This window comes from Melopsittacus undulatus, chromosome 1 (assembly GCF_012275295.1).
Source record: "Melopsittacus undulatus isolate bMelUnd1 chromosome 1, bMelUnd1.mat.Z, whole genome shotgun sequence".
Taxonomy (NCBI): Eukaryota; Metazoa; Chordata; class Aves; order Psittaciformes; family Psittaculidae; genus Melopsittacus; species Melopsittacus undulatus.
In genome coordinates, this window is record NC_047527.1 from 38468536 (window position 1) to 38540624 (window position 72089).

Genomic DNA, 72089 nt, shown 5'->3' on the forward strand with positions numbered 1-72089 from the left:
TAACTACCAACTGGTCAAAGAATGGGACTAACCCCGTAAGTTGCTTGTTGCACAGGATGACTGGAGGCTTCTAACTCCAACTTTTCTCTTCTCTGGCACAGATGATAAGCTGTTGCTCTGATTTACCCTTTTTAAAAGTCCATCTCTAATGAAATCTTACAGAAAGCAGACTCCTAAGACTAAATGACTATCTTTGTTGTTGTTTCTTAACATCACATTTATTGTGAATGTAAATGAGAGTATCTGAGTATTTGATGAAATTATCATTGAAACGACATGTTCTGTAACCCCATTAAATCTGCATTTTCAGATAAAAATATTCTGCTGGAAAATTCCCAAATGGCTTTTATAGTCAATACATCCTGTTTTCTTGTTTTCTCTTAGAACAGCTAAAATAACAACAAATTGCACTCTGTATTTTTCAGACTCAAGATCCCTATCCCAGTGTTCACAAGCTGTTCATGTCTTTCTCCTATTTGCAGTATATACATTGTGATTAATACATAGAATAACCTTTAAACATAGCATCCAGATAGAAAATACTGTGGTCAGATTCTGCAAAAAGTTGTAGTGCATTGATGGTCTTAATACAATTAAGATGCAATGAGTTGGTTGAAAAAACCGAATATGTGTTCATGCAAGTAACTGTTGAGGACCCAAACTCTTAACATGTCCGGGCAAATACTGTGTTAATGTGTCAGCTGGACAGTTACACAAAAGCATGAGCTGTTTGTGGCATAACACCTCCCCTACATAGGATGTTCTCAACATTCAATTACCCATCGGACAGTAAGGATGGTACATTAATACTGGGTGGTGGCAGAAATACCTCATTCAGGAAGAACTAGTTTTCTATTGTGCAATCTTTTGGTTAACTGTTATCTCACAGTGCACAAAAATTCCACTAGTTTGTAGGAGTTAAGTACTACTTACTGACCATGAATAAAGTGGTTAGGTTGTGCCTGTTATTAACTTTGGGGAAAAGAAGCCCCATGTTTTTTCTGGGCTCTGCTATTCCCTTTAGAATAAAACTGAGCCTTTTTGATCATATATAAAACTAATACAATGTAATTGGTCAAATGCATCCTTCTCCAGCTTATCATCAAATCATCCATCATCTAAACCCAACTGGGTATAGGGAGATGGACAGTGATTCTCCCCATCCCTGCTGCTGTCTCTATAGGGAGTCTATTTAGAACAAGATTCCTGGGGATGTGCCATTAGCTTAAAACATATTGTGTAGCTCTTCTTTTTTGTTGTTTTGTTTTTTTGATTTGGATTTTTTGCATTTGTGTGTGTTTTGTTTTGTTCTCCAGCCAAAAATCTTCAAAAGCTTTTAAACAACAGTGGGCCAGGAGAAATTGTCTGAATTTAAAAAGCTGAAAAAACAGCAGAGGCTCTTGTACACATGATTTCTTTCATTCTCTATTTCTTGCATTAAGCCAATTACTTAATGGACAGAAAGTTATTTTAAAATCCTTCCGAGTGTGAGGCAGATTACAGAAAAATGTCCCTAAGCAATGGAAAACAATGTATAAATAATAAGAACCTAATCATTCCCTTTAATGAAAAACTGCTCACAAGGGAGGAAAGATACGCATGCATATGCACTAAAATTAAGTCATCCTACTTACATGCTCATGTCCCCGTGAAGCATGCTCTTCAAGCACCATTCTGAAGCTTAAATGCTGCTATGCTTCATGATCCAAGACATATGTAGGGAGAAGACAGTGCTGTACTTGTGTCAGCTCATTTTTGGCAGCTCTCCTGACTACCGAAAACAAGAGAAAACTATCATGCTATTTCTGTTTTGGCGAATTCTAGAGAAATCAGACATTTTTTCACCCCTCCAAAAAAAAACCCAACCCATAAACCAACCAACCAAACCTAAACAAGGAAGACCCAAACCAGCTGAGGAAGCCTGATAGTCATGCACTTAGATACAGGTGTAGAGAAGTTTAAAAGAGTTTGTCTTCTCCAGGGGCTTGAATTTCAGTCCTTTGGTATGCATTCCTTTTTACCATAAAAGGCAGACAAAGGCTTTGGCTACTCATCTGGCGTAAGTCCAGCTTTAAAGCCTCTTCATATCAGATGGAATAGATTCAAACATTCAGCAGCTTTTATTCATGCAGTATCAATAAATAGTTTCTAGTTATAGGTAGGACAATAAAGACTCTATGTGTTTACTAAATAACACTCTTTTCTTGCTCTTTTCCCTTTCCCTTCCTTTCCTAGATATTGGCTTAAGCAATTGGTCACAAAAAAAATGAAGACTGCAGGTGGGGTAGGAGGGGTTGAGGAGGCAAAACTGGCATGTGCAGGATAAAAGAAGAAGGGAAGAAGCTGAAAGGTAATATTATTCAAAAACATGTTGTCCACAATGGAGTGGAGGTTTGTGGGAGCTGAAGTTCACACTTAAAAACTGTTAAGTGTGTGCTTGTCTTGAGTCCTTTCAAGCAAATAAGGGAGCACACACTGACATGAGTGAGTTTTTGTCCCTATCTTCCTTCTGTATTTCTAAAATAAATAATTTAGTGATGAAGGTGTAAAGAAAGTAGTATTTGTCTCAAAACTATTTTCATTAAGGTGTTTGAGGGCTATAAAATGAGTGCTTGAGGGTAAAAATGAGTTTCTATTTCCTACCATCATATCTAGTTAGGTAATGAAACTATTTCTATGTTCAAAAGACCTGTTGAACACACTGGTCTTTATTTATCATGCACAGTGTCTGGAGGTGTTTTGATTTTCTCTCACTTGATCTGTTTGTGCTATATAAGTATATTGCATCCTCTGCTATCCTCTTTATAAGGATGTGAATACATTACTTCATTAAGTTTGCAACTCTCAGAAATTATTCTTTGTGAAAGAAAGGAGAAACTCCCCTAACCTATTAACTAATGTGCTATTTTGTCCCCTACATTCTCCTCTGATAGTGGGCATAGAAGAAAAGGAGTCAAAGCTGCCCTAAGGTTTAGTACATTTCATTTGTATATCCTCTGTGAATTTATCACATGGTAAAGATAACTTTTCCAGTCTGAACTCAGCTGTTAAAATCCCCTCAGTTGTTATGGTTGCCTGAAACACTTTTTAGCCTAGTTTCCCCTACAGCTAGACTGGTTACTTTTGATATTCTTCTGTCTGTTTTACTGTTGGGACTGTATTTGCTGTTTTGGTCATGTGTAGTGTGTATAATATGCTGTATTTAGTTAAGTGAACTCTTTTATTATTAGAAAAAGCACAATTTCTTATATCATTCTCTGCCAGATGTATTGACTATACAGTCATCTCAACCTATGTTTGCAATATATTTAATGAACATTTGTGGAGCCTAGATAAGAAAACTGTCTTTTTCTGCTAATGCATCTACTTTGCAAAATTATATTAAGCTAAACAATAAATCACAGGCAGTGACATAATTCTAATTGTTATTTGATTCTCTTGAAGCATTCTCATATAATCTGAGTTTAGAAGATTTCTTCACAGCCCTTTTCAGATATCTCTAAAAGACAGTTAAGCAGATGTTTTTTCTAAAGAACAAAGGCAAATGCAGTGTCACTCAGGAATTCATGTGCCCTGTGAAGAGGGTTTTTTCCTGAGCACTGCTTTCGGGCTGAGAACAGGGGTGGAGACACAGGCAGAAAAGAAAGCTTTTTTCCAAGGGTCATTTCTATCAGCATCAGCACCAGCTTGGCAGATCCTGGTTCACTCACCACTTTCAGTTGCTCATTTCTGCCGCCACATGCCTCCTCAGTTGTTTCAGAACAACTATTTGTGGGGCTCTGCACTGAACCACACCAGGGAACTGGTATCTGTTAAAAATAACAGGATATTTTTAACTTGCTTCAGTTTCTTTATTGGCTCACCACATGGCCTCCCAGCTATGCTCCCCTAACAGAGGGGGCAGTGTAGGAACAGATGATGAGAGGCAGGATGCAAAAGTCAGAAAGAGCTTAAGCTGGTACTGCTGTTGAAGTCTGTGAAAGTTTGGCCTGAGCCAGCCCCATTGAAGATGTTTTCATAACCCTGAACTTGCAACAAAAAGACACTATTGTCCAAAAGAGATTTGGATTCTGAATACAAAATCTGAAACAGGATTTCTCCTTTGGCAAAAGATTCCTGTCTTTGATAATTTTTGTAAATGAGAATATCGGAATTGAAGACCTTTCTCTCTGCTATCAATTTCTGCTGATTTTAATAAACACAAAACCAGATTGGTGAAAAATAGCTAAAAATCATTGAAATAAATACAAAGGTGAGAAGCCTGAAACATCACTTTGTACATTTTCCCACTTTTCTTCATAAAGAAGCAAGAAACAGAAAATCAGTTTGGCAAATTAATGTAATTGCAAACAGTCCTCCCTACCCATCTTGTCTGGTAGGCCAGGCCACAATCACACTTCCTTATGGGAAATCTTCCAGTAGATTAATTTAATTATACTGGATGTTTGGCAGTTATATTAGCCAGTTTCAATATTAAGTTGTCCAATCAATGTAATAGGTGACATTGATAGTAGCAAGAGTATGTTTATGCAACAAATCTAGACGCTTTGCCAGGTAGTTTCTGCTTTGAGAACTTTAGATGTTCTTTCTTTGAAAATCAAAATCAAAAGTTTTATTTCAGGCATCAGACAAAGACATTACTGCAGGTTAACACAGGGCTGTGCAGCAGCTGAGTGTTGGTAACTGTCAAATCAGTTTTAACAAAAAAGCAAATGCAAACTGATGTAACATACCTTTGCGCTATTTAATTACCTGCAAAATAATGTCAAATCATCTGACATCTTTCATTCCCTACCAACAACCTGATCCTGACTTTAGTGGGAATCTGAGACCTCTACGCTGATTTATTCATTATTCCTTTATGGTAACCCCTTACTTTTCTGTCAAAATGTTGCTCGATTGTTCTTTTACAGAGCAATTACATCTATTGTACAGCTTAAACAAAGCCATACTCTGGTTCTAAATGCACCAAAATACACATGGTTAGCTAAGCCATGGAAGTCAAAGCTGTGTCAGTTTAAGAACCTACATAACTATCAAAAGGATTGGGTCCATAACAATGTAAAGATAAATATCAGAAACACAAATGAAAATACTTGAGCATATGCACAGCTTACTGTGGCATTACTAAGTCATTAGGGGTGATTGCTTGTGCCAGCAACCTAATATAAACATTAGATGATTTTGCATCTCCCTGATTGATCATACATTTGTTAGAGATGCTGAGATGAATTTCATATTTCCATACAGCCTGAAAAAACCTGATAAAATGGAATAGGACAGCATAAAACAGATAGGACCTTCTTCTGAATCCTGAAGGTCATTTCTTCATGAATACAGAAATACAGCATCTCTTGGTAAAAAAGTACAAATATATTCTGTAACATAATACTCTGCATTTATAGTTTAAACATTTTAATGAAATATTAAACAGATTCAATTTGAGATCCTGTTATTAAGCTGTAGGAAAGGTCATGCCAGTAGAGAGACTGCAATAGCTACTCTTAATAAAGTAGCTTGTTATTCAGTAATAACATGAAGTTTTAACCTGGAGCTGATATGCAATAGCTAAAAATCATAACATTTTCTGGGAGAGGTGTTTCTTTAAAATATATGTTCTCAGACTCATGTCTTTCTTATCCTTTCCTTTATTCTTCCTTTCTAGCCCCTGTTTTTACTTTGCCTCCTCCCCACCCCCAGTTCTCTTCAATTTGATCTCATCCATATGGTCTTAGACAAATTGGCTGCAAAGATCTGGGTAAGGTGAGCAGATGTCCTGTGGAAAAGAAGTCATCAGGGTGTCCATTTTTTCCCTATTTCTTCATATTACACTACTCAGTTGCACAGTAGGGGAAAAATAATAGGCAATTTACATAGAGATATCTGGATAAACCTGTATTAAAATACTGGAAAAGAAACTTTTGCAATAGTTCGTCAAAATTAAAAAAGAAAAAAAAAAAACATTGTCCATTCTTTGCAGTTTTGCCAGCAGGTTGTCTAAAACATCTGCTCTGGTAATATGTCACAAGAAATAGCCTGTGCAGGTTAGGCCAGTACATAATAGAAGTAAATGTATTTTTAAATGCCAGGTTTTAAAAGAAGACAGATCTGCTTGGTATCTCATTATAAGGGAAATGGCTTTTCATGTCACCCCATCAGTAGTTGTGCAGCTTTGGGGAAAGTTTCAAAGGTTACGATCCATACCTTTTAGCTCTTAACTAGCTTACAATTTTTCCCATAAAAAGACTTTCAATGGTTTTAATCCTCAAATAATAAATTTGACTCCTTTTCTGTCTTTAAAATTTTAGTGGAAATTTGCCTTATATATGGATATGGCAAACAGTCTTCCTATTTCTGGACAGGAAATCCTTTTTAGGAACATGATGTGGATGTTTCAAAACACTGTTAATGTTTCTTTCTCCGCACGTACATGTGCATATACATAAATGAATCTTAAAAATCTTTTAGGGCTGATTCTGACTTAGTACAGCATTACACTGAAGTAAAATCACTGATTTCTCTAGAAATGCTTAGTCATATAACTGAAGCATAAATTCAGATTTCAGAAAGCTTCAGGTTTTTCTAGAGACAGAAGAATGGACCAGTCTTAAGTCAAAAATCATTGTATAAATCTGCATGATTTGGGCCCAAATTCAATCAACTGCTAAAGTATGTACTGAATTTAAGTATGCTTGCCCATGTTTACACAATTTGACCAAAAGAGAGACATTTAAGCAGGCACTTCTGTAATTTAGTAGATCATAGGTTACTCAGAATAGTATAAAAGTTTTTTAAGTGATACAAGGTTCCCTACTGAATTCAGTGTTTTTTGTATTTAAATACTTGGTTGCCTTGGAACTACTTATGATGTAGCAGTTATACTGCTGCATACAGATGTATAGATTTTGTACAGATGTACAAAGATATACATCTTTGAGTATTTGATGCATATCATCAAGTACTTGTACATATGAGTACCTGTACATGTACAGATGCATACCATTTCATACACAACACTAATAAGTGTTAATTTGTTTTTGCTTAAACAGGTTGTAAGCATAAAATAAAAATAAAAATCTCACTGACCCAAGTAAGAAATCAGTACCTTTCTGGATGCATTATGATATCTGAAGTTGGACTGTTATTAATTCACTCAGCTGCTCACAGGAAAACACACAGATATGTACCAGTTTTGACTAAATTTTCAGTAGGAGGTCAAGTGTACATATTTCTGATTAAAATCTTAGAGATGATAGCAGTAATAGAAGTAACTTGCACAATTTTTCAGTTACTACAGAAAAATCCTTGTCCTACCCATATTGGAGACGGGTTTTAAAGATATCCCAGTGCCGTCTTACTGATTCTTCTAGAGTGGCTCCAATTCTAGTTTTTCACAGGCAAAACTGGCATACTATGAAAGCTTTTAAATCTATTCCCTTGTGGCTGTGTACAGAATAGTAAAACTCAAAATATTTTTTAGAGTAAGATGACTCTTCATTTTTTTAGTTATTTTTTTAACTGAAATTGAAGAGGAAAAGCTTCCATGTCTCTTTCCTTTATATCAGCTAATCCTCTATATCTCATCTTTGAAAAAAAAAAAGTTAAAACCAAGTATTATTTCCTATGTTGAAAAATGAAACACAATTTAAAACCACAATTAAGAAGTGTGAGAAATAAGGAAAACAAATGATGAAGTAGAAAAATGTGTCAGAAAAAAAGGACCTGATTATCTGGGGAAGGTTCTGCTTTGCATTGATATTACATAATAGTACTCTGGTCTGAACTACTCTCCATTTCTTAACCAAATTACCCTTTAAATTACGAAGCAAGGGCCATATGCTTCCCTCATTTATGCTGCGCATATCTCAGATTTTCACTTAATTTAAACAAGAGAGACATGATAAGTGTCTCTTTAGTTTAAAGGAAACCGATATGCACTTCTTTTAGTGCAATTTTCTGAAAGTTACCATGGTGAGAAATGCTTTTTTGCACAGAGTCTTCCTGATCCCTGACTCAGTCTAGAAGTTATTCCTTTTCAACTTATTTACACCATCATCTTTCTGGTCAAGGACTAGTCAAGACTCTTTTAGTGCCTCACAATGGCTACTTTTATTTCCTAAGGACAGTTATGGTTGGACGAATGTTATCTGAGACAATAAAAAGATTTAGAAATTAATTTCAATTTGCTCTTAAATTTGTTAATAACTCAGCAAGACCACAAAGATTAATAACAAGCCTAAAATCATGCATATTCTTTAGGTAACTTCCCAAATCTGGGTTCATTTTCTTGGGAAAATGTCCAGAGTAACCGGGCAGGTGTCAGAATGCACAAATTAAGACTGTTTATGTCCATATGTCCATGATTTGATTAAGTGATTTTTTTTATTGGTGGACTTGTACATGCACTGTGGTACTAAAGCATTTACTCTGCTGTTTCATATGGTGCTGAGTCTGTTTTTTTAGGGATGTCGTGCTCTGTGATAGAAACAAAATGGTAGAGCCTCTAATAAAAACTGACTTTAGCCAGCTGCATAAATAATATTAAATTATTGGGCAACATTAGGCTTGTTATGCTCCATTTCTTGCCTCCGCAATATCATTTCCTACTTGCATTTCTTCAAAAAGTTAACAGATGTAGTGTAAAAGGAGCATGAATAGGCTGAATTAGGATTTTGCAGCAATGCTTATTGGACAGCTAGGGGCTGGTCATGACTAAGGGGACTTCTTGATGAAATAAACACTGTGATTTAAGAAGAGGAAAACAACAGCATCTACTTCTCGGTTTCCAAAATTTCCCATAGGACAATATGTGAATCCTATTAAAACTTCCAAAATTATTACATGGAGTGTACTTATTTCCATGCATGTATCTCCCTTATGCTAGATCAGAGACAGCAGAAGGCCATTAAATCTTGATGATTTCCTATTGAATGTGAATGTGGGATGGTCACATTGAAAGTGAGACCAAAATCTCCAAGTCTTTCTGTGCAGATCTGACCTGAAACTCTCTTATCAGGAGGACAAGATAAACACATACTAATTAATGCAGACTTTATAAGACAGAAAGTGTCTACATATACATCAAGAGCAAGTGCTCACATATTTCCCTCTAATATTCAAATCCATCATTCATTTATAGCACTATACCAGGTATCTCTCTTGCTCTATAACACCATGTGCAACTATGTCATAACATCTGCCAACCAGCTAGACCTAGTGCCATGGTGTAATTGTTTCAGCGTTAGGAATACATTCCTCAATAGTAACTCATGTTTCAAAGGGTTGCTGCCACCCAGTCCTTCCTGGCTGCTGCAGCAAAGCCTGGCAACCTCCTCTATGCCAGCGATGACCTGCCCAGCTCTAGGCTTCTCACACAGTAGGAAGGAGAGGGGACAGACAGCAAGAGAAGAATCACACAGAGAAAGATGCCCTTTAAGTTCAGTGGCTCTTTTTATTTCAAAGACTGGCTGAAAGTAAAGGAAACTAAAATCAAGAGAGACAGATTTGGAGGAGAAAGAGGTGTTCATGTTGATTGGTTTTGCAGGTATCTTTGGTTTTTTTTTTTTTTTTTATCAATGGAATTTTTGAGTTAGCTAAAGCATAAGGACAATTTTGGTGATACTTGAAAGCATCAATGTCCTTGAGTGTTAGCTACCCTTGAGAAACAGAGCATATCTATACAGGATTGTCAACAACCTTGATGTCATGAGAGATGGTTTAGGCTTGTGGGGTCTTGTTTATGAGGATGGTCTGTTAGAACTGTGGGCCTGAAGCAGCTGGGTCTCTCACCTTATGACAGCACTCAGGAAGAGTCTCTGATTATAAATGTATGGCAGAGGTCAAGAGGTACCAGTGCTGCATCCTACTGAGCAAAACCCTAAGTAAATCTTAACACACAGAATTTTGTTGGCACCTAAACTCAATCCACACTGGGAAGGAGATAAAGGATGGTACCATACGTGTGTGATGTACAACTTGAAATGTACTAAAGCTATGGCTCGCAATGAAAGCCAGCAGCAAAAGCCTGACTTACAATAGATCCAACAACAGGTTTTTATACACAATTTTTCTCTACTGCTTTTGTGAATTACTTGTCATTTATTATTTTTCTATTCATTCATAGTATACAGTTGCAGGAATTAATGCTTTATGCCCACTGTGGAAATTTGATGGAAATTTGATGGCAAAAGGCCAGTTCAGTGAAACCATAAAAACACCAGCAACAAAAATTTAGCATTTTATCTTCTTTTTTGTTTCTTGCTCTGGTTTACCAGATTTAGTTACTTTGAGAGACTCTTTGGTAGATAACAGAGATCTCCTTGCCAAATCTAGAGGCACAATCAGATTTCCATTCTCAATTTCATCCTCAACAGACTTTCAGCATTTGTCTTCCATCATCTGTGTTCAGTGCATATATTAGAATAATACTGTAGCAGTGCTTCTGCAGTGATGCCTGTGTGTTTATGCTATTCATATGGCATTTGTTAAACATGGCTGCCATAGTTATTTCAACACAATGCAAAAAAAAATCAATTCAATTGTGAACATTGAGTTTCATGGGCTAAAGGAAAGAATGGCACTGGAAGAGTTCAAAAAATATGAAAGGCATTTAAAAAAGACTGATTTTTTTTGTCTAATACATTAATTTCAGCACTTAGCAGGTTCATAGAGTGTAGATCAGTGGTACTTCTGCAGCACTTGTGCAAATCATTTGGTCCGTCTTTCATGCATTTCATTTTCATTTCTGCCGTGACATAACAGTCTTCGCCTAATGCACAACAGTCCCTAAGCATTAGTTTTGCATGTGGTCCAAAAAGGGTAAACTCTTTTCACTCTTTATGCAAATCAATATTATGACAGGTAAGATGTCATTTTGCGGCTATTTTGTATACTGTAAAGTACTCTGTATTCTGTATAATATTTTTACAGGAATTGTTTTGCTGTGTTCTGACTGTTTCATGTTTAGTATGACAGATACAAATCACAGAATGGGGATCTATGAATCTCCGTCACACTCGTGTCACACACAGAGAGATGACAGGATTATCAGCCTCTGATGGTAGAATTAATTTTGTTAACCTTAGCTGTAGCGGAAGTAGAAAATATGCAGGTGGTGAATAAATAGTTTGAAGAGATAATAGAATTACTCAGCCTCATTAAATGGCTACACATTGTGCTATTTAGTAATGCACTCAATAGCCAGGTGTCTTGAAGAGCAGGTACAATAGATTATTAACTGTAGGGGGACTGTGCACATAAAGACATAACTGCTAAGGGGATTCAATGCATTCTGCTCAGCACCATATGCATAGAGACATAAAACAGTTATTATTACGACATTATCTCAGCTTGTCTAACACAGCTATCCCTATCCTTTCACACAGTCCTCTTTTCTCTGCTTTCCTCTTTTTTTTTTTTTTTTAGATTCTAAATCTATAAAGGAACATAACAAAATCTTTCAAATTGAAATCTCACACCTCTCCACTCTCCTTAAGAAAGAAACACATGCTATCAACAATACACATTAATCAGTTCTAAATGAAAGTAATAATAATCTGCCATGCTCTTCTGCCTATTATCATAAGTAGCATGAAATGATAATTTAATAGCATGCAGTACTTCACTTCATCAATAAAAGTATCCAAGCAGCAAACCACAAACACTAACAAGTGTGCAGCACAGTCAATTCTCATCGCATCCCCAGGACCTGATTCATTTTTCATCAGCTGTAATGCCAGCTTGCCAATTCACAGAAGGGAGGAATGAAAGCTGCTACTTCAGCCTCACGAATGTGTGAAAGGGAAAAGGGCTGCCACTCCCTTAGCAGTGCCTGCCTCAAAAGCTGTAATGACCCCGTGGTGTTGCCAGCAGAGACCCCACTATCATCTTCTGCTGCTACTGTTGTGGTTTTATGCCAGACTTATACAGGTGCTAAGAACACATGTCTCTTCCTTTCCACATCATCTTATCTCACCTTAGAATGAAGATTGTCTCATGTTTGGCTTTTGGAATTGTAAGTACTGCAGCTGCACAGAGGTGTAATGCACTGTAGTCTGTGACTTGCTGACACACATATACTGCTTTGCTGGGACCCCATTTGCAGCTTGGCTGTACCTCCATCAGTTTCTTACTGTGGTTCCCATTCATGCAGGCATTCATCCTTGTGCATACTGCTTTAGCAGGTGAAAACCTTCATCCAGATGGAGCTGGCTGGAAATTCTCTATCAAAATGTTCTATAGAAAATGCAGTTTCCACACCATGATGCTTATCCACAACATCATGTTTACCATGATAAAAGATCTTGCCCAAACTGAAACAAAATGGAAACGTTTTCTTACAAGGAAGTAGTGACTTGTATCTGCTCCACCTGTCTCCTCAGGGAAAACTCTGTCTTTCGAGGTTTATTGATCTTTCCTTAGCTTTGACAGACAGTCCCTATATCAGAGATACAGCCCAGCTCATAAAACCACAGAGGTGAAGGCAGCAGCTGGCATAGCAGCTTCTGTGTGGCATCCTGGCAGCTCCATAAACAGTGCATCAAGTGAAAACATAAATATTTCCACATTCCAAAACAGATATATATCTTTTTTTGTTTTTAATGCTGACAGCCCTGTAAACGATTTTTCAGCACATTTTAATATTTCATGGTTGTCAATACATTATACATAATAATAATAGAATCATAGAATAGTTAGGGTTGGAAAGGACCTTAAGATCATCTAGTTCCAACCCCCCTACCATGGGCAGGGACACCTCACACTAAACCATATCACCCAAGGCTTCATCCAACCTGGCCTTGAACACTGCCAGGGATGGAGCATTCACAACCTCCCTGGGCAACCCATTCCAGTACCTCACCACCCTTACAGTAAAGAATTTCTTCCTTATATCCAACCTAAACCTCTGCTGTTTAAGTTTCAACCCATTACCCCTTGTCCTGTCACTACAGTCCCTAATGAATAGTCCCTCTCCATCATCCCTATAGGCCCCCTTCAGATACTGGAAGGCTGCTATAAGGTCTCCATGCAGCCTTTTCTTCTCCAGGCTGAACAGCCCCAACTTTCTTAGCCTGTCTTCCTATGGGAGGTGCTCCAGTCCCCTGATCATCCTTGTGGCCCTCCTCTGGACTTGTTCCAACAGTTCCATGTTCTTTTTATGTTGAGGACACCAGAACTGCACACAATACACCAAGTGAGGTCTCACAAGAACAGAGGGGCAGGATCACCTCCTTCAGCCTGCTGGTCACGCTTCTTTTGATGCAACCCAGAATATGGTTGGCTTTCTGGGCTACAAGCACACACTGCTGGCTCATGTTCATTTTCTCATTGACCAACACCCCCAAGTCCTTCTCCACAGGGCTGCTCTGAATCTCTTCTCTGCCCAATCTGTAGCTGTGTCTGGGATTGCTCCGACCCAGGTGTAGGACCTTGCACTTGGCATGGTTCAACTTCATGAGGTTGGCATCAGCCCACCTCACAAGCGTGTCAAGGTCCCTCTGGATGGCATTCCTTCCCTCCAACATGTCAACCAAACCACACAGCTTGGTGTCATCAGCAAACTTGCTGAGGGCACACTCAATCCCACTGCCCATGTCACCGACAAAGATGTTAAACAAGACCGTCCCAACACTGATCCCTGAGGGACACCACTTGTTACTGGTCTCCATTTAGACATTGAACCGTTGACCACAGCTCTTTGCGTGCAGCCATCCAGCCAGTTCTTTATCCACCAAGTGGTCCACCTATCAAATTGATGTCTCTCCAATTTAGAGATAAGGATGTCGTGTGGGACAGTGTCGAATGCTTTGCACAAGTGCAGGTAGATGACATCAGCTGCTCTACCCCTATCCATCAGTTCCGTAGCCCCGTCATAGAAGGCCACTGAATTGGTCAGGCAGGATTTCCCCTTAGTGAAGCCATGCTGGCTGTCACCAAGCACCTTGTTGTTTTTCATGTGCCCTAGCGTGCCTTCCAGGAGAATCTGCTCCAAGATTTTGCCAGGCACAGAGGTGAGACTGACTGCTCTGTAATTGATAATAGGAGGAAAAAAAAAACTTGACACCACAATCATGTATTTTTTTTTAACTTTGATGACTAAAACCATGCCAATGTGTCTGCTCCAGTAACAGTCTACGAGTTCCTGCACATACAGTAACATTGTGGTAACCAACTCAGAAGAACAGTATGGTGTTTATTTAAGTGTTGGGATTTTGGCTGCATATAGCCTTTTCCAAATAAGGCTGCACAACAGCTTACGGTGAGTTCATGTCTCCCCTGCCATTTACATGTGCCTGTAAATGAACCATCTAGGAAATTCCAGGCAGAGATCTTTCTTGTAATCCTACAAAAGAACCGAATGATAAATGCAATAATAAAAGTACAGAAAATTAGGAAGACACACTCATAACCCAAGAAAAGTTACAGGAATGTGGAGGAAAAAAAAGAAAATTACTTTCAGAAGTTCAAAATCCATCCTTCCCACAGACCTTTAACATGCCCATGTTATCTATCTCACTGTTAATTAAAATTTATGTTCTAGTGGCTAGAAGATGCTTTTTCCTCACCAGCTTTTAGCAACAAAAAGTATGGAAAGAATAATACAATTAAAAAACCTGGAAGTTCTAAAGCTAAATTTTGTCCATTTTAAATTTTCACTTAGTCCAGATCTAGTTATCCTGTAAACAAGCACTAACAATGTTTTATGTTCTCAAGTTGCAGACAAGCTACAATTGCTTAAATATTCAATTAAAAGTTGTCATGTACACAATCCAACATAGTCTATGCTATGTTCATGGCATGGCTGTTGAGATGATTTCTAATTGTGTTGAGTTGTTCCATGTTTGGGTTTTGCTTCTGGTGAACAGATCTGCAAGATCTAAAGCTCAATAATGCCTTTTCAAAAACCTCATTGTCTTCTTCCTATATTAGTACTAGTAGCTGTGAAGTGTCAAATCACCATACTACCTAGGAATTCAACCAGTAAGTAGAGCTCATTTTGTATTGCTGGTTGAAAGGAAATTCCCAGAAGATTTTAGCATGTGAAAGGCTGGACAACAGTACTCAAAAATATAAGAATGGGTTTAATATGCTTGGAAAAGAGCATATGTGACTATATTACACATAAAGCTATAGAATGACTTCATAAACCCTGAAATGAGTACTGTGAACATTTCAATTCCTTTTATCACTCCAACCACCTGGTAATCCCAGCAGCTAACCCAAACTTTTGGTGGGTTGTGAAAAGAATATTTCTTCTTGAAAGCCATTCTTGCACCCTGAATATGTAATCAGGTGATTGTGTCAAGTAGAACAGAACTATTTTATGACAACTTTTTTCTGTGCCATTCTCTTATAGTACTCCAAACTTTGTTATATATAATGCCATATTATTGAAACACCAAACTGCTTTCAGCAGTCACTACAATTATTTTTTTACTTCACATCTCCATCGTATGACTCTGATTTTAAAAAGAGAATTTATAACAGACAACTCCTTTTTTCACTGTCAGTTAAACATATCCTTCCTTGGTGACTTCAACACTAACCAATTTTAGCTAATAATGTTGTTGTTTCAGATTATTTTTAGGTTTCTTTAAAAAGAAATTGCTTCAAACTGCAATAGTTAATAGTTACCAGATTCCACTGGGAAGAATGACTCAGCATTCAGTGCTGATTTTAATACTTGGGTTCTGGATGAAGTCCACCTGTGGTTTACTGAAGAAGTGCCTTGCTGACATCACTTTTATCAGAGTGTTATGGCAAATTGCACACCAATGTACCAACTCTACTTGTTGTTCTGTGACACAATTAAAATCATAGAATCATTTAGGCTGGAAAAGACAGATTATTACTACAAATAATCCCTTTAAAGCTGTCTCTTCTGTTAATAACTTAGTGATTAGACTTAGCCGTTCTCATGAAGGAAATGTTCTGCTTAAGCTACAGCAATTATTTTTCAAACATATTTCATTGGAGAAATCTACCACTGTGTTATTGAACCCAGTGTATAACACTGAGAATTTTCTGGTTCATATGCCTACATTGATATAGCTAATTTGTGGAGGTTTTTACACTAACTGAAGAAGTGACACTGAAACATGTCTGAAATAGCACATCGATGACATACAAAAAAGAAATCTAATAATGTGTTACTATTCAGCTGGGATCCACCCATTATGTGGAATACGCTGATGATGTAAAAACAGGCCTTTAACCTTGCTTTCCCTCTCCAACATGTAAAAAAATAAGCAAAAATAAAAGCCCCAAACAAACCCGAAGCCAAAAAGCCATGTTGAAAAAGTTGCTAAGGAAATACAAGGAAGTTGAATTGTAGCAGAGGCACTGTTATGTTTATCCTGGCTCCTGCCTTTATGATTATTGCAATGGGACTGTGTGTGTTTATATTGGTCTGTACACAGCACAGGCGAAGAAAAGTCGCTATGTACTCTGACAAAAGTGAAAACTACAGCACACCTCCTTTACTTTCACCAGCAACTGCCATTCTCATGAGCTAGAAGAATCTGAAATAGTTGGTGAATTCCCTGCACCAGACTAATGGGCAAAAAGTTTGTGTAAGCCAGTTTATTTAGGACTAAGAATTTGTATGGTATCTGCGTGACTTCCAGTACTCTTTCAGTATGTATGAGAGTCATTGGAAACCTCTGAGAATAAGTCAGGGCATATGAGCATGTATAAGTGACTGTATCTGTTCATGTTTGATGGTGTTGGCAGTAACCATCAAACCTTTGCTGTTCTGATTCTATTTTGTAATCTTGCTCTGCTCTGAATGTTTCTTATCTTCTGAGACAATCGTTTGCCCATGAAGACCCACTTTAAAAAGTCCATATGCTCATGTACACAAGTTGCCTGCTGCTTTAACACAACTGTTATTTAATGCACACAACACAGCTACTGCAAGCCGTGTAGCTATTTAGCACTTCAGATATTTGTAATGCATTTGTACTCTTGCTAGCTCTTCACAGCGGAATGTACTCCTTCACATATGTGTGGTTGCAACCATAGGAGTAAGTTAATACAAGTACAGAAGTAACTGGAGTTGCCCACCATGAAATAAAAAAATTGATATTTTGGCTTCTTACTTGAGTTCTTTATTGCATATAATGCTGGCTGCTTTGTTAAGCTTTCAGTGTAACTTTTTTAATGCTGCCCTCAAAGACATCCTGTCATTTTCAGCTAGGCAACAGTTTCCAGTAGAAAGGATCCCTCTGTGCCTTTCTGGCTTAGCCTACTTTGATTTCCTGATTCTTTCCTTCTTTTCCAGTGCTATCATCAGAGGATGTCAGTGATAAATGTAATGCCTATTTTTTTCGTGACATTAGCACCATTAAAAGTAGCTTCTCAGGAACAACTCATTGCTTTCTCTCAGGCAGTCAAGTAAGTACTGCCACAATACAAATTCTCTTAGACTGTGAAATAATGATTTTCAGACTCCATGCAGAAAGTAGAACCAATAGAAAAATCATCAACAAAATATAATCTTAATCATAGAATGATTTGGGTTGGAAGGGACCTTAAAGATCATCTAGATCCAACCCCCCAGCAATGGGGTCCACTAGAGCAGATTTTTCAAAGCCATAACCAAACTCTTTCAGTTTAAAGCCATTAGTCCTTCCCCTATTTGTCTATGCCTTTGTAGAAAGTCTCTCTCCATATTTGTTGTAGGCCACCTTTATGCATTGGAAGGCTTCTCTAAGGTCTCCCCAGAGCCTTCTCTTCTCCAGGCTGAACAAATGCAACTCTCTCACCCTGTCTTCATAAGAGAGGTGCTCCAGTCCTCTGATCATCTTCGTGGTCCTCCTCTGGGCTTACTCCAACAGGTCTACATCCTTCTCATGTTCGGGGCTCCAGAGCTGAACACAGTACTCTGGGTGAAGTCTTATTAGAGTGGAGTAGAGGGGGAGAATCACTTCCCTCAATCTATTGGCCACGCTCCTTTTGATGCAGCCCAGTACGTGGCTTTCTGGGGTGCAACACACACTGTTGGTTCACATTGAGTTTCTCATCAAGCAACATCCCCGAGACTTTCTTCTCAGGACTGCTCTCAAAATATTCTCCACCCAGCCTGTATTTGTGCTTGGGATTGCCCCAGCCTACATGCAGGATTTTGCACTTGTTCTTGTTGAACTTCCTGAGGTTCACATGAGCCCAGCTCTCCAGGCTGTCAAGGCCCCTCTGGATGGCATCTTCTCCCTCCAGCAAAAAGCTTGGTGTCTTTAAGAATGCTTGCTGAGATGCACTCAATCCCACTGTCTGTGTTGCCAACAAAGATGTTAAAGAGAACTGGTCCCAGTACCAACCCCTGAGGTTGATGCAAGATAATGTCAAATACTTTGCACAGGTCCAGGTAGATGTTGTCTGTTGATCTTCCCTTATTCACCAATGTTATTCTCCTGTAACAGTAGGCCACCAAATTTGTCAGGCACAATTTGCCCTTAGTGAGTCCATGTTGGCTGTCACCAGTCACTTCCTCATGTCCTTGTGCCTTAGCAGAGTTTCCAGGAGGATCTGCTTCATGATCTTACTGTGCACTAAGGTAAAACTGGCCTGTGGTTCCCCAGGTCTTCTTTTGCTGTTTTAAAAGTGGGGGATTATGTTTCCTTTTTTCCAGTCAGTGGGAACTTCACTGGAATGCCACAGCTTCTCAGAACATGAGGGCTAGTGGCTTAGCCACTTTGCCAGTTCCCTGAAGATTCCTCTCATCAGATCCCATGGACTTGTGCATAAGGTTCCTTAGATGTTCTCAAACATGATCTTCTCCTACAGCAAGCAATTCCTTATTCTCCCAGTCCCTGCCTTTGCCTTCTCCAACTCGGGTGGTGTGGCTGGAACGCTTGCTGGTGAAGACCAAGGTAAAAAGTCATTGAATACCTCTGCCTCCTCCCTTCCTGTCGTGGTTTAAACCAAGCCCCCCAACTCCCGGAGAGTTAGGAAGGAGAATGCAAGGAATGTAGCCCCCACGGATTGAGATAAGAACGGTTTAATAGCTAAGGCATAACACAATAATAATGATACAGCCAATAACAAGCGAAAAGAATACAACACCCCACCAGCCACCGACCCATAACTCACTCCACCCTGCCCGGCCGAGCACCGCGTGCTCCCTCCTCCATTTTCCTCCAGAGCTCCACCCCTCCTGCTCTCTCTCTCCCAGTATGCATCCTGGGCATCACGTGCTATGGTATGGAATACCTCATTGGCTAGCCTGGGTCAGGTGTCCTGTCTTTCCTTCCTCCCGGCCTCCCCTCCTCCATCCGGCTGGAGCACATGCTCAGAAAAAAGCCTTGAACAAAAACACCCTCCAAACATGCTCGCTATCAAGCAACTGTTCCAACCCAGAAGTCAAAACACAGCACTGCACCAGCCACAAGAAGGAGAAAAATGACTGCCACGGCTGAACCCATGACACTTCCAGAGAGGGCCCACATTTTCCCTAGTCTTCTTTTTATCACCTACATACCTAAAGAAGGGTTTGGTTTTTTTTGTCTTTGACATCCTTGGTCAGATTTGTACCTATCTTTAGGTTTCCTGACCAGATCCCTGGCTTCTTGGACACAATTTCCCTGTGTTCCTCCCAGGCTAACTGTCCTTGCTTCTACACTCTAGGCTTCCTTTTTGTGTCTGAGTTTGTCCCGGAGTTCCTTGTTTATCCATACAGACCTCATGGCATTTTTGACTGACTTGCTCTTTGTTGGATGCATCTCTCCTGGGCTTGGAGGAGGTGAATTAATGTCCTTGAATATTGACCAGCTTTCTTGGGCCCCTCTTCCCTGTAGGGCTTTGGAGGGATCCCATGGTATTCTACCAAGCAGATCCTTCAAGAGTCCAAAGTCCTAAAGTTGATGGAAATGTTTGGGTCAAACAGGGACTGTCATTCACAATCATTCTGGTTTTATAACGAGGCTTCATTACAAGCACAAAACTGGTTCTGTAAGTAAATAGAGGGGAGTTGGCATCCTCTGTAGAGTAATGCCTTTTTATCACTCCCACCTATCCTTGTTGGACCAAAAAATAAAGATAAAAATCTCCAATGAATGAAAGCTTTGCCAAGTTTGGTTTGACAGCAAAAGCGGGTTCACTGATAAGGTCACAGCTTCTGCCTCGCTCTGTTCTAGCTGACAGAGCCACAATAGAAAAATAAACACCTCTGTGCTAGACTAATGGGAAGACTGATAGTGTTAAAAATCTGAGCTCAAGTGCTAGAAGAAAAATAGCTGTTAGGTTTTATAAAATAAAGTCAGTGCTTTATTATTTTTTTTCATCAGTCTTGCTTTTGACAGAACTGCTGTCAATAAAATGCTGTGAGCACTCTGACAAAACCTATTTCTTGAAGAATGTTGGTCAAACTTTTCTTTTGTAAAAAGAAAATATATCTCCCAAGAATAAAAGAAACAGTTAAAGTAATATGATGGCAGGATGGCAAACTCTGTAAGGTTCATCATTCCCAAACAAGCTCTGGCCTGTTGTTTTTTTAGCTTTGATGTTGCATTTTTGCTTCTTCATTACAAGGACTCTTTACTATCACGTATGAATGTACTGAATAGTAGGGTGATAGAAAGATGTTCAAAATGGTTTTCACCAAGGGCTAGTGCTGTCTTTCATTTTGAAATCCCACTCTGAAAGCTAGTTAAAGACCACCTGTCTAGCCCAAGTAATCAGCACCTTTTCCAAGGAACATTGTCTCTCAAGGAGTGCATTGCTGTGCACTCCTTTTTATATTTGCTCATGTATGTGTGTGCCCATGGTTCTCAGCTCCTTACAGAGAGGTACTCATGAATTTCTAATCAATAAAATCACTTCTGCAAAGCTGTTCTCTTGCTATGAGAAACACAGAAAAACTTCTGGGAGGCTACCAGCACATATTTTTTTTTCACTGTGAGGATAATCACAGTTAGTATTAGAAGTAGCTCAATCATGTGAGAATGCAAGCATGCTTAAAACAACTCTAAACACTTACAGTATTTCCTCTGTAATGGGTCTGAACTGAAAATCCATTCAATTTGGATTAACTAGGTAGTATAGGCTTACACTTAGGTCGTATCTTGCTTTTAACTTGCTAGCTTGCATGTCAGTGGCAAGTTAGCCATAATCTGATCACCTGGAACTTGGTATCACGTGCAAAACTTTTCCAGGAAGAGTTAAATGCTTTGAAAAGCTGTCTTTGCTAAACTCCAGCTATCTCATCTAGATAGGAGCAAGCATGTTAATTACTTCTAAAGATGGAACTAATATACTTCTACATTACACTTCAGTCACAGTGAATTCTGCAGAAAGTCACTGCTTGCGCTTGTATCATTTATAAGAGAAGCATACACAATATAAAATCATTAGCTCCTAGCACAAGAAACCACTGGATTCAGCAGTACCTGCATAGTTAGCAATATTCAAGAATCTGTACTGTTGAAATTAGTTCACTCAGAACCATATTAACAAAACTGAGTGCTCAACCCAATACACTTAGTTCCTAAACCTCCATTTCTGTTAAACAAAAAAAGAAAAAACTGCATTTGCTATTGCAGCATTTAGTTTTGAACCTGTGACTTTGATGGTTTATTTAAGTGATTCTCAGAGTCTTTGTACTATGCATGCTTGCCATCATTTTTTTTGATTCAGCATTATACAAAGGTGGTATTGTTCTATAACCCACTGAAGACCATTTGTGGCTACAGACCACAGTTTGGGAACTGACGGTTTATTCTCCTGAAAATAACTTTGTTGTATTTGTGTAGTCTGCTGGGATATAGAATTGATGACTTTGTTAATGGCTGTTGCCAGATGTTTAGTCTCTGTATTTTCATATGCTTTGTTTTGAAGCTAATTACCTACAAGATAGTTCAGTTTTACAAGACTGTTGCCAACCAACAAAGAACAGCATGCAAATGATGGTATGGCAAAAGATGTTATGCTGATTGTAGCTCAAGACCAGGCTTTTAATGACTAAAGCACCTGGACTCTTGGAGCATCAGACCAACAGAACTGCTCATTTCCAGAAGCACTCTTCTTCAGTTCAGCATAAGCTACTCCTCAAAAATTTAATTTCCAGTGAAATTCATACTCTTATTTAGAAAATAATTCTTCTGGAGATAAATAACAGAACAATTATTGAGCAAAGAGTAGGAAATGCAGTTTTGGTTGTTAGTGCATTTTGTACTTGGAGACCTAAGTTTTTGGTTAAGAGAAGAAAGAAATGCTCTCTTATTTATTGCCTGATCATTGAAGGTGAAATGTATAGATAGTTGCACATTTGATGTGCAACTTACTCCTGTATTTTTTCTATGTTTTAAAAGGTTCCAAAATAAAGGACTACACATTAATTTCTTTCATCTTTATTATTTATTTTTGTAAGCTGCTAAAGCTGTGCTTTATTTATTGCAAGTCATCCATACATAATTCTCTGTAGCTTAGAAAACTGCATCTAACATTTTCACCCCAACTTTATAAATTGCATTGATTTATTTCTGTCTCTGAGGCCTACAACCATTTATTACAATAACAAAACATCCTCCAATTCTGGTGATCAAGGAACAAAGTCTACTCGTTTACTGTGTAGTGAGAATTGACAGATGGCCAAATGGGGTGATAGATTTGATTTTAATGTGTCTTAAGAGAGTAAATGAACCAAAGGCAATCTTCATCTCATGTGAAAAGTTGGATTTTTGTGTGGCTTTTCTGCAACAGTGAGGTGCAATCCTCAGAGCACTTCATTGATTTTCCAATCAACCATGACCACTCAGATGGCAAAAAGCAGGGTCAAAGAATTTCTATAAAGGGTTTTTTTTTACTGTTTCTGTAGAACTGCACAAACAATCCTGAATGTACATAACATAAAACAATCTTCAGTGTTTTGTGAGGTTTTTTTTTTCTCCTGAAAAATCTTTACAGGTTTCATCTTATGCATTTTTACTTTCACATCCTATGAAGAGGTTTTGTGAAGAGAATAATTTACATTATAAAGATAATGAGGATGAAATTTCCTCACATCTCCCCACCTGTTATTTTAGCATATATCATGGATAACAAAGCACTTTGCATTTCTTGCTTTAAACTTTGATCAGTGATAGATTCCCTGTTTCAGGACATGGAAAGACACATGGAACAGTGCAGTAAATCCAAAATGCAGTAGATTAGAGTAGTTTTTCTATGCAGTAGGAACATAATATAATTGTAAGTAAGTCCTTACACATCATTAGAGACACAAAAACTAATTGTACAGTCTGTGTTAGTATGTTAGTTAGATCTCAGTGTGTTTGGGGATTGGTAAAGTATCTCTGAGGTGGACCTGAAAGTTACCATTTGGGAGCATAAACACTTCCAGCTGCAGCCAGCAATATCTCAGAAGCAGTGGATATAGCATCAATTTAGGATTTGAGTGGTAAGCAGAAGTGAAAATATTTACAATCCGATCTTGAACCAATTGTTGTGTTTGTACAGTGAAATATGGATTGTGAGCTATAAGAGCTATTACTTTTCAGACAGATGGCATGTCACATCGTACCTCTTTAAAAATGGGGGTTATATTTCCCCTTTTGCAGTTAACAGGAACTTCCGTCAGACTGCCACTTCTCAAATATGATAGATAATGGCTTGGCATATTTAGTAATGGTTAGTATTTTGCTTCTGTCTGGTATAATCCTGTATTTTCTCATAGCTTGAGAAGCTAACATAAAATCCTCCCATTTTATGAGCTTTTCACTAGCTGGAGATGTAGGATAAGTACTTTTCTCTTGGTCTGTGAAAGGAATTTGGACATCTCACATTTCATACATGCAAAACTTGATTTTTAAGATTACTTCATATTTCAAAATCGAGGGCAGTAACTTGAACTTTGGAGATGAATATTGATACTCAGAAATAAATTTGCCTCTAATTATTTGCCTGCAAATCAGGCTAAGTCACTTAAAGGACAGTCCATAATCTTTTCTAATTACCAGTCAGAAGACTACAGCTATCAAAGTGTACTATTGGTGAAGTAAAATTTCTGCAATTATATTCTTCTGATCCTCATTTTTGTGTTCAGCCTTCTATAATAATAATATGCTTTTTAATTCCTCTGTATTTTAAAAGAAAATTATTTGTACAAAAAAAAATCCTTTTTGCACTTAACTCTTTACAAAAATAAAGCTCAGAAGAGCTTTGGATCAGGTTCTAAGTGGTTCCAGCAAGAGACTAAAAGAAAGCAATGAAATTTGAGATTAAATTCTTAAAGAACATATTATCATGAAAAATAAAAGAAAGGAAGTTTGCTCTTTTCCTTAAATACAGTTTCACTACTGCAAAAGTCAAAATCACTCAAAAAATAAATACTGATAAATCTAGGAAGTATTGTTCTTCTTAAAACAAAGCTCAAATATTCCAAACCTGTCATACATCCAAAATATTTCTTATATGGATAACCCAAATGCAAAGACATTGAAGTTAGTAGAATAGCCAGCTGCTTTGTCTTCCTTTCACGTACCTCTGATGGTACAGGTATGTGTTCTTGGGTTTTTGCAGATACAATGTGTATTGAACATATGGAGCTGTCTCTCTTACACATTTTTTTTATTGTACTCTAAAAATATTTAAGAAGAGATTTATTTATTTATTTATTTTTAAACCAAATAGTTCCCTTTTAGGAAGGGAACTCAAGTAAGTGCACTTCATGGAATCAGAATTCTGCCCTTGACTGCAGCGGGACCATGATCTTCACTAAGAAGTGCTACCACATGCAATTTGAGTTGAGAAAAACGATACGGTAATTTTTATGTGGTTTTGTAACAATACCTTAAATATGCTATTGGTGTAGGCCACTAGTCAAAACAGCTATATTTCCTTAATATGGGTGACACATGTTCTGTTCAAATGGATCATATCTGTTATGGGTTATGATAATTAGACATTCATTCTACTACTTTGGTTCCTTGAGGATACTGTAAATAAAATCTGTGGAGTTTTTTTCCTGAAATATCCTGCTTTCTCTCTGGAAACAAAATTAAAAGGAATAAAGAAAGTAAGGAAGAAAGTGGGCTGGGTAAAAGGCAGGAAGGCAGGTAGAAAGAGATTACGCAGCTTTTGAACAAACTGGAGTTTATGAATGACAATATCTTCATTCCTAAGTTCACGGAACTTGTGGCAAGTCTGGAGGCTATGGGTGTAATATCCACCATGACCAACTTTCAGTCTTAAAAGACGCACAAGGAATGTGGATATCACATGTCAAGTTCCCTAAATTTTAGCCACTTTGGTTCACAGAAGAATCTAAAATCCCAGGACATGTACACTGGACTCTCGTATAGTCTAAGAGTACACTACCTAAACCAGTGAGAGGAAGTTCTTGGCTGCTCAGGCACATCAATGTTCTTGCCTAAAATCTTTTTTTTCTTAAATCTAGTGACTGCATCTGTCCATTCAAGTACAGAAGTGGAGTACCTGAGATTACCTACCAGACCATGCTTAGAGTTCTCATACAAGAAGTAAGAGATCTGCATTCAGTTCACTCCTCTGTCTCTGTGAATTGGATCACACATGTCCCAGAGAAGCCTTGTAGCCAGAGACTGTTAAAGTATTAAATGCTGGTAAGAGTAATCAAAGTTGGAGTTTCTCCATATGTCCTACTGAAACTTCTGTTTTGTGCAGAATAATCATTACTGAGCTGAGCATTAAAAGTAACATTATACTCTGTATTCAAAGTTCTGTAATGAATGAGTAATGAACAACAAAGAGACAAAAAATAATGGTAGCAGACACCAGAATCCAAAGTTTCATTTTCTCAAGTGAACCCTTTGTTGGATCCCTAGGAAAAATTGCTTTAGGTATGCCCACCAGATCAGGCTCTGTAAGCAGACAGGGCCAGCAAACAAGGCAAGTTTACACATGTCAACAATATTAGATGAGTAAATCAAATTATGACAAGAATCGGGAAGAAGCTGGAAAAGCTTCTAGTCTTCAAGAATCCCATGATAACTCCTTCTGCCCCAGCTGTGCCTATTTTGTCACTGGTAAATCAGAGCAAACAGTAATTTGAAAGGAAAAATTTGGTAAGATTGGGTGAGTTAGACAGAATAATGTCTCAACAAGTAATCTGGACCATAAGAAAAGACATTCAGGATTGAATTTAGGTGACCAAACCGTGGACACTACAGACACCTCCAAAAATTTTAGTCTTATAAACTCCTTTTATCAATGATGGAGAAAAATGAGCTCCTCTACAGAGTAGTTTATTTCATCTTCAACACAGTGTTTTATATATATAAAGCTAATCATGTCCTAAAACAACCCGTCTCTCTCCCACCTCTGAAGATAGTCTAGGTTCACAAATTTGCATGTATTATTAGCGGTTTGCCAAGGTGGAAACCTGATCAAATCCAATATGGACTTCAGGACTATGGTGCCTCTGGTAATTAATTGCACTTACACTCCCTGTCAGCTTAGCTTAGATGATTAATTTTTATGGTAATGAAACAGGTACTCAATACCTAGGCTCAGGTCAAGTCTTACTGTGCTCTCTGCACATCAAGCGGCAGAAGTTTAGGTAACACGCAACCAGTGAGATATCAACATTATTGCTATACCTACTTAGCTATGTCAGATCCATCTCCCAGTTTAAAGGCTCTACTGTAACCATGGTTTGTTATCAGTTTGTGAGATTGGCATTAGGAGGGATGATCTAACATCATGGACAAAATATTTTCATTCTGTCCAACATATATGCACTATCATGATATTTTTCTTGAAGGTCTCTTACTTTACTATTATTACTGGAAGGAAAATATGCATCAGGTTTTCAGTTAAGGTATACAGAGTGCTTTTTCTCTCTTCCTTGAAAACCTACTCACTCTTGAGGTACTGCCACAGTGAAGACAACATGCTATTTTGTTCTGAAGTGTACAGTACAGTTAGTTACCTGCTCATGCCTTTCAATTTGTCTTAGAGCAAGGTTCTGTTATTCGTTAGGCACAATTCACATATTGCTTGGAACGGTGCATACTAATGCCATGAAATTCAGACTAAACAAATGGCAATAATTTTCAACCTCAGTAGTTATTTGGATATATCCAATTATTTGCATGGGCAAATGTGTCTGCGTGTATGTGTAATAGTGACTAATAATCCCTATCCTGTTATTGACCCATCATGTACACTCTGATTGAACTCAATAGGAAATGTTCGTGCAGAATAATTGTGAAATCAGACTAAGTATCTAATTAAAACGTAATCTCCAAAAATTAGAAATTTAACTACAGAAACACATGCACAAGTTACATTTCCTGAAATTATTGACAGGAAGAGAAATATTGGTTCCAGGTTCTTTGTTTTGAAAACTGTTGTACATGCCCATCTTCCTCAGTTCTGTGCTTGTGTCTTGCTGTTTAGTGACTTGAATCATATAAAAATAATTTCCAGATCATATTCTAAGCAATACTATTTTTCCTAAGAACATAGTTAATGTCGCAATGTATTTGTATCCTAGATAAACTTTCCCCAGATATTCTTTTGGAAACATTGACATGGATATGTAGATGTTAATATTTATTTACTCAACAATAATCTTTACAAATTCTTAACAAGCTGGATGTTAACAGTGTGTAATTTCTCATTTGTTAGTTAATCATCCTGACAAAATGCCTAGCCAGAGAAGTTTCAATAAACCAGTTATTAGCCACAGTAAACACTGGCTTAGAAGGAAGCATCCTGATAATAAGCAGAAAATAACACCTTGTTGATAAACAGTAAACAAAAAACTATTCTCATTTTATATAAAGGAAAAAAGGAGACACCTTGTGCATCTGTGATGCCTGTGTGTTGCATTCAGCAACTCTTCTGGTACAGGCTTCAAGACAGAAGAGATTGCAAGGGGGAAACTAGTTTTACAAATCATTTTAAGCTGGTGGGATGCTACCATCCCTCTGTTGGTGGATCACAGCTTATACAATCTTTTAAAAGGTTTTGATTTTGCTCAACTCACATCTCCACCAATCCTGTTTTTCTTCAGAGACATAAAGCTATTGAAACTTGCTGCTGCCAGTGCTGGAGGAATTTGATGAGCCTTACTTAGAAAAATGATAATTTAAGAGAGAATAATAGGCCTAAAATGACAATAAACTGAGATTATGAACAAAGGAAACAGATTACTCAAATAAGAGCCAAAGGACTGAGGACTGACAGTAGGGAAAGAAATCTTGAAAAGGAGTTGAGAAAATGTTCTGATAATAAACTCAGGAATGGGACACATGCACTGAAGCATTGCAACCCTGTTTAGGTAAGTCATAGGAACATAATGAGACAGTCCTGTAAAATGCAGAGGAGAAATCAAAGCACATATACACAAAGAGTCTTTTTTCACCTCTTTAAGGTGATATTTTAGAGTAGAAGGAACAGAAAATGTTAATATAAATGCTACTCCTTCTACTTTTGTAAAATGACAGTTACCAGGGATCTTCAAGCATAAGCCAATATAAATGAAGTCTATCCACCCAGAAATTCGGGGGATGTATAAACTGATGAAAGAACCACAATAAAATACTGGACTCACTATCATACCTTTGCATAAGAGGTACAAATTGCACAGATTTAAAAAATTTAATCAAGTATATCTTTAAGTCATAAAGTAACTTTCTACCTACTTTCATTCACAGTATCAGCTTTGCTGGAATACATAAATATGTCTAGAAGGAAAGCTGTGTTTAGTAGCTAAATCCATAAATATCAAAAGGAAACAGAACAGCTTTTCGTTAAGCTCTCCCACAAACACAAGTATACAATACAGAACACATAAATTTGTAAGAGGACAATTTAAATTTGCATGTTATTTACTCAGCATAACCACTCCTTTGGAAGCATTAGGAATGCTCTTGTATAAAAGTACTTACATAATTTTAAAAATGTGTATTATTTACCCAATAGACCATAAAGGCTCCATGCAGAGCAGTAAGAGAGATCCAGAACATAATAATGTCTTCAATAAATCTAGTTTGGAGTCATCTGAGTGCATAAGATGATTAAAAAAAGTATGTACACATGCACATACATTTGTTTTTTAAACAGTAATAGGGGAACCATTTTCCTTACCCTACATAGCTATCTCAGAACAACAGAGCAGACTTTGTGCTATATTATCCCACCATGTGATTATCAGAGTTCTCAATGTATTAAGGGGAAAATGTTATTCTTAATTTACATTGTAGATTTATGCCCCCAAAATTAAAGACAATTTTGAGCGATAGAGAACAAATCCTCTAGAACTGCTATATTTCTTTTGGCCCCTGTTATTGTTCATTAGCCCTAAGTATGAATTTCTGCATAGTATGCAGTGACTGTTGAAGGCTTGATGATTCACTTGGTACTGTTCAAAGGTTCCATGACATGTAGGGTTATCTGTGCCTGACTTGGGATGAAAAGCTCCTGCAGATGACTGTTAAGAGAGCTGAATTAATATATTTCAGCTATTAAATATTCTCAACAAACTACTCTCCGAAAATTAAAAGAAGAAGGAATTGCCTGAAAAAGTTTGGCATATAATATACAGTTGAATGTCAGAAAATTATGGTTGGCTCATGCTTTATCAAAAAGGAAGAATGAAATAAGAGGGGAAGAAAACACAAGTCTAAATATGCAAATAAAATATCAAGATTAATTTTCTCAATTCTGATTAAAGTCACTGAGGTACAAAAAAGCTCATCAATAACTGTACTCAATGCACGTTATCTTAAATACAAGGAAAATTACTAAATGCATCATACTCCCACAAACTGATGTTTTCAAACCATTTCTCATATGGTGAATTCCTATAATGACTTCATGTTGGTTTTCGTGGGATTCTTTTAAGGCCTTATGTTCATAATGCATGAGGTTCAAACACGCTTTTTTTATTTCAATATTTTGTTAGTTGTTATCCCAAAAAGGTGCTTACATACCGCTGCAAAATACCAATGCTGGCAACAGAGTGATGTGAGAGCAATTTACCTCTTTTACAATAAGAAAGAACAGTTCAGAGCATCTTTATTAAAACACAGCTGAGATATGAGTACAGTCTTCAGCAATCTCTGTCATAGCACATGCAAGTGTGCATTCAGAAAATTAATAACAATATATGTCCACTGGTAGAAAGACCTCTGCAAAGCAGAACAGCCCCCATTGTGCCTCTTAAAAATTAAAACCAAAACAACCAAATCTCAAAAAACCAAACAAACAAACAAAAAAATTAGAAAAAAAAAAGAAGCATAATATTTTGGAAATATAGTCAGAGTAATGTGAGATTGGACCTTAAAGAAATTTTTATTCTCAAGTGGATGTAAATGTATTCATCAATGCAGAGAAATGCATAGTGTGTTATATACACAATACATTAATAAATAGCCATGCATTAAAATATAATGAGATTTTCTAAGAAACAACATCCTGTGGTGTTTAGGGTCATAAAAAAGACAGTAAAGGAAGGTGGGGGGGAAGATTATGTGGAAAATCTGATTAAAATACTGAAACCCCATCCTATATATAAGATAGATACAATAAATATTTCATTTGCTAACTGTAAACAAAAGAACAAGTGCAGTAAAATGTAATTAAAAATGTAAAAGTGTGGGGAGTGATTTATTTTACCTCAGTGATATTAATATTAGAAATGGTATGTAAATAGATATCAAGCTTCTGCTGCAGAAAGTGGAAAATGGCTGTTCATTTTCTATAATGAGCTTTCATCTTTCTTGCTTTTGTTTTAAGTATTTCCACGGATTTGTGAATAATGATGCTGTTAGCCATTAGAAAGCTCTAGCAAAGCTTCAAGCTCTTGTACTTCCTAACAGATATTACTTACAGTTTTTAATGTTTTGGTTTTTTTTTGTAAGTCTGGTCAACAGATTCAACACAGAGTGTTTTGGCAGAAATATAGATTGTTTCACACTTCTGGCTTGTCATGTCAAGAGCATGTGGCTTCTTTGTGGTTTGTGAACCACAGGCCACGACATGAAAAGACAGAGAGGTGTTCTGGCTTAACAGCAGCTGGCACTCCACAGGCACAGCAACTCCTAATGTGCAAAGGACATGCAAGGCTTTTCTACTTTCATTTCATCATACTTAGGTCTACTGAACAATTTTCTAGCAAATAATACTCTCCATGTAGGCTTTACCTTTGAAACACTTGCTACTAGTAGTAAGACCAAGTTCTGGCTTTGCACTGGGCTGGCATTGTTGCTGCTAAAAGGTGCCCTGGGCCTTTCCTGACAATTAAAGGCAAGCTGGCTTAATGAGTTAGAGAATATCATAGGAAAATGCAGGTCTTTGTGAAAGAATTACATTTCTGATGGTACAAATGTCAGGCTGCAAGTTCCACTTAGCTATGGCTTTGGGGTTACATGAAGCTGCAGAAATTCAGCACTTGACCCGTTTTTTGAGAAGGTGCAACACAGACCCAGAGACATGATGGCAGATAACAAATGTTATCTGTTTGTTTAGATATTATAGTTATATAAATACCAGAAAGAATTCATAATTCCTATGACAGTGCACATTAAAGTTAAGAACATATCACAAATAAAGCATTAAATATAGAAATGCAATTTCAGTATAACCACCAATGCTGATAACACAGGCAATTTAATAGATCGAATTCCTTCTTCTTCCAATAACTTGCTATTTCAGTTCCAACTCATTTTCAAACACCCAAGGGAAAGAAAGACTACACAGCATGACCTGGAAGGCTACAAATCGGGGCTATTTTAGAACAAAGTAGTGTGAATGAACAGTACATTTTCTATTAAAATGTAGTTTCATTGAAATAAAAGTGCTAGAAAGGAAAAATGCCAATAGGAAACTTGAACTAAATACTTTAGGCTTTCTTATTTCATTATCTAATTCTTTGACATTACTGAAATAAAATAATTCAACATGACAAATATGCATTCTATTGATTCCTGATTGTTTCAAATTTTGTATTCCATAAGAGGGAACATAGTTACTTTTCTTTCAAATCATCTTATTTTGCTGTTGAAAATTTATTTCAGCTACTCCTTCCTTCTTTCAAAACTAGTGAAATTACTGCTCTACCTTCTTTCTTGATATCATATACAAGTTAGTTGTATATTGCTGTTAGCTCCTCAATCCCAAGATAAGCAGAGCCAGGCATGGTGATATAATTCTAGCTGTTATTAGGAAGGAACACAGAGTTTGATCCTGAGACTTCAACACATTTACTGGAACTCCCTGGAACTCAAAAGCAGAGACTTTTCAAGTTTAATAAGGCTGCACATGAGGTCATTTGTTGACGGAGTCATGGACAACGCGGAAACGATCAATGTGATCAAGCGATTGCCGAAGTTTATTCAGATACAGTGCTCCTTTTATACCCTTACACCCTTAGGTTTCTTATGTAACAGCCTTGGATACTGAGCTCTAATTGGTTAGTCTAGAGGTTACTACCGTTTACAAAGCTAATGTTTATAACTTGTTATAATTGTGATTAAATACCTTACTCTAAAAATACAGTGGGAAACTACAACCTTGGCAGAGATCATTCTCTGCACGTTTTCAGTGGAAAATTACAGAGGCCTAACAAGACAACTGACCTTGGTTATGCCTGCCAAGAATCTTCTTACTTTACAGTAATAAAGCTCAGGGTATCGGAATCGCTCACTACGTGGCCTTGGCTCTTTAAGAATTCCCACAGTCATTGGGTCACATTAACAGGTCACATAATAACATCAGGTCTCTGACAGTCCCAATAAAAGTGTATTTTGTTCTGTTTGGGTAAGAAAAAAAAGAAATTTCAAACTCTTTACAACACTCTGATTACTAGAAGTTACTTTAGCATTTTCCCTACAGAGCTGGAAACAACTTACTGGTTTAAATAATAGTCATAGAATGACAAAATGGTTTAGGTTGGAAGAGACACTGAAGATCATCTAGTTCCAATCCCCCTGCCATGGGCAGGGACACCTTCCACAAGACCAGGTTGCTCAAGACCCCATCCAACCTGTCTTGAACACTTCCAGGGATGGGACAACCACAAATATTTGGGGCAGCCTGTGCCAGTGCCTCACCACCCTCACAGTAAAGAATTTCTTCCTAATATTCAGCCTAAATCAAGGCTTCACAGCATAAGTTGGTAGAGAAGCAAATTTCTATTAAAGAGACTTTTTTTTGTGGCTGTGGTACTCTTAGTATAAAACAACAGTTGCTCTGATGTTTTAAAAATCAGGACAGGAAGGCAGGAAGGCAAGAAAGGCAGGCAGGCAGGCAAGCAGGAAGGAAGGAAGGAAGGAAGGAAGGAAGGAAGGAAGGAAGGACAGCAGAAAGAAAAATGCTAGCAATGTTTAAGACACAAAGCTTAAATTTGGTTTTGTTGGGACAAAGAAAGAAAATAAGCCTGTGCAAGCAATTTTTTTGTGATAGTTTCTTCAAAACAAATAGTAGAAGATAAGTATTTATCAATACTTATGATGCTGCTGAAACCAATAGAGGGTATGTTTGTAAGAATTAGAATGAGATAGTATGCATAAGTGATCTAGACAGTCTGCAAAAACATGATAGATATTGTGCAAATCTGATTTTACAAAATATTATCAGTACATGTTTCACTGAGGAAAGCAGAAGACAAGAACATTTTTCAGGAACAAAATATATTTCTTGGAATGAGAACAACGTCTGGTAAAGTTTACTAGCTTATTTCAGTTGTACCACCTAAAGGCAGTGATCAACCAAATGATTGCTACAATGAAAAACTCAGTAAAATTGCTTTCTTCCATGTGTTTTTTAATATTATAGTGCTTTATCACTTTTCAGGAGGTGTATTCCAGGGCACTGAGCTTGAAACTGTCTGAGGGTCACTCTCCCTCTTGTTCTCTTGCCATGACAAAATAATGTGTTCAGTGTGGTATTTTGGTTTCGTAAGACTATTGTTCTTATTGTTTTCCTGTCAATAAGTACTTAGTGCTATATGTTAACACTAGAAAAAGATCTAGCACAAGTTCCTGGCAGTTGTTGAGACTGATGATAATACTCAGCCCTGTGGACTGCAAATCCAATGTCAAGGGTCAGCCCCCAAGACGGTTCTAAGGTGTCAGCCACTGTATTCCTCCCAGGCTCTGGGTCACTGTTTTCAGATCTGTAAGGCTAAGGCAATCAAGTTTCTTTGAAGAAAAACCACAATCTCAAATGTAACTGAAATACAGATGGGTTTTTTTAAGTTAAAAGCAATAAAATATTGGTTTCCAGGATTTAGACTTAACAGTCTAAACAGGGGAGATGTTCAAAGTGACAAAAGATAACATTTGTAAATATGAGTATTTAACTCCCCTGCAACTTTTTATTATATAATCCTACAAAAACACATTTCTAGAATTGCAAATGATTTGGCTAATGTTTTCCCCAAAGTTACCTACATGCAGAAATGAGAATGTTATTCTAAATGCCTAGATTGACATGTAGGACAGCAGAGTGGAGACTTTTTAATGAGGAAAGATTATGCTTAGCTATTTCAATGCAATTGCAGAAGTAAGTGGACAGTTGTTAAAACAGTACATTTACAATTGTGTTTTGAGTTCCTTATTGCTTCATCAAACTCTCACCACTACCAAGGCAAATCTGTTGGTGTCACCAATGATACTGTGTTGCATGCTAACATGAAAAGAATCAGTTAGTATATTAAATATATTAAGATCGTATTACATAACAAATACCTACATAGAGCAGAAAGTCAATGTTAAAAATGCTTTAGTGTAAAACAGATGTTTTGATATTATACTGCAGAGACAGCATTTAAAGAGGGCAGAGGAGATGAGAGGAGAGGTTAGGAGAGAGGAGAGGAGAGGAGAGGAGAGGAGAGGAGAGGAGAGGAGAGGAGAGGAGAGGAGAGGAGAGGAGAGGAGAGGAGAGGAGAGGAGAGGAGAGGAGAGGAGAGGAGAGGAGAGGAGAGGAGAGGAGAGGAGAGGAGAGGAGAGGAGAGGAGAGGAGAGGAGAGAAGAGAAGAGAAGAGAAGAGAAGAGAAGAGAAGAGAAGAGAAGAGAAGAGAAGAGAAGAGAAGAGAAGAGAAGAGAAGAGAAGAGAAGAGAAGAGAAGAGAAGAGAAGAGAAGAGAAGAGAAGAGAAGAGAAGAGAAGAGAAGAGGAGAAGAGAAGAGAAGAGAAGAGAAGAGAAGAGAAGAGAAGAGAAGAGAAGAGAAGAGAAGAGAAGAGAAGAGAAGAGAAGAGAAGAGAAGAGAAGAGAAGAGAAGAGAAGAGAAGAGAAGAGAAGAGAAGAGAAGAGAAGAGAAGAGAAGAGAAGAGAAGAGAAGAGAAGAGAAGAGAAGAGAAGAGAAGAGAAGAGAAGAGAAGAGAAGAGAAGAGAAGAGAAGAGAAGAGAAGAGAAGAGAAGAGAAGAGAAGAGAAGAGAAGAGAAGAGAAGAGAAGAGAAGGAAGAGAGAAAACAAAAAAACCACAAACCCCAAGAGGGTGGAGAAGCTACCCAATTCACTTGAATTCGGACCAGTGTCATGGATGCAGAGCAAGACATGGAAACAAAGACAGAAAAATAAAGTTTGCCTAGATAGAAATGCTTTTGGTTTCAAAGCCATCCCTGAAGGAAGAACTTTTCAAAAATTCCACAAAAACATGGATATTTGGGAGCACGAAGAACAAGACATTAATAAAGCTGGCAATATTAAACAAAAATCATGTAGAAACAATATTTGGATAGCATTGCTGGGCAGGTTCCACCCTGAAATATGGCATGAAAGAAGCACCAATGAGTATTTTCTATTAAAGGCAAGCAATTTAAAGAAGTGTCAGGGACTCATGATTCTTTTCAGTGTTATCATCAGAATCATAGTTGATCTCATATTCTCATGTCCTGATATGTTTTTAGCTCTGCAACCTTTGCCTCAGTATGTTGGAAATGTGAAAAGTCCCATAATTGCAGCAAAAGACTGCAATAAATTTCACTACCTTTGCCCTTTACTGTACTTTGCCATTTCATTGTCTGGTATTCTTTAGCTCCCTTGCACAGATCCAACAACTTTGAGGAAGGAGTAGGAATGCCTACAGGAATGACTTGTCCATCACAATACTGAGTCTATAAAAGGTTAAAGAAGAAGAGCATTCAACTGTCTTCCATATGCGAAGGTGACTATTTAGACTTTCATGTTTTGTTCTTGTGACAGAATGTGCAATGGCAACATAAAATGCCACAACATGACTTGATTCTCATGACAGCAGCTGTAACAAAAATAGAAAAGAATACAAACAACACATTTTAGACTTGCAATTTTTAGATGGTAATCGATTAATCCTTTTTGGATTCTGTAATCAAGAGCTGTTTGGCCTGTTCTCTTAGGAAGAATTCATGCCCTATCCTCAAAACAAAACTATTACAGTTGAGTCTTTGTGGTTTCATCGAATCTGGTCTATAAAAGATGACTGTCTTCTAAAACGCAGAAGATGCAGTGTAAGTCTTCCAATTTGCATTTTTCTTGGCCTACCCTGCAGATAACTAAAATAACAGTTGTCATGCAAAAAAGAAGTGAAAAAAATTTACAGTTCACTCTATCAGTTACAATTATTTATTGAGTCAGCATAGTTATGGACAAGAGTAGGAATTCCTAATTTTTCAAGTATACAGTATATAACAAAACAATACCTTTACTGACAAAGGAAAACGTTTCAAACAAAAAAAAAATAAAAAAATAAAAAAGCAATGCTCAGTTAAACAACAGAGCTTCTTCTGTGCCTTTGAAATCTTTTAAGATAGAACTTCAGTCAGTATGGTAAAGACTGACCCATCTTTAGCTCTGGACAGTTGTCGTGGTTTAAGCCCAGCTGCAAATCAGAACCACACAGTCTCTGTCTGTAATAGATTAAACACAGCCACACAGTCTATCTCTCACTCCATGCCCCCTCTTTCTTTCCTTCCCCCCCCCCCCCCCCCCCCACCATTCCCTGCTCCTGGAGGGATGGGGAGGAGAATCAAAAGAATGTAATTCCAACAGGCTGAGATAAGAACAGTCCAGTAACTAAGGTATAACACAAACCACTGCTGCTACCACGCACAATAATGATGACAAGGGAAATAACGAGTGAAAAGAAGTACTGCTCATCACCTGCTGACCGGTACCCAGCCCAACCCTGGCAGTGATCTAGCCCTTCCAGGTAACTGCCCCCAGTTCTATATCCTGGGCATGACATGCTGTGGTATGGAATACCTCTTTGCCTAGTTTGGGTCAGGTGCTCTGTCTCTGCTTCCTCCTGACTTCACCTCTTCCCTGGCAGAGCATGAGACTCACAAAGTCCTTGGTCAGGGTAAACATGACTTAGCAACAACTAAAAACCTTGGTGTTATCAGCTCTGTTCCCAGGCTGAAAGTCAAAACTACAGCACTGCACCAGCTACTAAGAAGGAGAAAAATACCCAGGACAGTATTCACCCCTTATTCCATACCACTCATGTCATGCTCAGATCCCACATTTTTAATATACCGTCACTCTTATATATATATGCATATAAATACATCCACAGAGCGAGAGATCATTCCTTAGTGCATGGACCAGTCTCTATAAAGCTGCTGAGTCCATCTGATCCATGATGTTGGGCTTCATCTCTTGTAACAGTCTTTCAGAGCAGGAGAGGCTGTGTGATATAGTCAGTCTGCCAGGCCTCCCCATATTTGTACTTCAGCCATCGTCCCCCATACCAAAGAGGCTTTAACCTCTTGGCTTGCTTGATTGCAACACATTTCACACTCATGAATAACCTGGGCAACAGTGTCCATTACTAAATCCACCCCTCGATCGTGAGTCCATCTCTATGTTGCATCTCTGCCCTGATGGCCTGAAGTGTCATGGGCCCACCAGGCTCAAAATAATTCACGTTCCCCTTCAGCAGTCACTGCAACTTGTCCCTGGGGACTCCATACAGCTGCCTTCCATCTCAGACACTTTCAAAGCACAGGAGGGGGCCAGTGGAGTAGGTACTTGCCCGTACTGTCCCACACACCCTGCCACTCATGACTGTCCAGCCTCAGGGAAAGTCTCTTGGTGGTCCTCCTATATTGTTGTCTAATCCTAGACAAGACCCAAACCCGACTCTGTTTAACTTGCGAGATCAGACAAAATGGTCATGGGTAAAACATACTCTGTATGTGTGCCAACATGCTGATCCCCATCACAATCAGCTACTAAGAAGGAGAAAAAATGACTGCTACTGCTGAACCCAGGACAACATGTCTCTGACTCTTATATTGATCTCCAGTAATGGTATCCATACATTACCAGTACTGCATTAAGCAATGTACCAAACATTTGTGAAAGTAAATTTATCTCTCTCTTCTGTGCCACAGAGGTCACAGAGTGTTGTACAGATGAGTTTTAGAGACTATGTTTTAGCAAGAGACAGGGATTTTAGTAGTGTGTTGTTAGTAAGGTTCAAATTTTGATAAGTTTATTTTAAGGTCTGAAAGCAACACAGAGAATTTAGCTTAATCTCCATACTTAAGAAGTCCACCTTAACAAATCCATTGTCTAATATCTAGTCAAAGATATAAAATGGCTTATTCTGTATTTTAAAGAGAGTGATGCCTGCGTATACTTTGCATGGCATAACTGATTGTACAAAGTGCAAAACAATGGACAGCTACACCATAGGCAACTTAGTTATAGGCGTATACTACCATAGGCAGCAGCACTTAGGAGGCAAGGAAAAGCATTCTTTCAAGGCTTTTTGAAAATCCATGATGATGACATGCTAAAGAAAAAAGATTACAAAGCAGAACTGAAATGGAACTGAATAATGCTGAGATCAGACAAATTAGGGCAATATTTATCACATTTGGTTGCATAACAGTACTAAGATGTAGCCTTCAGAAAAGAACTCTTAAAGTTGCACTAAACAAAAGGACTGTAAATGAAGGTACATATGGCCTGAAGTAATTTTCTCAGTATTATTTACAAGGTATTATTTGTTTTAATAGACCTGAAATATTTTCTGTATACAAATTCTAGTAGGCAAATACAATCACTTATTTCCTCATATTAGTCAAAAATTAAGAAAGGAAAAGCAGCTGGAGATAACTGAATCAGCAATCATTTTTAAGATTAGTATTATGCAGAAGAGCCTGAATCATATTTGCCTGTAAAACGTAAAAACAGATATATTATGGATACACTGAGGAGTGCTGACTGACCTCCTTGATGGTATATAGAATATATTTGAGACCCACTGAGGATAAACAAAATCTCTTTGTAAAGCCTTTACTATGGAATTTTCTACTTTTCTACTTCAAACCTGCTGGGGAAAAGTTTTCCTTTGACAAGATTTATTTCATTCTCTGGTGTATTTGAAAATGGTCTTACTTCATGCCTTTATGTAGAGTTCAGTCTGTCCAATAAAATAACTAACTGCACATAAAATATAACCAGATTGACCTGCCTTCACAGATTATTTATATTTATAAATATAAATATTTAGAAATATTAAGCATTTTGCTCAAACTGGATTGCTCTGTTGTAATACTGAGCTTTAAAATATAGCTCAGGAATGTGTAGAGCACTTTATAGTTGTGGCTTTTTTCTAATTTGTAACATTAAAAAAATCAAAGCTTTAACTTGCATTAGTTTTTACAAAATTTACCCTGCTTTTGATAGTACCTTTATGCAAAATGTGCTTTATTTATGAAAGAAGAAAGAATGCATAGAAATGCATATAATGCCTGTGCTTTCACTGATACAACATATTTTCAGCAACCAGTGCAGTATGTGGGAAGAGAGGAAATCATTATGATACAAAATGTCGGCGAATGTACAAAATAAGCAAAGATGTATTGCTAAATTATTCATGGATACACAGAACTTAAGGTCAGAAGGTCAATTGTACCAGTACAGTAGCTTGAGCTCGTATGTAACATGAGCAATCAAAATTCATCACCAAAATCACTTACACCAAAGTGAACTCAAAAGCTAGTGTTTGCTAAAACATTCTTTCAGAAGGATGTCTAGTTTTGATTTATAAAGATTTCAGTAGTGGAAGAACTTAAAGTTGTCCATGGTAGTTTTTTCCAATATTTAGTTATCTTTGCTGTTAAAAATGAGTACCAATTTTTTTATTTAAATTTCAGTATCTTTAAGAACTACCAACTGGTTCTTGTTATGCCGGTTCTTTTTTGTCACAGATTGAAGAGTCTTTGGTATCTGCTATTTTTCCTCATGTAGGTACTTACACATCATAATCAAATCACTTCTTGATCTCCTTTCTGATAATCTAAGCAAGGTGAACTTCATAAATATTATATTGCAACACATTATTTTCAACTTGCAATCATTTTAGAATATCCTCTTGGCAGTTATAGGAACCTTACATATCACAATTCTGAGCTGTTTTACTTCAAATAGGAGAAATAGGATAGGGACAATTCAATCTGTTTATTTAGGACAATTTCACCTATGCAATCTAAAATAGGATGAGAAGGTGACACAGAATCACATGAACATTCTGAAAAATATGCTGCATATATGTTATACAATGTTAAATTTCACAAGTCAAACAGATAAGTCAGAAATTGAAATTACAGCCAGACTTTGAAAGATAATAAAATACGCTGTATGATAAAGGAAGAGGCAACAGCTGACTGCACAAGTTAACAGGTAACCAATAAATGCTAGCTATTTCATGCTGTCTAATTCTTTGATGAATTTACAGACAATACAATAGGTCCAAATGATTTAGTTCAGGATCATTTCCATATAGTCTGTTCCAAGACTAGTGAAGCAGGCATTCTGTTGCATATTCTCATCCAACAGGTTTTTTTTTGTGAGCTGTTGGGAACAAATGGTTATCAGGGAAGTACAGTAATTTCAAGTGGCTTAGCAACCTCCAAGACTGATGCTTGATTAACAGAAACATTGTCCTCACTTGATAGCTCCTGGGCTTCTTTAGTTAGTCTCACACAAGTCAGCCAAAGGAAAACAGGCCTCTGAAGGCAGGCACTAAAACTGTGAATTAGCAAAGCACAACAAAGCTGTCTCCTTCTGTTTTCTATTTATTATTATTTTTCTCCTTAATTTTCCTCTTCATTAGTGATAGAGACTGGAAATTTTCCCATCAGTCATGGGAATGCCAGAGTAAAGTGTCTCACTGCCTATTCAGCTGGAAGAACACTAACTAAAAATATTTTGCTGATGTAATTCTGATTTAAAAAGAATCACAATGGATTAAGAAAGATTATATTTTTAAAATCAGGAGGAGGTGTGCCAGTAAATTTGTGAATCCTCTAAATAATGTAGTACCAACTTTGCACCTGCAATTCCATTACAGATGTGTAAGTTTTGTGCAAGGAAAACTTCCAAACAAAGTGGAGAGGTAAAATTACAAATTACTTGTCCACCATCCATTCACTAGAAGCAAATTATTTCAATTCACACATGCAAAACATGTTTTTCAATGGTTAATCTAAATTCTTGCTTTTTTTCTTCTATTGTATCTCACAGAATTACACAAAACCAAAGCTATGCTTGATACTGAGCTTATAACTGTCTAGGAAGTAGGTAATTTTCTCAGTGTGTAGAAACATGGGACTGGGAAGGAGAAACATGAGGATCACTCAGTCATATATCCAGAAATTATATGCAACAATACTATTTTGTCTTAAAATGCTGTTGCTCACTTCCAAACCTGATTTCTCTGATAGACTTTCAATTGATTTAGAACATATGTTCATTCTTGAATAATTTTGTATTTATTCTCATTACTGAATTATGCCTAAGTTGAATACCTTTTCCCATATTGAAAAAAACTTGACATTTGTGTAGGGCATCATAAAATTTAAATTATTAAAGGTGTTAAACACCTTTGTGCACCTCTGAAAAATTACTGTTGTATTTCTGTTTTGGTTTATTTTAACAGAAATTTGCTAACAAGACACTGGAATTTTAATTTATGCTCAAATAGCACATAGAGTACTCAAAGCTCCACAGTCCTAACTGGGCAGTACACACAAAGAAAAGAAACAGCTTTTATTAAAATGTTTAAACCATTGCTTCATCAGTTTTATGATGACTGTGTTAAAGTCATTGATCCAATCGTAGCAGCATTTAAGATCCCCTAGCTTCCACAATATACATTTCTAGAAGCTGTCTCATGCTATATATTATTTTTCTTACACCACTAAATGTACAGTTGCACTGTTTTTTACATTTAATGCTACTTGAAAAATCTGTATATATAATGTAGCATGTTGGGAATTTATAATAACATAGGATACCTTGGCTTTGGCACAACATATATATTATAGTGTTTAAAATTAATCCAGCACATATTTCTATATGCTTGGGATACATATCTACTTCTACACAGCCAAGGCATCTAAGTTTCCCTTCCTCCTGCCAAAAGATGAATCGTAACAACCAAATTCTGCTCTGAGTTATATCTATGAAAACCCATTAGTTTCAACAGACATGCATATCTTAGGGCAGAACCTAACTGAATAGGCTATCTTCTACTTAACACTTACTGTCATTTTCCCAATTTTTGAAAAATGAACAAAGTCAATAAAAGCCAGTTAACGAAATGGATTTGGGAGATAGTACCCATTCCCTCAACACAAACAATACGTATTTTAACAATGTTCATTAACTCCAAGAGGAAAATATCCTACACTACACATCCTGTGATAATGGAGAATAAATAAATAAATAAATAAATAAATAAATAGGACTGCTAAGCCATGACCAATGAGGGCAGCTACTGCAGCAGCAGCAGTGGCAAGACCTCCTTACCTCCTTTCTCAGTAAGCATAACCAACAACAGGGGTTTCTGGATAATACCTTGATTTTACAAAAACAGATTCTTAGTCCACTAAGCCATTGACATTATTACTGGACAAAAATTGTTTCAGTCCCTACTTGGAAGGGGGTGTGAGAGACTACTACACATTAAAAAAATGCTTGTGTACAAGTGTTTTGTTCTTTTTATTGATGGCTTTTGGGAAGGGCTTTAACCATGCTTACTTCAAGCACGATGACCAAGGGCAAGTGGGGTAAGCAAATTGGTTTGAAAAGGGTGCTTTAGGCACTCTGGGAGTGTCCAACCAGGACTGTCATCTCCTGAGTAATCTCAAGCTACCCATGCACTGGCCTGCCCGCATGCAAGGTTGGATCTGCTGCCACCTTGTCACCTACTGGTTCGACCCTCACCCGTCCATACCAACAAGTGAGAGCAAGCCCTTCCATTTGAAGTAAATAACTTGCATGCCTTTCAGCTGAAAGGTAACATTTCATGAATTACACTGATACTTCAGGTTCTTCAAGGTTAGGTATTAGACAGTACTTTGGTATATGGTGGTATTTACAACGGGTGTTCCTTCTCACTGAAGTGATGCGTTGTGAGTGCCTTTTTTAGAAACAGTTGCACTTGATTTAGAGTTATCAGGGTGACCAGATCTGAAGTATTAGGTGGCAACTTGATTTGTTTTATAAGAACAACATGGGGTACCATAGTTGTTATAGAGTTACAAGGGTAATTACTGGAAAGATAATCTGTTTGGACAGAAAAGTGCCCAAAACACATATTGAGTGTAATATTCCAGTTCCTCTATTATCTGTTTCACAAATAATGAGTCACTGGAGCACACCCGATGTGATCAACCCTGAGGAGACTGCAGAACCCAGCAGGGGTAAGTCAGGTTTCATAAGATATCTTTTTACACCATATAGCTGGGGAAACAGCAAATAGCTCAGAGAGGATGAATATAAATAGAACTGCACACGGAAAGCTCCCTAAAGACAGTCAAAAGTCTGCCACCACCAGGTCTTTTTTCTGGCTAACATCACAATATGTGATAACTTGTTGCTGGCATGATTTGTAATGTGTATTCTTCACAATAAACATTTTGTCCTGAGGTGGCACCCCATAATCCAAACAGATAACTGATCACCATTAAAAATACAACAGAATGGTGAAGTCAGTCAAAGCAAAGAGTATTTACTATTATATTTAATGATGTTGTCAAAATATATCAGGACAAAGTAGTGAGTAAGTCTAGAAGTGAAAATGAAAACTCCAAATAACCGTGAACTTACAAAATGAAACAAGAGTTTCTTATATTTGTAGGAAGTATTTGAGAATTTAATAAGCATGCCCTAAGGGTATATAAATATATACATCTATACAGACATATATATACACACATACGTATGTACGCTTACATGCAGTATATAGTTTACTTCATGTATTGAGAAATAAGTGATAGTTTAACATTTCTGTTAGATTAGTCTGAATCTCACAAAGACCTTATTATTTTTCTAGAAAGGTATAATAGCTAACAAAAGCAGAACTATCCAGCAGACTTTTTAGAATTTATCACAAAAGTAAAAATGTCTACATAAGTCTTAGTGTTAATATGGCTGAAAAAAAAAAACCCAAACAAAAAAACCCCCAACAAACACACCCTAAAAATCATACTAGAAGCTGGAAAAGGGTATTTAGAGGATGAACTTTTATCACCATTGACCTTTACATTTAAGTCATAATTACAGCTGTGATTTTGACAGGATACTTTCAAAGAATTTCGCAGTAGTTGTCAGAATTCTTCACCATTAATATCCAAGTCTACCAGTTTATGTAGCTTTAACTGCAACCAAGAAAATAGAGGAGATCCTAGCAGCAAAGCACAGTTTAGTAATGGCATCAGTACTAACAGGTACAATTAAAATAGTTATGGAAAAAAATAGCTATAAATTTGTTCAGATTGATTTGCACACACATTTTGGTCAAAATGAAACTCTGCTGAGGTTGGTTTTCCTGATTGTTAGGCATGCCCACCTGAAAAAAATTTGTGTTTGGGTATCACATCAGAAATCACAATGCACTTCATAAATAAAATGTCTTTAAAGGGGAAATTATATTCATAGAATCATAGAATGTTTAGGGTTGGAAAAGACCTTAAGATCATCTAGTTCCAACCCCCCTGCCATGGGCAGGGACAACTCACACTAAACCATGTCACCCAAGGCTTCATTCAACCTGGCCTTGAGCACTACCAGGGATAGAGCACTCACCTCTTCTTTGGGCAACTTGTTCCAGTGCCTCACCACCCTCAAAGGGAAGAACTCCTTCTTCATATATAACCTGAACTTCCCCTGTTTAAATTTAAACCCATTGCCTCTTGTCCTATCTCTACAGTCCTTAACGAAGAGTCTCTCCCTAGAAAACTTCTAAACTCCCTTCAGATACTGGAAGTCTGCTATGAGGTCTCCATGCAGCCTTCTCTTCTCCAGGCTGAACAGCCCCAACTTTCTTAGCCTGTCTTCCTATGGGAGGTGCTCCAGTCCCCTGATCATCCTCGTGGCTTCCTCTGGACTTGTTCCAACAGTTCCATGTTCTTTTTATGTTGAGGACACCAGAACTGTACACAGTACTCCAAGTGGGGTCTCACAAGAGCAGAGGGGCAGGACCACCTCTTTCAACCTGCTGGTCACGCTCCTTTTGATGCAGTCCTGGATACGGTTGGCTTTCTGGCCACACTGCTGGCTCATGTTCAGTTTCTCATCAACCAACATCCTGAAGTCCTCCACAGGGCTGCTCTGAATCTCTTTTCTGCCCAACTTGCAGCTGTGCCTGGGATTGCTCCAACCCAGGTGTAGGACCTTGCACTTTTCATGGTTAAACTTCATAAGGTTGACACCAGCCCACCTCACAAGAGTGTCAAGGTCCCTCTGAATGGCATTCCTTCCCTTCAGCGTATCAACAGAACCACACAGCTTGGTGTCATCAGCAAACTTGCTGAGGGTGCACTCAATCCCACTGTCCATGTCACTGACAAAGATGTTGAATAGAACCAGTCCTAACACAGATTCTTGAGGGATGCCACTTGTTACCAGTCTCCAGCTGGATGTTGAGCTGTTGACCGCGACCCTTTGCCTGCAACCATCCAGCCAGTTCTTTATCCACCAAGTGGTCCACCTATCAAATTGATGTCTCTCCAATTTAGAGACAAGGATGTCATGTGGGACAGTCTCGAACACTTTGAACAAGTCCAGGGAGCTGATGTCAACTACTCCGACCCTATTCATCAGTTCCGTAACCCCATCATAGAAGGCTACCAAATTGGTCAGGCATGATTCAAAACAGTAATTGATACAGAGCATATTCGGCCTAGCTGTGTTCAAAGTATTCAATATCCATAAGTTAGCACTTATAATAACAAAACTTGCAGCCAGTGCACAAAGGTCTCAATTTTCAGGAGAGGTTTCTCACTACTATGTACACCTCCCTCTCTCTGCCCCTTTTGTTATTTTCCTATAAGGGAAAACAGAAAAGAAGAGAATTAAAAGCTTAAGTCCTTTGCAGAGCTATAATTGTTTATTCCCCTGGGACTAAAATGGTGCTGCTATGAAAGGTGTTGACGAACACCTCCAATAATCCTTTCAAGCCATTTACATCACAAATATCAGCAGATGTTCCACAAAAGGACTGAGGGAATAAACCTAGAAGATACACTTACATATTTTCTGTAGACATAACAACATAAAAACAATGTATGTAAAACAAGCAGTAGCATTCTAAGTTCAACTTATTTGTTATTTTACTATACAGAAGAAACATCCTGGGAGAAACAGATTGTACATGTGGGTTTTTTATTTTTCCAAAAAGGTCAAGTGGTCTTTGAATGAAAACAGTGCAGAAACAGTTTCACATGACTTTCAAGAAGCTTTGGTAAGTATTTTTTTCCCAGTTGATCTTAACAAGGTATGGCACCAGCATAAGGTATGTTTTTCCCAAGAAACTTCCAAGTAGCTTTTCACAGCAGGGCTTTGCAGAACATGAAATGAAACATTAGCAGTGCAAAAGGCCTCTGTTAAGTCTGCAAACTGTTTCATGATGTATTTGTTCTTCTCAGAAAATATCTCATCATTTTTTGTGCTTTAGTGGTCTTTCCTACTATAGATTCAACTTCTTGCAGCCTCCATTTACATGCATATCTCACAAGATGTTTGTCACAGCCTGCTTTTTGTTTGAAATCAATGGTAGCATTACTCACACACACACACACACACAAACACACACAGACAAAAGTAACATCTCTTTCAGGAAATGTCCCCTCTGGATACTTTTCTCTGCTTAATATTTGTAGATGTCACTTTGCTCACATATGCTCAAGTAATTTTTTAGCTCTTTTTCAGCTCAAGAGTATTTTCCCACCTTCCCTCATTCAGACATCATTGGCTGGTTTGCCTTCCACACATTCAAGCTTCCAACAGCTAAATTCCTGTGTTACCAGCTGAGAAACCTGCTGATTTGTTTTGTTATGAGCACATGGCACATACTCATTTGTATTGCATGCAAATTAAATGTATACTTATACACACCAGCAAGATTTCTGGTTTAATTAAAAAATATTGTGACTATCAAGGGTAAGACTGTAGCTTTAGTTATAAATACGTCTCTATAAAATACTTTGGATTTGGCCTTAATTCTTCAACTGGTATATTAACAACTAACAATTATCCAGTTAAGTGTACTGATGTCTTTGCTCAAACATGCCTTTTCTTTTAAGTATTTCTAATTTAGACTTCAACTGTCAACTTCTTTTATTGACAGAACTTTTAAAAATTCCACATAAAATGGAAATAAAAAATCAAGAGGTATGAGCAATGTTATACTTAATGTTAGTTAATAATCTTGACTTCTTAAATTACAACTTCCCAAACTTCCTGAGTGTCCTGGGTTCAGCTGTATCTTTATCCAGTATCAGAACTGCTTAAGGAGGTGGGTTTACAGCAAATTTACATATCTTATTATGAAGAAGTGACTAGCAATCACGTCATCTGCTGTTAATTCCTTCTTAACTGCTCCAAACCATTAACTCACCTAAACTAGAGTCTCAGAGAGAGCTTCTAGTGACTTTGTATAGAGGTAACCTGTTGTTGTTGTGTTTTGTTTATGAAAGCTCATTTTAGGAAGAATCTGAATGGGCACCTCAGCAGTGTTTATTGTACTTTCGGAGTTTGTTTTTTTTTGTTTGAAGCAATAAGTGTTTATGTTCATGAAAAGAGGAGCCACTACCATATAGGACAACATCTCTACTTCCATTATACTAAAATATGAAGAAATGCAAACCTGGTTTGGGTGTGCATCAGTTTGGGCTCTAGTATGGTAGGAATCCTAATTTGATTTTACAGTGATCAAAGGATGGTGTAAGGAAAAAAATTAGTAAGTCTGTTTCTCCCCTTTGTGAAGACACTCAAACCACAAGTCTTCAGACATTTCCTGATCCTTTTTGAAAAGTTTTGTGGAATAACAGCTTGATGCACACTCACTTCATTATAACATCTGCTACAGTCTAGCTCAAATAGTTTCTTTCTAAATATTTAGTGGGACACCTGGTGTGGAAATCTTAACACAAAGCAGACCATGTACACATTACAGTGTCACAAATAGGAGATCAACTAAGAATTATTATTGTTCCTCCTTAAAAAGAATAGTGAGACTTCAATGTATATCTTCACAGTTGCATACAGTTTCGTAGTGCTTCATTTCACTTTCATTGGGAAACAGAATTGAGTTATTTTTATTTCTTGAGGCTTTCCTACTCCATGCGTAGGCTAGAATTTACTGCTGTATGTCCACCAAAATGTTTCTCAATAGACATGTTAGACTATTTCTTCTAAAGTGGAAGCTTTCTTAATTTGCTTTGAAAAACTGGGTCTAAGCCTTCTGCATAGGTCGTCATTTGTGGTAGTCACACTTGCTAAAAGCTCAGTATCATAGAATCACTTCTTTATCTTTCTTCCTGAGAGTTCTTTATTGGCAAGTCACAACAAACTGTAAAATTTGCTATATTTACCATGAACAGCTTGTGAAACATGTCAACTTTCTCTATAATTTTCACAGGGCTTTAATTATGAATCAATGTGATGTTATGAATAGGGGTATTCATAGCTAATGCTTTCAACATGCAGTAAGCAATATTTCTATTAGTTAAACATTGCTCATATCCACAGGCACTTCATTCTGGATTACTTCTTTTGTGAATACCCAGGCATATGCGTTTTAGTCAATCTGGTGGTCAAGTTAAAAAGGAAATGATGCATTTTCCATGGAATTTTTACATTGCAAATAAGGATGAATTTTCTAACTGAAGACTTGAAATTCTCTTGGGACTGTTTGTGACTGACACTATATTTTATCTGCACATTGAAACAACACACTTATCAAATGGAAAAGAAGAAGAAAAATTACAAGAGATTTGATCTTCTTTACAGCTTCTAATAGTAAAATACACTGTATGATTAATGAACCTGTCAACTGTAATGGGAAGAATATGTAACAAGTAACTGTGCATTACTTGTTTGCGATTTTTATCTTTTATAAATGCAACCATGTGTAGGATGATAAGATTAACTCCTTGTGCTTTTAAGTGAACATTATATGCAATAATAATTCAATCTCTGCTGTTTCTTGTCTTTCTGTCAGTTCTCAGTCTTCAGAATTGGAATTTTTTTAATTCCAAAAGAGCTATATTATTTTTTAATTTGGCATATCTCCACATTTACTGCTGGAGAAATTATTCGGAGGGATGAAAACCCACACATCCTATCTGCCTCTTTCCATTTAGTTCTTTATGCCTTGTACCCTGCAGCTTTTCTGTGTCAAACAAAATGGGTTTTACCATTTCTTCAGAATTTTTATAGGGCCTACCAGAGAGCCCTGGGCCTTGTTACTGGAACCTGTCTGTCATCGAGGCAGCATAGCATAAAGGACAGAAGTCCTATAGATCTATATTATCTTTCAGATACCCTCTATGTAATTTTGAATTTCTATGTCCCATACTCTAGGAATAACATTCTGAAAATCATCTTTCATGTCCTACAGACTCAAAACATTAAGAAATCCTAATGTTTAAATTTTACTGCAGTTGGCAGGGCCTTAACACAGGAGCCAGATCAGGGATTCCTGGCACGTCTCTCACCAACTACTGGGAGTGAAGAGGGAAGGCAGATTTTTTTGCATCTAAAACTCAGAAACTTTACCATATGATAGTAGTCAGATTTCTTTAAGGAGGGCATTAAAATGAAATGTTTACAATTTTTTCGTGTTCTGAACATAAGCATTAAATGTTCAGTGGCATTAAAATAAGAAGAAATGATTTCCTGAATTAGCAATATGTGAAGTGTTTGCAATTGGAATCAAACATCAGTCTGTCTCTTTGTTACTAACAAAACAAAATTTTCTAATTATCCGATCAGAAAGAAAGAATTTTTTTTAGGCCTTTTATGTACTTTAAAAGGGGCACACAAACAGCTATGACCATAGTCCATTTCCCTTTATCATTTGAGAACTTGAAGTTTTAAGTTCTAAATAAAGTTCTAAACTAAAGTACATGGTGAAGTCAGACCTTTCAGTGTGGTGTGGAAACTGGAAAAAAACCCTGTGATTAAGTTATATGTTATTATAAGAATTAATTTGGCACAATTTACACCATTTGTTGCAAGGTGCTATTCATTGTAATGTGTGTATTGTAAGTTATCATAGTAACATTAACAGTGCAATGCCATCATATTAGCTATTTAAACACTCTTTAATATCAGTCCTTATTGTTCACTGTCTTTACTTTTTTACTGAGGAGGAAGAAGTCCTAGAAATCAAACGACATGTTGAAGGTACAGTAATACTTAAACAGAGAAAAGGTGAAATGTGTCTGCTTCATTGGTCCCATGGTACCCCCATGATCTGTCTTCTGGAAACTTCCAGCAGTGCAAACGAATTGTGCTATTTTTTTACAGCTCAGTCTCTGAATTCAGGCAAAATGTTAAACAGAAGGGAATCATCAAATATGATTTCTACTGCCTCTACTTTCACACAGTATTGGATAACCAAGGAGATTGTATAGTTCTTTAGAAGTCAAAGAAACTCTTAGGCAAATTAAGTCCATCACTTATCAGAGAATTAACCATATGATGCCATGCAGACTGAACTATCCAATGTCATTTTGCCCAGACAAGAGGTTAAGTACGAAAAATTCTTATCAAAGTTATTTTTAAAGAGAGAATAAGTATCAAGACAGTAAAGGAAATAAGTAGGTTAAAAAAAAAAAGTTCAGGTTAAATAAAAATTCTACACTTAGAATAGTAAAGAATGACAAGATTTTTATTTTTTATTATTATTATTATTAGAGATGCAGGAAGAATCCACAGGGGAGGAACTGTGGACCGTGAAATAAGGTAATCTTAAAAAGTGAATAAAAGTGTTTCACACGAGATAAGCTAGTGTCCACAGTCATTAAAATGTTCTGCAGCCACTGCTGCTGTCTTTATTCTTAAACAATCCATCTTTAAGTGTTGAAACGATAAGTTGACAAGAAGCAATCAACACAGATTTTGACAATATACCATGTCAAGCCTGTATAACTTTCTCCTGTGAGAGAAAAAAATTGTTCTTTTGGTTAGTGGAAAGTAATACATTTAAATTAGCTTAACATTAGTAAAACTTTTGAACCTGTCCAAATAATATATTAATAAATAAACTATATATTAATAAACAACCTAGGCATATAATAGCCCAGGTGAAATGACTGCAAGACAGAAAGTAAATTAAAAAATAGACTTAACAAATTAAGCTGCATGGACAGACTGAGGATAACTCAGGATAATCACACCACTCAGAAAACAAAAAAGAAAATTAATAAAATATGAACACAGCAACAAATAAGAGATTTAGAAAACATAACATAAAGAAAAGTTGAAAAAAATATTACTTCTTACCCTGAAAAGTGACTTTTCTGGTAGTATAGATAAAAAAGACAATGATCAATATTTTCTGTATCCAGTGAAGGTAGGAGGAGGAGTAATTACCTTAATTTGTAACAGGATACATTTATGCCAGCTATTAGGAAAAAAAAAAGTTTCAACTAGCTTTAAAATAGTTAACCAGTCTTTAGCAGTGAAACACAGGGATTTTAAGAGACCCCCACCTTCAAAGTTGTTTGTTTGGGTTTTTTTAATAGTATCAGTAAACATTTATCAGGGATGGTCTAGGTTTGAGTCCTCAGCCTGGAAGCAGAAGAACCAACTGTCTGACCTCTTCAATGCAACTTCTATGCACAGTTTTTTTATATTCTCTTTAACTTCAGATTCATCTTCTAATGCTAGCTTCTAACAGACTTTACATGGCTTCAGAGGAGAGGAAAATGATCAGAGAGACACTCAGTCCATGCACCAAAAGAGAGATCATACATCTTCTCTTGATATTGTCTCTCATGAAGCAGCAGTTGGAGAACTAGGGGAGTCCTGGACAACATTGAAAAATCACTAGCCTGGTGTACCTGCACACTAAGGAGGGCAAAGTAGTATGATTCTTCCCAGAATAAAGACTAGTAATTGAGAATTGTAACTGACTGTTACCAGTCTACTCTTATGCTTGCTTCTCAATTAAAAACAATTTGTCAAGTGCTCATCTAGCCCACAGGTTCTGGTGCAGTGTTACATTTATATACGGTTTCATGTTGACACAGTGACCTCTTGTATGGTACCAGCTGTAGTCTGCAGTAAAGGCATTATGTATACCAGTGCCAGTAAAACCAGCTGCCTTAGCCTAACATAAGATATGGATAACTGAATCTTCCCCATGGTCTAATTAATAGGCAGCAGCTCCACAGGATGATCTTGCAGCCATCCTCTTCTTTGAGCAGAACATACTGACGCCAGTTGCCTTCACAGGATGTTAAACTTGACAAGATACCACTGGCATGATTTGTCTGCTGCAAATATCCTGTAGCCAAACTGTCCTCTTCTATGTAAATGCTTACTGAAAGAAATGTCTTAAAATCTAGACCAAGTGTTGATGTAGGACTTTAGAGGCTGGAGAAATCAGACATTTACCAAGTTGAGATGGTAAGTAGCAGCTTATTTTTAGTGCCTTCAGAATTGGCGTGAAATGCCTTCCCTGGCTAACATTTCTGCTCTGACTATACAAGCAGTCAGTTAATATATTAAAATATTATACTTGCCAAAATAAAACTCCTAAACCGCACCCACTGACATTAATGATAGACTGTGGAAAGGTTATTAATAATCTGAGTTCAAGTTTTGCTACCAACTGTCAAATAAAGTGTTATGCTACTGAATTCATAATACAACACTGGAGTGAGGGAATTCTCTGCACTTAAAAGATTTATTGATGTAACTATATTAGTTTTCCATTGTGTATTTTATGTCAAAGAGCATAAAACTCTACTCTCATTTGTACCATTATTTGCTGTTCCATCTATTACCCCTGGAGGAAAAAAAAAAGGACTGTGAACAACATCTAGTTATTCTTTCAGCATTTACACCTCAATATGTAAAGAACCCTTTTTTTACAAGGTCTTCAATTTACATGACCATTTTTCAAGTCGTAGCATGTATGGAGATTATTTTTTTTACTGTGCTTGTTTATAATGAAGTTTACCTCTTTATTTTAAAGCTTGCTGGGATTTTTTTTATGAATGATGTTTAGCTAGAAAGTGTGTTTTTATAAAAAATTGAAGAATTGCTGCAGAAATGCACCGGTTGCCAAACATCTAGTCAGGAAATTCTGCAGTGGAATTCTTGACTTAGCTTGGTCACTGAGAGATGAATATGAATTTTCTATATTCATCATCAGTCCTCAGACATTAGCTTGATCTGAAGTTGACAGTTAATTATTCCCCAACTCTCTTCTCCTCCACTTCAGAGACCGCTGGCCAAAGTGATTGCCGTTACAATTCAGAGGTCACTATGGCACTGAAAATTTGTCTTCACAGTTTGGCTTCCTATACACTAACTCCTCCATCTTTGGCACTAAGCACACAACCACTACTGTACTGGGAGCTGGTTATCTTTTTTACCATCTAAAAATGTCATTAAATGGTTTTATTTCTAGTGAGCAAAAGGCTTCAGCATTCCTATGGTGATTTGATATATTCCTCTGGGATTAAAGCATGATGTTTAAAGAAACAGCAAGTCATTTTGCAAGTCGGGAAAAGGTTACAGTTGATATTTTAAGATCTCTGTTGCATCAAAACTTTTTTGCTGTGTTTTTTTGGGTTTAGAAGATGTAGGCTAATTAACTGAGTAAAGGCATCCATTTCATTTTTTTCACTATTTACAGTTTGCATCTCTGAGAAACTCCTTTGAGGAAGTGACAGTAAACCTCTGGTGCAATTCTAGACACTGGGCCTCTTCAATCCATTTTTCTTATAAACACCCTTCGAAAATCCAGCACTGCCTGTCAGAGAGCTAAAGTTCACCATTTCCAACAATGTCTTGGGTTTGTTTTTAGCATCAAACAAAACCAAGCAGCCTGCTGCATTTCCACAGTACCTGGGGACCTACCAGCTAAAAGAAACCTGTGAAGACATTTGTAAACCAGACCCCCCCCCCAAAAAAAAAAAAAAACCAAACAAAACCCAAAACATAACATTAGCTAGAAAAATGTGGTTAGAAACACTGTAATTTTGCAAAATTTGTCACTAAATCACTTTTAGGCACTGCAGGCCACATGCAATAGTTGAAGGAGAAACCACTACAGGGAAATGTCAAGCTTGCTAGTTTGGAATGGACCACTATTGCAGAAGATAATCATCATTTAAAAGTCTGTCACAGCATTCTTCACCTACTGTACTACAGGCATTGTTAGTGCTTGTGGATATTGGCAATTGTTGCATGCAATTACTCATATTACTTTATAAAGTGGTTTGTAACTGCACTCTAGCGATTCTGACAGTGGTTTTGTGTGCCTTGGCTGTTTGAGTGTCTCATTGTATAACCTCATGATGTTGTTTTTGGAGCAAAGCTGTAAAACTGCAAAACTCACCAGAAATGTTCATGTACTTAAGGTGACTCTGATGAGTTTGTTTAACTTTCAACACATCTGTCTGAATATAACACTCAGGTCTCAGCCCTGAATACTCATACACAGCTGTTACAAATTAATTTATGCCCCTGATGATGGTCAAGGCTACAAACTAAAGCATCAGAGAAAGAAGTTATTTAATAATTTTTGTAGGCTAGTTTTAACCCCTCATTGTCATTTTATTTTAATGTTTATAAAAACATGCAATAGAGTGGATGCAACTTCATCAGAAACCCATCCAAGAACAGAACACCGGCATTCAGAGGAAAAAAATTGCATCACTGGTAATAAATAATTGTACTGTTAATGCAGAACAAGTATTGCTTTCACACCTTCAAAAGGATAAAAACATAAAATGTGAATTTGAATGAATGGGCAATAAAACACTTCTGAAAAAATGTGTGTGTAGGCTATATATTGCATATGATGAAGAGATGAGAGCATTCTGGTGAATGAAAATCTCCAGGTGTTTCCTAATTCTCTAAGTGGGCATTTTTGGAGCTTAAGAATTTCACACTCAACAGATGCAACTTCCTGAACCTTCTGGTAATGCTGTAGATATACTAGGGAACCCCAAGAGGCAACACCGGCTTTCGTTCTTCTTTGCACTTTATGCAGAGTCTTTCAGGTCAGATGCTTGCTAAGTGCCTCCTCCAGACAGCCTACTAGGTCTGATGTTGTGTACATACCAAATGCAAAAGTTATCAGGGGGTGGAAAACACTGTAAAATTGTAATGGATCTTTACAGTTTTGGAGACACCAACTCTGAGCAGCAGGTTTTGTTATAAAATAATGGTTGGTCTAATGGCAGTAACTGCTAACAATCACTACCTTATTAAAATGGTATTTTTTGCCCTACAATAAAGATGCACTTTTCTGGATATTTGATGTTCCAAGAATGGGTCTTTTTGTAAACATTATTAGGTAAAAATAAGGATGCACACTGATATACAGTATATCCAGAAGAAGCTCCTGAAAGCATCAAGCTCTCGTTTACTCCACCAATGGTGTTACTTTTTCCTGCTAATGTAAACAGATAACTTGTAGAAGAAAATCTGTCATTTTTTCGGACTTCAGTTTTGCTGGTAGAGCAGAAGGACTGACAGGTTTACATTTAAATTAGGGTTTATTTCAGTCCTAAATTTGTCCCTCAGTGGCACAAACATAAGAAGATCAATGGGACAGTAATTTTTCTGTACTCACCAGCCAAGAGAATATATATATGCCCTAATAAAATATAAACAGATTCCTTACTCTCCTACCATTGCTTTCTGCCTTCTAGGCCAAGATGGGCATGCATTCCAGATTTGTCACTTAAGCACATTCCTTCACCTTATTTTGCCAACTTTATCACCTCCTCCTTTGCTTGTATGGATCCATTTCCTCTCTTCTAGTCAGTCATTTCAGTTTTTAGGGGGAGGGGGTGTTTGTGGGTCAGAATTAATTTAGTATGCAGCTTAGTAAACATAGCAGTCTAGGAACTGAGCAGCAAAAAGCATTGAGCTCAGTTGTAATTGAACCAAAGTCATAAAAATGTGATCTTTCTAAAATTGTGCTTGGGAATATTAAAAATGCTCACACTCTCTGAGTTATAGCAAACAGAGGGCAGCACTTTTGTGACTGTCATCCGTATAGCTTTCAACAGAACTGTACTCTAGCAGCAGGGCAAAGGCAGAAAACTGCTGCCAGAGTACATCAAAAGTTCTCTCATACCAGTGCATAAACTGTTAATAATTCAAATAGAAACTGTGGATGGATAATAAAACTTTACACCACACTCTCTTCATTTCTGAAAGTCTTACTCATGGTAGCTGCATTAGGGAAGTATGCAGTATTAGAGAGTATGCAATAAGATCTCTACCCTTTGTAATGTAGATGTCTTTTTAAAGAAGGTATGATTATATACTGAATAGGTCGGCCTCTGTGTCTGGCATTTCTTCTCTCTTTCCAATGACCTTTTACTAAGTAAGCGAGGGTTTTGCACTCTTTTTGGAACTGTCCATCCATTTGAGGCTGTGAATTTGAAAGGCACAATTTGTATCAGAATTATTGCACTGGGTTATTGCAAGGGCAGTAACCACCTACTGCAGGTAGAACTGTTTCTTCCTGAACAGCATGTCTCCAATTCAGGTATAACTTTACTTTGTCTTCTGTTTGTTCATCCACATTTCTAAAGATTTAAATAAATGTGCAGTCACATTTGTTCATGAAAAGTAACAAATGAATAAAACGGCACTGGAGAGATTTGAGTTTCACAATGTATGCCAAAACAGATGTCTTCTTTTGAATAGCTCTGGAAAGAATTATTAATATGGACCTTCCTTGGTTATGAAAGACACAATTAGGAGCTTTAATCCAATATCTAATATTTCAAAAATGTTATTTTTTATTAGATTTCAGCAGCAAAGAATAACATTAGATAGATCACCAGAATAATAAGCAACATGATGCTGGGTTCCACCCCATCTGTGATATTTTAAAAATACAGTCTATCAGTGCCAACCTTCAGATTTCCCATGGGAATATTTATAAGAATACAAAGCTCAATAGGCAGCACTGATACTGTATTAAGGATTTGTGTCACTTTTTCTACAGAATAAACATGCACTATAAAGTGGCATGTAGAATTTCATAAGTAGAGAACTGAAGTTTGGCTTATATGAAGGATTTGATTCTGTTCAATACAGCACAGAGGTATCACATTTTCAGAACTTTTTTCTGCTGTACCAAGGCAAAGCAATGGCAAACATTTAAATCTTTTGCTAATGAATCAGCTTTTAACACATGGAAATATAGCTTTAAATATGGTTTATAATTTGTTCAATGAATTTGATATCTTCAGCTTTGCCCCTACTGGATACTTTTCCATATTTCAAAAACCACTCTACTTCCTAAATTTGGCACAGATAGTAATATTTGGTTATACAAAGCCAAGAACTGCAATCATAGGGTGTTGGAGATTGGGTTTACGGACTACTGGAGAAGCTGTGAAGAGGAGAATATACAAGGTCTGTCACAGCCATCTGTCCCCACCCAAACAATATAAGGAGCAGGAATGCTAAGTGATTTGCTCAAAAGGAACAGGCCTACGCAAGCTGCCATATAAGGATGCTAGAACTAATACTGACCTGAGAACATGTACTCAGAAAATTCAGTGTAGGGCCATGCCAAATCATCATTATACCAGATAAACAAGATTGCATACTCATTCTCTTATCAATACACCCAAATGCTTTACAGTCAGTTCTTTGTGGGTGTGTATAACATAGCTACAGTTAAGCCAAGAGTTAGGGGCTCATACTAGATTTATGGTTCAAGAGTTACATTGAGGCTCAGTCCTCAAAACCATAGCTCTAACACCCAGCAGAGTAAAACACTACATGATTTTTCTGCAGCTCCTTTGGATCAGTGAGTATTAGAAAATGCTATAACTTTGTGGTGAAAAGAGTGCCAAATACAATGTGGTGTGAAGACAAATCCTAAGAAATCTTCAATGCTAGAATCAGAGTTGCTTCTTATGGGAAACATCACTTGAGAAGTTCTCTGGCAGAAGGATTTCATTCATGGGGCTAAGATGGAATGAGAACAACGATCTGTGAGAGCAGAGATTGCAGTCATTTTAATCACTTCCACTGTTATGTTTTAATGGTTCTATCACAGTTGCAAACATGGGCTTTAACTAAAATCTAGCAGCTTGTAACAGCCCTGGCTCCAGGTCACATCCTAGTCTCTTGGCTCATGAATACAAGGAGATAAATGTCTTAAATTACTTGTTTCCCTGAAACCTTAGTCTAGTGCAACTATAGACAATGATCCATACATAACACTCATTTGAAAAACGTCCTAAGCAATGGCCACTGCTAGTCAGATTTCCTGTTCAGAAAACCAGATATCAAAGTCTTTGGTTTAATGATGGATCAGCTTGGACTGGGGTTGCAACTAGTTTTCAGAAAGTCAGAGACTGGAGATTTGAGTCTACTGCTAGGTCTTTAAATTCCAAAAGCTTGAATGCAGGGTAAAATCACCAGATAAAATGGCTTATTGATGAATGCTTTGACAGGTGTTGGTTGTCAGTTAGCAAAATTAGATGAGGGTTTGTGACAAGATAGATTGAAGAACTCAGTTTATAGCTGGATTCGTTCAACAGTGCTAAAAGTATTTCTGATAAGGACTGAGAAAAATCTGTTCAGACAATACCTGTAGCAAGGAGTATTTTCTAGATCAAGGTAGGATTTGATTGTGGCTCAAAAACAGGTTGAAGACCTTGGTTTTCTAGGGCTCTTGTAGGGTAGGAAATGGGCTGAGCTATACAAGGCTGAATTGGTTATCAAGGACAGAGCAAGTATCATGTAATATAAGACTGGGATTAGGCTGGGATACAGGCAGGTATCAAATAGCTCTGAAATACACCACTGGATCTTGAAAATACGCTATGTTTAAGATGATAATTCTTACTACCGAATGAAGATCATTAATTCTAAAAGGCATACGGATCACAGGGCTATACTTCTATTTAGCACAATTTTGGTATCAGGGTAAGTGCTTGGGACACCATGTGAGAAGAACTATATTTATGGATAGAAATGGATATGAACTATGATCAAATTCATTCAGAAAGAAATGCTTACAAAGAGATATGAAATCTGGTTTTCTTAAATCACTGACAATGTACCTTTGAAATAATTACCAAATTTGGCATCACAATTAGCCTAAATTTACCCCAGCCTGTTAGAAACTGTCTCTTTACTCCTTTTATTGATTAGCCAATGATATCTCCACATAAGTACATAAAGATATTTGATGGTAATATGTTCAGTGCCTTCCTGGAACAGAAATAAAAGCAAACCATTAAATCAACTAATTCAGAAAAACAGCCAGCCATGGGCTAATTTAGGTTTGCCTTTCTCTCCTTACGGGATATTAGGGTATAACTCCCCCCTCAAATATGTACGTCATTAATGTTGCAATAAAACTATATAAGGTTAACAAAAGTAATCTGCCACCATTCACCAATATGCAGATATAGTAAAAGATAAAATAACTTCTCACAGCTTTCTGGTCTGCTAATTATCCTTGAACATGTGTATTAGGCATGCTTCCATTTTAAAATCCCATTCTCTATTTTCAAGCTTTTTTCTCCATCCACAATAGAAAATTGGTTGTGTGTGCTCTGCTCATAAAGTAATTTTCTGTGTACTTAAGGCAACTGTAGTTTAAGTCTGCCTGCCTATTGCTTCTCCTTTTGCTTTTACTTAGTCTGCAGTCAGACTTACTGTTTTTCTTCGCATGCAAGTTAAAGAGCCTTCTGCACACCACTGTATGTATAATGTCCTGCAGGTTGGCTGCCAGTAAAGGCATTTCCCTTGAACATGTCTGGTGAAACCAGCTGGGGGCATTTGTAACAGAGAAGGGTAAGGGTCTAAATGCCATGGCCAGAATCAGGCTTCTGGTGGGCTAAGTCCTCTGCAGCTTTGCCCTGAATCCCATACTGGATACAAATGGAGCTAAATCTGTTTCCTAATGCCCGCTAAAGGTTTTTTGTGAAACATTACAGACCAAGAAGTAGTAGAGTTAGAAGGCCTCCAAACTATATATATATATTTTTTTTTTACCAAAGATTATCAACAGTTCTGACCCAACCAGTCACTTCCCCAAGTTCATGTATGGACCAGAGCCATATCACGTATTTAAAACATCTCAAAAGTTAAGAGAAGAGACAGAACTCCATATGTAGCAAATTGTCAGAAAGACAATTATGGTGGTTCCCTAAGTAGCTCTGGGCTTCTCTCAAAGTGTCAGGCAGAAGGAGATACAGCAATAGTACCATGCAGGGGTGATTTGTGTTACACATGCACCTATATGCAGACAGGTGTGCATCAAATGCACACGATGTAGTCCCAGTTTGGGAACTGTACTTGGTCTGGGCCACATGCCGTTTGTGAAAAGTAGCTATCTATACGGCAGACCAGTATACAACAGTGCTTGCTAGAAAACAGAAAACTGGAGGACAGAGTGAAACTATTTCTCTTATAAGTCTCAATCTAGCATGGAAACACTCTTTAGTGTCCCTAAGCATTGAGAATTATGTGTGACCATGTTCATAGCTGCATAAAAAGCACAGTGAGAAGCACAGAAACAAATAGAATCCACACATATTCTGGTCTAAAAAGACAGGATTTTACTATACCAGGAAGGACTTGGTCTCAGTATCCAGCAGGAAAATAACATGGAAAAAGCTGAATTATAGTGTGAAGCTAGTAAGCATGCTTTTACTTAAAGGGAAGAAGCTCCCTACATCCAAAGTGAAACTGTCATGTCCCAATTAAAACTCAACATATTCAACAAATCAATAACATTAGATTAAGATTTTACTCTGTTCTCTATTTCAAACCAGATACACAGTTGTTATGTGGTTTAGGAACATGGGATATAGGTAGTTTCTGGTCTCTTCTTTTGCAATTAAATGACTCTAAGAAATACGTTGATTTTTATTGGTATTATAGATGCAGTTCCTGATGAAAATTATGCATATCATCCACTGGTGAAGTATTTATTTTAAGTACATATTTTAACCTACTCAGATTTCTATGTGAATTTTTTTCAGACAAGAACATTATACTCAGCACTTTACAGCAAAGTTATAGTTCAGTAGACACAACCTTCAATGTGAAGTTTTCAAACGTAAGGTAAGTTTTCAGAACATCTTTTCAACAGTTGCAAACTGTTTCTTGAAAATTTCTAGAATATGTAGAATATGTATTTCTTCTAACTTCCATTTTCCCTTGCCTGATTCTTCACTTGGAAGGGAGCTGTGGGTGTTTGGTGTTCCAGGAAAGAGCAACTGACAGGCTCTTGACTTTTGTAGCAAGAAAACAAAATTGAACTATTTTGAAATACTTGAATGTTTTAAAGTGTCAATCTGTAGAAAAAGCCCTATATATTGCAGAATATGTGTTATGTTTATTTCAATACTCTGCACACATTTTGGATGACCTTTATAATCTACCAGTGATTTACGATTTTAGGAGTGACCTTCTTTTTCAGAGTAAGGTTATGCAAACTTTTCAAATCAGACTCAGTAAAGCAAACAAAGCAGAAAAAGGTATTAAAGGATATCCTTAGCTTGAAACTTACGGTGAAGCACTTTACTGAATACAATAAACCTACAGACATCCTAAAGTTGGTCTTTCTTGAAACAGGACTTATAACACATCATGCAATCATGGAATCATGGTAAAAGTTTAGAAATATAGAAAAAGAGACAAATTTCTACATTATTTAAATTAACATAATAACCATATCAGTGCTTTAGAAGCACTGAACATGCTTTTATGAATTTAAAAAGAGGAGTAATGCATTGAAAGGAAGAAGAAATCTGCTACATTCCACACAGAACCTTGTGAGTTTTATATTATAAAACAAGTAAGAACTTTATGGTAAACTGAAAGGAGTAGTGGTGAGTGGTGTCACATCTGGTTGACAACCAGTTGGATATTAGAAAGTATTTCTTCACCAAAAGGGTAGTTGGGTATTGTAACAGACTTCTCAGGGAAGTGGTGGAAATGCCATCCCTGGAAATGTTCAAAAAATGTGTAGATGAGGTCTTAGTGACATGATTTAGTGGTGGACTTGGCAGTGCTGTAGTAACAGTTGGACTTGATGATTTTAAAGGTCTCTTCCAACCTAGTTGATTTTATGACTCTGTGAAAGGCTGGGAAATCAAAGGGTACAAAGGCTTCTAACTCTGAGCTGCAGGAAATGGTGAATTCCAGTTGCCAGGTGTTATGGTTTAAGACCAGCAGGTAACTCAGGACCACGCAGCTGCTCACTCACTCCTTCCCCTTCTTCTCCTCGCCACTCCCGGTGGGATGGGGAGGAGAATTGAAAGAATGTAGGTAAATCCCATGGATTGAGATAAGAACAGTAACTAACGTATAACACAAAACTATTACAGCTACCACCAATAATAATAATGGAAAAGGAAATAACAAGGAAAGAGAATATAAAACTAAAAGTGGAAGGAAAAAAAAAACCAAACAACAATAAAAACAAGCAATGCACAATACAATTGTTCACCACTCACCAACCAATACCCAGCCTGACCTGAGCAGTGATCTTGGCTTCCAGGCGACTCCCCCCAGTTTATGTAGTGGTCATGATGTGCTGTGGTATGGAATACCCCTTTGGAGAGTTTCGGTCAGGTGCCCTAACTCTGCTCCCTCCCGGCTTCTTGTGCCTCTCCTCACTGGCAGAGCATGAGAGACTGAAAAGTCCTTGATCAGAATAAGCATTACTTAGCCACAACTAAAACATGGGTGTGTTATCAGCATTGTTCTCAGGCTAAAGCCAAAACACAGCACTGCACCAGCTACTAAGGAGAAAAATAACTGCTACTGCTGAACCGAGGACACCAGGTTAGGTCCTCTCTTTATGAAAATGTCCAGGAAAATAATCAGATGGGTGAATTCCCCAGTGACTTAAATCTTGTGCAGTGTCCCTGAGACAGTGGCTTCTCTCCAAGCATAAATCTTTCACACAACATTTAGATTATATGTCATTATAAGAACAATGAAAAAGAAACCTCTTCATGTTGCAAACCACTGCTAGGATAAAAGCCATAAACAAATGTTTGGTAATTCATGTTTCACGATTAAGCCAATCTAATGAATGTATGAGTGTATGGAGAATAAACTGGGACACTAGCAGAAGGGCTTTGTAGGCCACTTAAAACAAAAGATAACACGCTTCTGAATGCAGAAGCTTACGAGACCGTTCAAGATGGGCGAAACTACTGCTGTCAAAAGAGCAGGATGAGTTGGGCACAGCTGGTGGAAATACACAGTACATTTTTTTGAGGATAATTTTTAATTACATTATGATGGTCACAAGAGAGAGGCTAAGCTCATGTTCTGATGGAAATTGATTACCCTCCACAAGGTGTCCCTAAGAGAGCCTCCAAACTGAGTCAATGTTTCTAAAAGAAAGTCTGGCTTCTAGTCCTAGCAGGTCAGGAATGTCCTGTCCTTCTAGCAGTGTAAAAGCCAGTCTAATCAGGTGTGAAGCATTTGATGTATGGAAAAAATTAACAAGCATCTAGCGGGAAAACCTGGCACAGGACGAGGAAACCTGGCAGCTGAGACAATGGACCTGGCAAAATTTACAGGAGTTTCATTCTGGTTTTGTTGAAGGTAATTCTTTTCTGCTTGCTATTCTACATAGCCTTTCTTCTATTTTCATTCTAGGCTGTAAATCCAAATAAGTAAGCAAGCTAGTCTACTGTGTGCCAAGTCACCAATCTGCAAGAAAGCACAAAAAGAACTTTCCATTTATTTCTTTCTAAACTCTTTGTTTTAAAACATGTTCCTAAAACTAGCTTTACAAGCATCTTTTTATGGATTACAAATAACATGTGTTAAAATATCTGGGAGTATGCAAATTACAAAGTAAAGGCAAAGTAAAGTCTTACTATAGTCAGTAAGTGGTCTCAAACGAATGGAAAATAGTATTTTTAAATAAAGCACTTATTTAGCTAAAATCAGTGTCTTGCAGATTGGAGAATTGCTGATGGAATCTGGCAGCTCTTTAATGGAATTACTTGTCTAGACAAAGAATGTATGTATTTTTTTTTAAACAAAAACAAGAATCCGCACTTTAGATTTGTCTAGCACAGTGTTTCAACCAAAGACTCTTAGCTCTTTCTGAAGATCACTCTTTTCCATCCTCCTTGGATATCTTCTGCCTTCTACTTTGAAACATTTGTTGCTTTTTTGTTTCTTTTATTTCTTTTCTTTTTCCTGCCTGCACACAATTCCCTCAGGAAACAAGAAAAGAAATTACACCCATCTCTATCATCCCAAACACTTTTCATACATTTCACCTTCCTGTATGTAGCCAGAGTTTTGGGAAAGGGTTCCTATTTTATTTTTTATCTATCCTCTCCTCTCCCCCCCAGCAAAAAAAACAGGAATTCTATTTTTCCTGACTGACTAGTAGCTGTACCATAGTTCTGCCTTACAGGGATTTTCATATAACTCCTAGAATAACACACTTTGAAAAACTAACCTTTTCTTTGTTAACTAGACCAAGGCACTCGGTAGTGAGTAGTACAGTTTTCCAAGCACACAACTGAATATCCACACTGTAGACCAACTTAATTTGTATCCATGAATTTTCCTCCTAGAACAATGTGGTAACCTTCAGTTACCACAGTTCAGCAGGATGGTTACAGCTTCACTGGCATCATTTTTCACACTCTGCTCTGGAAAAAGCTGATGTCCTTTCTACAAAAGCAATAATATCAACTCCAAACTTAAATTGCTCAGGTACTGCTAGCACAGAAAGAGAACTATATTGTACCCTATTGATCCTAGACGGGCAGTAGTTAGAGCAGCTGGAGCAGCTGCTCCTACATGTGGTAGATGTGTGTCATGTTCTAGTACAGAGGAAATGTGGTAGCATATTTACCTATATATACATATATATATATGTAATACGTACAGTAACCTGAAGTAGCTTACTTGTCGCTGGGATATATGTATGCCACTATCACTGGACACTTCTAGTATAAGAATGCCAAGGCATGAATCCAGCATGGGGCAAAGGTGCAGAGGAGCAGATAAATATGTGGTAGACAAAAGATATGGGACAGATATGAGGATATTCCAGTGGAAATCCTCCAAAAGGAGTGTGGCTCTTGTACAAACCGAGTGCTGAGAAAGCTGACTATATTGCAATCTTTGCAGTTTCCCTGTTCATAAGACAGGAAAAAGTTGAGGCAGGACAATTAGCAATGTGATGATATCACAACATCATTTTGACTAATAAGCAGTAATAAGAAACGCTTCCAAAACTGCTGCGAGACAATTTTAATGAAGTTGTGTGAACAGCTGGCTCTGATCTTCTAACATACTGGCACATGAATACACAGGGATACGTGCATCTACTCAGAAGCTAGGGACTACTGACATCTGAGAGTAAACTCTTCCAAACCACTACAAGTCAGTGGCTGACAAATTCTATACTGACAAGCAAACTGTAAATATTGAGGTAACAGAGGTTTGAAGACAATCTTTGCTGTGATTTAATTATGAATGCTGAATTTAGCTCACTTTCTGCAAATTAAAAGACAAATTAGCAAACATCTCATTGCTGGGGCTAGGTTCAAAGGCAGGAAATAAGAGCATTTCCTTTACTGAACTATACAGTCATGGGCATGAAGATGCGTGATGTTCTGATGGGGCAAAATGATGATGTGCTGTTTCAGTACGTTGTCATTAGACTACATGCTTGCAATAATTTAGAGAAGTGGTTCTTTTACTATTTATACATTTTCACTGATGTCATGGAATTATTCTTCTGCTGCTGTTTCCACTCCTCCTGCTTCTGAAAGATAGATCTGTGGTCTGAACTTCATCCAAATCACAGAATGTTTTTGTGAATTTCTTTCCTCCTGGACCACTATTCTCTCATGTTAGTGGCTGAGACAAAATGTTCTACCAAAGGTATAGTTATTTCTTCCACAGAATTAAAAAAAAATCCTCTTTAAGCTCTTCATCTTGACAAAGGCAGACATTGATACTTTTTCCTTTTGGTGTGCCTCTATTTCATCCTTGTGCAGCAGCCTTCTCAGATATCACCTTACAAAGAAGTGTAGTAGATGCAAGTCATTTAAAAGAGACTGGGACCTGCTGTGTTTGGGGGGGCTGCATGTCAGGACAATGAGTCTGTTACACTAGTTACATTGATTTTAGTTATTTCAAGTTTGGGATGCTTCATAAAATGTTAAATAAGCCAGAGAACCCTGATCAGGTCAGGCAGCAATTTTCAAGGCCTTTAATAAGAAGCGCTATAGCCACACTGTGAATGAATGAATGACTGAGAAAAACAGGTATAGGAACAGCAGTAGGGAGTCTGCAAGAATCTCAGAAACCTTGAATTTAACCTGTAGGATAATCCTGAGATTTGGCAGACAGGAGAAAGGACATATTGTGGTGAAAAGAAATGGGGTATTGAACCAGCATATGGGGTTTGTGGATAATCATGCCTTCTCTTGCTTGTGCTCCATATCCTGGACAATGTCATGAAATACAGTTATTGTGTTACCAACAGAAAGTGCCAAGAGGCCCTGAAGGGACTTTTTTACTTGATACTGCCACTGGGATTTTAAGTCAACCCCTTATCCCACCTGCACAAGCAATCCCAAATTCCAAGCACACATAAGCCCGATTTTAAGGAACTTGCGCCTGACAGGTACAATCCAAGGAAGATTCCAAGAGAAGCATGAAAGGAGGTCATAACTGAACAAACCTTCCTTTCTTCCAAATTTCAACTTTGTATACACTTCCTTGACCTATATTTTCCTTGCTTCTGAGTTTCTCTGGCTCAGTCTTCACTTCTAGCCCTTCCTATTCTAAGACTAAATGGGAATCTGTAGCACAGCTAAACAAAAGACAGTAAAATTACATCACACAGAAGGTGGGTGTTAAAGTGTTTTAATACCTTATGTACATCTACAACAGTACTTAATTAACATAAATCCTACTTTATCACTGGCTACAATGTGTAACCTGAATTTACTAAAAACAACATAATGACATCTTCACAACTGCATTTTTGCAGGGAGCATTGTGTGCTAGGCACACATGATGCAGTGAAGCTCAACGAGGGAGGGTAGGGTTATGTTTTGTTTGTTTTGTTCTAGTTTTCTGGGGATTCAGTTTCTGGATGGAAACTCATGGCATTGAAACCTCACTTTCGAATACTGGACTGAGGCAAAATTAAATTGTAGCTCCATAGAGGCCTAAATGTCTGTATAAAGTCAAGGTGAGTATTGCTACATCCTTGATAGAGAGGATTGCTGAATAGCACACCACTCCCCATTGCTAGGGTAGGTGTTCTATACAGTTGTGTGGGCAGGACAAGGAGGTTTTGCCGTTCCACTTGTTAATTTTTCACCTGGATTGTCTGGATCTGACAGTGCCTTCTATGTATACTGTATGTTTCCCCTCTTTTCAGCAGCTGCAGTTCCTTCAGATACTTGCAGAGCCCCAGAAGAGACAGGTAGCAGCTAAGAGCTCCTGGTTTTGCCACACTCCTGCTACAAGGGTACACCAGGGTGGGCCAAACAGGAGCATGCAGCCCCACAGAGCGGAGGAATTATGTGTAAGGCAGCTTGGGCTTACACTGGGTTTATGCTCTCCAGTCTCCTGCTGTGTGAGCTCCAGAGTGATTTTCAAGGGCTGCTTCATGGGAATTGTGTTGTCATGGCCGGAGTCAAGGTATGCAGCACTCATCTGTTCGAAGAAACAGTGGGGGAGAAATCGCTACTAGATGAAGCCCTTGAGAGAATTTCTTTTTACTCCTCCTAGGCTTTTTAGAACTGAGAAATCAAGCTTAATTGGAATTTAAAGACATTATATGGTTTGAATGACTGATGACACTTGATAGTTGAACCTGAATCAAAAGGACAAAACAAGTCATTTACAGGAAATGCTTCAAAACAGGAGATTTAAATGTCTTTAAACATTTTGTATAAAATACCTCAGCTCTTTAGGTCACTATCCAGAATTCATAAATAATAGCGTAATACTCATTTAAAAGATATGACAAAAAGTCCTTTCCCATGGAGTTGCAAAAGCTAATGCACTTTTATATCCAAGTGCCTTTCTAGAATTAATCAAAAGTTGCAAAATGCCCTTTAGTTTAATTGCATGCACAAACATACAGACAAAAGGAGAAAACAATTGGGTTTATTATCTTTTTTCTTTATTATGTTCATCATGGCAGCTGTGCGTAAAAAGATCATATGAGGCTAAAGGGAGCCTGACTTCCTTGATCCTTACAAATTTGTCTTCCCATGTATAAATTATCTTTTAAGCTATAAACAAGTAACTTAACAGTAATACTTTCTTCCCCTCCCCTCCCCCCCCCCCCCCCCCCCCCCCTTTTTCATTTTAAGCCAGCTAGGCAATTTCTGGTAAGTAGTCTAAGCACAGAAAACTGTTCTGTAAACTCAGAAACAGCTACACTAATAAAGTGCAACCATGGTCTACACCTTACATCAGACTTCAGCTGACGAAACTCACTTTCAAAAGGCTTAAACAACCATTACAACCTCAATAAGGTAGTGACAAAAAGATAAATAATAAAAAAAAGCATCTCCACTGTGAATTATTTCATAAATTCTGTCAGTCCACTACCTATGGTATGTTTTTCACAGATTATGACTGATCCATGACAGTTCTGAGATGGGCCATTTCAGTTGCAGTATTATGGCTTTAAATGTAATATTGGTCATCACCATGAGAAAAGAATACCCCCAGGAGTTGAGGACAGAAGGTAATACAGTGGCCCTTTCAGTGGTGTGGGAGACACGGCAAACTGCTGCATAGCTGAACAGTTCCCCTTTGTTCTCTGTTCAGCTATGGATCCGATTTCTCTGAATTGGGCTTATTACAATAAATATAGATGCACAACATGATTATTTATGGGAAGAAAACACACAAAAGAGGTTGAGTTGCTTGTACCTAAAACCTCATTTTCTGAGCTTCTCCCCTTGAGGCCCTTTTCATTTGTTGCACCATTGTATTCTCATTGTTGCTCAATGATACAAGCCTAAGCTGTTCATCAATTTACCCACTCCCCCAATCTCTTTCTCTCTCATGTGCGCTTCCTCTCTCTCTTCCCATGTTAATAGTTCCCCTGAAATCCTATCACTTTGCTGGAGATTGATGTAAGTCTCCAGCAATTAACATAATTACAAGCCTGATTATCTTCTAATTGCATTATGAGTATTTGGTTATTCACTACACAAATTAGAGAAAATTAAAGAGGAGCAAGATCCTGTGGTGTGGGCGGTATGCTTTCTAAACTGTTATGAGCATCTGAATGCTGTGAGATAACAAGAAGGTGAAGATGTTTTATATTACTATTGGCTCACAGTTGTTCTTGACACTATAAATTTTTCTTCTTTCAGCAGTGTTTCATGTCACTGAAAGATGCAGTACTATTTCCTTTGTTTGTGCAAGTTGACTGACAACATACAATAAACTGAAGGAAATGCCATATTTTCCTATATAGATTTGGTAAAATGATAGTTAGAGATTTGAACAAAAGGCACCTAGAGGATAGGCTTCTTTACTACTGAGATGTCAATAATTCAAATACATAATTAAGCGACACTGTTTGTGGTGACAGGGGAACATATCAGTAAAAAAAATCAAGAATTACAAGTCCTCATCTCTTTCTAGTGCATTTGAGGTTATTGAATTATTACTTAAAATAAGCAGGGTTAATTTTCAATAGTAATTACTAGAGGGCAGTTTTAAATATGAATAACACTGGTGGGGCATAACCAGCATAGGACAGGAGTCATTTTACTGACGGCAATGCCAGCAATGAAAAGGAGCATTTGAAACATACAGAATGGAAAATCGTGAAGAGAAAATTAAGTAACTGGATACATCTGAAAATTATATTTTTAAATGGAAACATTTGGAGTTTTTCCAAAACATGGAGAGAAAACCTTATGACAGGGAAAGTGAGCAAAGACACACTGAAAGAACTGTACCTTCTGTCACTGTTGGGGTTGAAGACTGTGACTGGTGCTGGATGAAAAAGCTATGTCATGCCTCATGCAGGACTAAGCACCGTGTTACATACTCTAAGACAGCCAGTGAGGTAGGAGGTAGGGAGATCTGTTCAAAGCAAGCCAGCTGAACTCCCCTGAACAATGCTGTTAGCACCCTTCGCTGACTTCCGTCCTAAAAGAACTGCTGACTCTCCTTGTGTTTTGTGATAACTCAATACGTGTCTTGTTATGAGCCAAATTCTGCTAAAGTTCTTCATGGGAGACTTTTTCATCTTATAGACATGTTTTTAAGCCAAGTTAACCTGGTGTCCCTGAATGAATTTACAGTATACAGCAATGGTCTAATATCAGTGAATGTAATTTTGGATTCTGTAACAACGGACCTCTAGTCGCCTCCCGGTCTGAAGATTTCCAGTCAGTGCAACTGGCACCCAGCCACAGGGGAATAAATTGATGACATTTGCTTATTTCAAAAGGGTCAGTAAACAGCCTTTGGTCAGGAATTTTGCCTTCTGACACAGGAACTGGATAGTGTGGAATTTAAATGTGTGACTTAAGCTTTTGCAGCTATAAAGCATCGACTATAGAAAACCATATCTATTCACATAATTTCCCTGTACTTGCCTGATGCATTCATCTGTATCCCCCTCCAGGTTTGTTTGGAGGGGAATGAACATAACAAGCTAATGAACATAACAAGCTATCAAAACGTATACTGCAAAACTCACTGCTATTTGCATGCGAAAAGAAAGTGTAGCTGTGATCTCTTCCCTGTATCTCCTTACATATCACTTATATGATTTGCTGTCGAGAATATTCCCAAAGACCTTCCATCAAAAAATTCATTGATCACATTTCCTGTCTCTAAATACCCCCTATTACTTGAGCCAGTAGTTACAAAAGTAAAAGTGTGGATACTAAATAGGGCTACAATCCTGCAAGCAGATCTCATTTAAATAGGCTTACTTCTGGTGGGTGAGGTATCCAATCTAAATGTCCCAAAGGCAACCATGGGAGCAAGCTCTACACTCAAACTGAAGCGATGATACCAAAATATAGTCATTGCTTTTTCTCTTCTTTTTAATATTGCATCGCTTATTTAGCACTTGTGTCCTAATTGTAAAGGAGGTTCCAGCATCTCAAAGAGTTTTTGATTCACCTCATGCCTTACAGCAAAATGAATTTCAAGATGTGGGTACAATTTCTGTGGTGTTCTCTAACTTAGTCTCTCATTCAGTACTGTACTACACAACTGAAGAAACTACTTGTCACTATAGAGTATATTTTTACTGTGAGGGGTGTGAGGCATTGGAATGGGTTGCCCAAGGAAGTTGTGAATGCTCCATCCCTGGCGGTGTTCAAGGCCAGACTGGACAGAGCCTTGAGTGACATGGTTTAGTGTGAGGTGTCCCTGCCTAAGGTGAGGGAGCGGGAACTTGATGATCTTAAGGTCCTTGTCAGCCCTAACTATCCTATGATTCTATGATTCTACAGAGAACCAAAGGGAGCACCATTATTTTACACAAAGAAGCAAAAGCATGCATTTTGAAACAATGGCAGCAAATCTGGACTTTAGAGGCACAGGCACCATTCCATGGTTCCTGTTGGACAAGATAAAAATATTGCAAACTAAAGCAAGACAATGTTTAGTCAGGTATCAAAGTTTCCCATGCAGAATTCAAC